Source organism: Dama dama, chromosome X (assembly GCF_033118175.1).
Source record: "Dama dama isolate Ldn47 chromosome X, ASM3311817v1, whole genome shotgun sequence".
NCBI lineage: Eukaryota > Metazoa > Chordata > Mammalia > Artiodactyla > Cervidae > Dama > Dama dama.
The window spans coordinates 109,774,634-109,846,722 of NC_083714.1; the positions used below are offsets into that span (position 1 = coordinate 109,774,634).

The 72,089-nt window shown below is 40.5% G+C and overlaps 1 protein-coding gene and 1 pseudogene across 1 annotated transcript; both read left to right on the forward strand.

Annotated features, from left to right (window-relative positions):
• The first annotated feature begins 13,417 nt into the window (after positions 1–13,417).
• Positions 13,418–40,185, forward strand: NDP (norrin cystine knot growth factor NDP). Its single transcript, XM_061136318.1, has 3 exons — positions 13,418–13,693; positions 28,549–28,929; positions 38,914–40,185. The coding sequence occupies exons 2-3, from the start codon at positions 28,756–28,758 to the stop codon at positions 39,139–39,141; spliced, it is 402 nt and encodes a 133-aa protein (XP_060992301.1). The 5' UTR covers positions 13,418–13,693; positions 28,549–28,755; the 3' UTR covers positions 39,142–40,185.
• A 13,216-nt stretch (positions 40,186–53,401) lies between these two features.
• LOC133052803 (small integral membrane protein 15-like) lies at positions 53,402–53,632 on the forward strand (annotated as a pseudogene).
• Positions 53,633–72,089: the final 18,457 nt, after the last annotated feature.

Here is a 72,089-nt window from a genome sequence, read left to right on the forward strand (position 1 = left end):
GAACCAGTCCATTGTTCCATTCTAACAGTCCAATTCTAACTGTTGCTTCTTGTCCTACACACAGATTTCTCAGGAGACAATAAGGTGGTGTGGTATTCCCATTTCTTTAAGAATTTTCCACATTTTGTTGTGATCCACACAGTCAAAGGCTTTAGTTTAGTCAATGAAGCAGAAGTAGACTTTTTTTTGGAATTCCGTTGCCTTTTCTATGATCCAGCAGATGTTGGCAATTTGATCTCTGGTTCCTCTCCCTTTTCTAAATCCAGTTTGTACATCTGGAAATGTCTAGGCTTAGTAAGTGTTTAATAAATACAGATTGAATAAGTAAATAGATAAAATAAAGCTGCTTTTATTCATCACATAGACTAACTACAGAATGCCTCTAAGCCTGTTATTTATTTCTTTACTCAAACTACAAAATATGTTTTCTAAATTAAGTTTTAATTTAAAAAAATCATAAATTTGAAGAAGACAAACTCTTCAATATGTGAGAAGATTCTTCTGGGAAAGATAACTAAATGTCAAATATGATGAGTGGTATCTTTTTTTTTTTTTTTGCTGTGTGGGGGAAGATCAAAAAATATAATCTTTCTTTGAGGGTCGAGTCCATGACTATTCATCCTTTCAAAAGCATACATTAATTACAAGCTGTCAGTATAAACTCTTACAATAATTCTTTTTGTGTGAAATTGACCTCAGGTAGGATTAAAACTGACCTAATATTAATTTGTTGAGCTACTAGCGACTGTAGTTTGTCTATAATCTCTGAGACATGTGAAGTTAATGAAAACTCCCTTATTTTTTTCATTAATTTATTTTAGGCTGTTTGTTATTTACTTTTAATTTTTAAATTTATTTTTAATTGAAGGATAATTACTTTACAATATTGTGTTGATTTCTGCCAAACACCGACATTAATCAGCCATAGGTATATCTATGATCCCTCCCTCTTGAACCTCTCTCCCACCTCCCTTCAAACCCTTCATTCTTTTTCTTTTTTAATTTTTTATTTATTTTAATTGGAGGCTAATTACTTTACAATATTGTGGTGCTTTTTGCCATACATTGACATGAATCATCCAAAGATGTACATGTGTCCCACCATCCTGAACCCCTCTCCCACCTCCAAAATCCTTCATTTGTAAATGAATTTCATACTTTGAAACTAAATGGAGGGAATATTTTTCAGTCCTGTGAAATTCAAGATTTTGAGAAAATAGGATTTGACAGTAGACTCTATTATTTTATAGCTAGAATATAAGAAATTGAAGTTCAAATATGACTGAAACCATTCTGCTTCACTATGGAGAATGTTATTACCTCCTAGCCAGCCAGTAGTTTTATAGGCATCATAATATGGGAGTCAAAGACCTTGGCCCTGTTTATAGCTTGAGACTGAGTTCACTGTTTCCTTAGGTGTTCTCCAGCAAGGCCTCGTCTAACAATGATACAGAGCAATAATCTTCTAAATTTAAAGCAATGTCTCAAATAACCTTCACACTGAGCCTCTTAGATTATTTTTCTTTACCCATAAAACAGAGGAAGTAACTGAGGTTGTAAGAAGTTAACAACTTTTCCTGAATTACAGAATTAGTAAGATTTTTCAGGCTGGGGCAACTGCGGTACACCTGATTTAAGGATGCAAAATACTGGAGTAGCGTGAAAGGAGCCAATAATCAATCAGACTTGGTGGCCCAGTGAGAGGTGCCAATGAATTATTTAAATGGTGAGTCCTTGGGAATAAGTGGCAGTTCTTGTTTTGAAGTTCAGAAAGTAGACTGAGAACTGAAATGGACCTGGAGGTAACATTTGAGCCATGAACTAGATAATCACTCCGGTGGGTTTGTGGAGAAAAGAATTGAGACCATGAAGGAAAGGATGCCAGGATGGGAATGGTTCCTATACAAGCAGTCCCCAGTGGTTTTGGCACTAGGGGCTGGTTTCATGGAAGACAATGAAAACTGGGGTGGGGAATGGTTTCGGGATGATTTAAGCACATTTCGCTTATTGTGCACTCTGTTTCTATTATTATTACATCAGCTCCACCTCAGATCATCAGGCATTAGAGCCCAGAGGCTGGGGATCCCTGCTATAACATGATGAAGACAAAGAGAAGGAAGAATTTTAAGGAAGAGTTGCTCGCTCATTCGTGTTAAATACTATTGAGTTCTATGGGGTGAGGAATAAGATCTTTGAATTAAAATGGACATTGAGATCCTAGCAAGGAGCTCCCACCCCCTCAGCGATTTGGCAGAGTACTGATGATTTTAGTAGACCTATTCCTCACCAAACTAAAGAAAGGCTAATTTTAGAACCATAATGAATTAAGACACTACATTTTGTTAGAGGATTTGTTTCCTCCTTAAATATAAGTCCTTTCTTTTCTCAAATGCTTTTTGGACTGTTTTGAATTCTTGCATTTTTAATTTGAGGTATAAACTAATTTTTCATTATCCTTATGGAGTAACTCATGGACAGTAAGATGTATTATTTTAAAAGGGGCTAGATAAAGATCTTAGTTTTTCTATTACACTGACTATGTCGCTCTTTAAGTGATTTTTATAAAGTTCAAAAGGTGCTTAGATTTAGAGTTGAGAGTCTTTCTTTTGTCATCTTTTTATAAACCAAAGATTGTACTGAGTTATGCCTTTGATGAAATGTACAGTATGTTGTAAGGAAAAGATGTCCTCTCAACTCTTTGAAGATGCTCATAAAATGGTGGAAAGGATGCCAAAAAAGATTATTCACTACAACTAGCACATGTCTAGAGGTTCATTAGCTTGAATTTACATTATAAAATTGTTTATTGAGTTGATTGACTGGGTACTTTTATAATGGCTAAAGACTGGTTCTTGACTCTAACTGTGCTTTAGAATTGCCTGGGGAATTTTTTTCTTCCCTGAGGCTGTCTCCTCTAATTGGGTAATATTTTTGCAGAGAGAAGGGAGCCTGCCATATTTTTTTTCACAATTTATTTTTTAGAGCAGTTTAAGTTCACAGCAAAATTGAGTGGGAAGTATAGAGTCCGCATATTCCCCTGTCCCTGCACATGTGTAGCCTCCCCCAACATCAACATCTAGCACTGCAGGGTACATAAGTTGCAACTGATGAACCAGCTTGCACATCATCATCACTCAAAGTCTATAGTGTATATTAGGGTTCACCTCTGGAGTTGTACATTCTATGGATTTAGATGAATGTATAATGACACGTATCTATCATTATAATATCTGTACTCCATCTATTCCCTCCTCGGCCCCTGGAAACTGCTTATCTTTTACTGTCTCCAGTAGTTTTGCCTTTTCAAGAATATAATTTAGTTGGAATCATACAGTATGTAACCTTTTCAGTTTGACTTCTTTCACTTAGTTAGATGCATTTTAAAAAATCCAGCTCTGTTGAGATATAATTGACATAAAATTATTTAAAAATTCACATTTAAGGTTCCTCCATGTCTTTTCATGGCTTGATAGCTCATTTCTTTTTAGCACTGAATAATATTCCATTGTTTGGATGCACCACAGTTTATCTATTCACCTACTGAAGGACATCTTGGTTCATTGCAAGTTTTGGCAATTATGAATAAAGCTGCTATGAATATCTGCATGGGCATAAGTTTTCAACTCCTTTGGGTAAACACCAAGGATCACGATTGTGGCATCATATGGTTAGAGTATGTTTAGTTTTGTAAGAAACTACCAAACCGTCTTCCAAGGTGGCTTTACTGTTTTGCATTCCCACTCATCATAAATCAGTTTCTATTACTCTCACCAATATTTATTGGTGTCAGTTTCTGGATTGTGGCTATTCTAATAGACATGTAGTGGTATCTTATTACTGTTTTAACTTCCGTTTCCCCGATGACATATAACATGGAGAATCTTTTCATATATTTATTCTCCATCTGTGTATCTTCTTTGATTAGGTATCTGTTCAGGTCTTTTGCCCATTTTTAAATTAGATTGTTTTCTTATTGTTAAGTTTAAGATTTCTTTGTGTATTCTAGGTAATAGTCCTTTATCTGATGTGTTTTTTGCAAATATTTTTCTCTCAGTCTGTGGCTTTTTTTTCTTTTTCACTCTCTTAACATTGTTGTGGAGCAGAAGTTTTAATTTTAATGAAGTCCAGCTCAATTATTTAATTAATTGTGCCTTTGATGTTGTAAGGGGAGCTTTATTTATGTATTTATTTACATTCTTCATCTTCCTTTTGTTTTTTCCTGGGCTTTACTGAGATATGATTTATGTATAGCATTGTGTGAGTTTAAGATGTACAATACGCTGATTTGATATGATATACTCATATTTTTCAAAATGATTATTACCATAATATTAACTAACACCTCTATCCCGTCACATAATTACCATTTCTTTTTTTATGAGAGAATGTTTAAGAGATACTTTCCTTGCAACTTTCCAGTATATAGTACAATATAGATCAAATTGCCAACATCTGCTGGATCATCAAAAAAGCAAGAAAATTCCAGAAAAACATCTATTTCTGTTTTATTGACTATACCAAAGCCTTTGACTGTGTGGATCACAATAAACTGTGAAAAATTCTGAAAGAGATGGGAATACCAGACCACCTGACCTGCCTCTTAAGAAACCTGTATGTAGGTCAGGAAGCAACAGTTAGAACTGGACGTGGAACAACAGACTGGTTCCAAGTCAGGAAAGGAGTACGTCAAGGCTGTATATTGTCATCCTGCTTATTTAACTTATATGCAGAGTACATCATGAGAAACACTGGGCTGGATGAAGTACAAGCTGGAATCAGGATTTCTGGGAGAAATATCAATAACCTCATATATGCAGATGATGCCACCCTTATGGCAGAAAGTGAAGAACTAAAGAGCCTCTTGATGAAAGTGAAAGAGGAGAGTGAAAAAGTTGGCTTAAAGCTCAACATTCAAAAAACTAAGATTATTGCATCTGGTCCCATCACTTCATGGCAAATAGATGGGGAAACAGTGGAAACAGTGTCAGACTTTATTTTTTGGGACTCCAAAATCACTGCAGATGGTGACTGCAGCCATGAAATTAAAAGACGCCTACTCCTTGGAAGGATAGTTATGACCAACCTAGACAGCACGTTAAAAAGCAGAGACATTACTTTGTCAACAAAGGTCCATCTAGTCAAGGCTATGGTTTTTCCAGTGGTCATGTATGGATGTGAGAGTTGGACTACAAAGAAAGCTGAGCACTAAAGAATTGATGCTTTTGAACTGTGGTGTTGGAGAAGACTCTTGAGAGTCCCTTGGACTGCAAAGAAATCCAACCAGTCCATCCTGAAAGAGATCAGTCCTGGGTGTTCATTGGAAGGACTGATGTTGAAGGTGAAACTCCAATACTTTGGCCACCTGATGCGAAGAACTGACTCATTGGAAAAGACCCTGATGCTGGGAAAGATTGAGGGGAGGAGGAGAAGGGGACGATAGAGGATGAGATGGTTGGATGGCATCACCAACTCGATGGACATGGGTTTGAGTAAACTCCGGGAGTTGGTGATGGACCGGGAGGCCTGGCATGCTGCGGTCCATAGGGTCGCAAAGAGTTGGACACGACTGAGTGACTGAACTGATGATTATAATCACCATGCTGTACATTAGATCCCCAGAACTTATTTATTTTATAACCGGAAGTTTGTGCTGTTTGACCAATATCTTCTTATTTCCCCAAATCCATAGCTCCTGATAACCACTATTCTACTCGCTAAGAATTTAGTTTTTTTAGATTCCACATATACATGAGACCATACACTATTTGTCTTTCTATATCAGACTTATTTCACCTAGCATAATGTCCTCACATTTCGTCCATGTTGTCCCAAATGGCAAAATTTCTTTCTTCCTCACAGCTGAGTAGTATTCCATTGTGTATACACACAGATAAACACACACACACATGTGCACACACATATCACATCTTCTTTATCCATTCATCTGTTGATAGACACTTAAGTTGCTTCCATATCTAGGCTATTGTGAATAATCTGACAGTGACCCCGAGGGTACACATATCTCTTTGAAATCCTGTTTTTATTTCCTTTGGATAAATACCCAGGAGTGGTGTTGCTGGATCATATGGTAGTCCTATGTTTAATTTTTTGAAGAAGCAAGAAGAGCATTTAAAGATATCAAATATCCAACTTTTCACCCCTAAAGAGTCTGTTTTGGTTAATGTGAGTGAGGCCTGGGCAACAGCATTTTAACACTCTGTGTGTGTGTTAGTTGCTTAGTAACACTCTCTAGTTAATTCTAAATTGGAAGAGCAGAGGCCTAATGCCATAGTTTCCTTTCTCTACTTTGAGACAACAACTTTCTATAACTAAAAAACAAGAAAACAAAACTTGTTATTTGTTTTTCTGGTGATGGCCCAATATCCTGATTTTCCTCTTACCTTTCTGTACTTTTCAATCTCACTCAATGTAGGTGAGTTCTGGGGCTTTATCCTAGTTCTCCATCTTTCTGTCTCTCTCTCTCTCTCTCTTTTTTTTTTTTTTGATGTGGACCATTTTTAGTCTTTATTGAATTTGTTACAATATTGTTTTTGCTTTATGTTTTGGTTTTTGGCCCTGGAGGCATGTGGGATCTTAGTGCCCTGACCAGGGATCAAACCCGCACCCTTCGCATTGAAAGGCAAAGTCTTAACCACTGGACTGCCCAGGAAGTCCCTCCTCGTCTCTTCTCTAGCTACATTCTCTTCCTCAGTGATCTCCATCACCCACATACTGTAACTACTCTCCATAGGTTGACAATGTCCACATGTTTTTTCCTCCAGCTCTGAAATTGCCCCTGAAATCCAAACTAGTATATCACATTACCTTTTCTGAGTTTCAATTTGGATGTCTTATAAGAATTTGCTAAACTGAACCTGTTCCAAATTGAATTGAATGATTCCAGCCCCACACATCATCAAACCAATCAGTGCTTCCCTCAGTCCACCATGGGGCAAGCATAAGACTGATGTTTTCTCTTTTTGGCCTCTCTACAGACAATTCAGAGGCAAGTCGTGTATATTCTACACCCCCCAAATACATCCAAAGTCTGTCCACTCCACTCCACTTGATCTACTTCAACCGCAGTGCAAACCACCGCTTTCTCTTCCCTGGGAGACTTCAGTGACCTCTCTCCTTCCACCCTTTGTCACTTCCCATTTTCTCATCTGCCCATAATCCATCTCTACATATGAACCAGAGTGAGTTTCTAAAAAAATGCAAATCATTTCTTTAAACCCACCAATGAATTCCCATCCTTTTGCAAGCAAAACTGCTTGTTTCCAAGGGCTGCCATATCAAAATACCAAAACCTAGGTGGTTTAAAACTACAGAAATATATTGTCCCACAGTTCTGGGGGCCAGAAGTCTGAAATCAAGTTGTCAGCAGGGCCATGTTTTCTCTGATGGCTTCAGGGGAGCATCCTTCCTTGTCTCTTCTAGCTTCTGGTGTTTGTTGGAAACCCTTGATCTTCCTTAGCTTACTGATGCTTCACTACAGTCACACAGCCATCTTCTCCCTGTTTGTGTCTTTACATTTTCTTCCCTCTGTGTAGGTATGTTTCTGTGTCTAAAATTCTCCTTTTTATAAGAACACTAGTCATATTGGATTAGGACCCATCTTAATGACTTCACTATTTATCTCTATAATAACTCAGTTTTGAAATAAGGTGGCATTCTAAGCTACTGGGGGTTAGGACTTCAATATATCTTATTTGGAGGAGACACAATTCAACCAAGAACAAAACCTCAAACTCCCTACACTGACCAATCAAGCTTTATGTAATATCTATGCCCCCTGCTTTCATCTCTGATCACATCTCCTACCACTTGCCCCTCTCACTTTATTCCAGGCATTTCTGCTTGACCACTTTGCTCTTAGCATTTAAATTCAAATATCATGTCCACAGAGAAACCAACTCTGGTCAGGCACACTATTAACTTACTCCTCTTCCTGTACTACTTCAGTTACTGTCTAGTTCATTACTATTTCATTTTCCTCATAGCATTTGTCACACTCTGCAGTCACCTGGTGTTTATATTGTCTCTCTCACAGTGGCAGATGCTACAGTTCATCCTCTTTCATCACTAAGAATCTATGTTTAGTCTGCCATGCATCCAGCCCCAGGGCATGGGTCATGATTGGGCCAGACCAGTCATGGCAATTGTGCTTTCCTTTGCAGAGATTGGGGCTTCCCTGGGTGGTTCAGTGGTAAAGAATCCACCTGCCAATTCAGGAGACTCAGAGACATAGGTTCAATCCCTGGGTCAGGAAGATCCCCTGGAGAAGGAAATGGCAACCCACCCCCATATTCTTGCCTGGGAAATTCCATGGACAAAGGTGCCTGGTGGGCTACAGTCCAAGGGGTTGCAAAGAGTCGGACATGACTTAGTGACTAAACAACAACAACAGCAACAACACTGCAGAGATTACTGTTGAAGTGGGAATATGACCAGGTTCTGGTCAATGGATGCAAGGGGAAGTCCTTGGGGTTTCTGGAAAAACTTTCCTCCTGATTGAAGAAGCAGAGAAAAAACAAGCTCTTCTCTCTTTCCCTCTTGACTCCTGAATTTCAGTATGATTTCTAGAGTTCCACCAGCCATCTTGTGTGCATGAATTGATCTTTCAGAGAACAGAACCCAACAGTGTTGAGCATGATGAAAGTGGGTGGAGCTTGAGATTTTGCTGATACCAGGACTACTGTACCAACTATCAAGTTATTACTGCCTGATTGAGCACCATAAATGTCCTTATGTTTTAAGCCATTGATCTTTAAGGTTTTTGTTTCTTGCCTTGAAAGTGTCTCAAAGAGTCAGACATGACTGAAGTGACTTAGCTTGTAGTACTTTTTTCTAGATTTCATATGTGTGTATATATATATGCATTAATATAAGATATTTGCTTTTCTCTTTGTGACTTTTTTCATTCTGTATGACAGACTCTAGCTCCATCCAGGAATAGAGATGCAGACGTAGAGAAAAGAATGTGGACACAGTGGGGGGAAGGGGAGGGTGGGATGAACTGGGAGGATAGCATTGACATATATACGCTTCCATATGTAAAATAGGCAGCTAGTGGAAAGTTGCTATATAACACAGGGAACCCAGCCTGGCGTTCAGTGACAACCTAGAGGGCTGGAATGGGGGCTGGGAGTCAGGCTCAAGAGGGAGGGGATATATGTACACATATAGTTGATTCACTTTGCTGTACAGCAGAAACGAATAAAACTTTGTAAAGCAATTATACTCCAATGAATTTTTTTAAAAGGGGGGTTAAAATGTGAATAATAGTAGTATGTATGCTATCATATAGTAGGATTGTCTTATTAGAAAATCCAAGGACTGATGTTTTTTAAGTTACCAGTTAAGAAAACAAAACAAAGCTTAACCATCCAAGTATACACAAAGCAAAGACATATTTAAGATGAAAAAAATTTACATATGTTGGAACAAATATTAAAGAAACAGTAGTTACTTAGGCTTCCCAGGTGGCTCAAGTGGTAAAGAATCCATCTGCCAATGCAGGAGACCCCGGTTCAATTTCTGAGTCAGGAAATTCCCCTGGAGAAGGGATGGGCTACCCATTCCAGTATTCTTGGGCTTCTCTGGTGGCTCAGACAGTAAAGAATCCATCTGCAATGCGGGAGATCTGGTTTTGATCCCTGGGTTGGGAAGATCCCCTGAAGGTGGGCATTGGCAACCCACTCCAGTATTCTTGCCTGGAGAATCCCCATAGACAGAGGAGCCTGGTGGGCTACAGTCCATGGGGTTGCAAAGAGTTGGACACGACTGAGCAACTAAACACATGTCATTAAGTGGTTATTCGGATTTAACAAATTACTGTTAAGTAAAGCACTTTGTACCTGGCACAGAGCAATCTTTCAATAAACATTCATTATTATTTTTTGAAAAAAGACAGTAAAGCCAGGACTCGTATCTGCTATTTGTTTACTTTGTCAACCTCAGGGAAATCACCTGTCAACTCAGAACTTCAGTTTCCCTACTTACAAAATAGAGAATAGTATCTACTTTATAGGATTGCTGTGTATCTCTCTAAAACAGATAATCCATATAGAATATTTTTCACAAAGCCCAGTAGAGAGTAAACACTCATTAAATAGTTGCTATTATTATTAATAGATATGTTTGAATAAATGTTATTATATTCATGAGCATGGTAAAGACTAGTATTCTCATAGATAATTATAAATCATGCTTAGCAGACTATGCTGGTATGCTGGGATTTTACACACAAAAACACACCTATCTATATCCGTGTAGGCGTGATGTCAAATGTTGTTGGATTTTGGTGAGTGTCTTAATAAGTACATAGTATACGCATGCATGCATGCTGAGGCAATTCAGTCATGTCCAACTCTTTGCAAACCCATGGACTATATAGCCTGCCAGGTTCCTCTGTCCATGGGATTCTCCAGGCAAGAATACTAGAGTGAGTTGCCTTGCCCTCCTCCAGGGGATCTTCCTGACCCAGGGATCAAACCCACATCTCTATGTCTCCTGCACTGGCAGGCAGGTTCTTTACCACTAACGCCACCTGCGAAGTCCACACAGTATGTATGTGTATCTTATTTTACATCCACCTAGAAATTTTCTCCTTTCAAAATGTAGCTATAGCAGACTGACAATGAATCTGAAACCATTTATTTGTTTGGAAAAGTAGTTAGGAAGAAGAAGAGGTTACATTCTTGTTTGTATGTTAATGATGTTAGTTACCTAAACTTGGAAAATGGAATGTTCAGGTCAGGACTCTTGGTTGCCAACCTCAAAAACTTCTCTAGCTAATTAAAGCAGAGAAGAATTTATTGGCAGGATCTTTGTGGGTGCGGTGATGAGGGAGGCAGTTCACAGAATCACCAGGAAAGCTGGAGATTCAGGCTCATAAAATGGTGACAAACACGGATGCAGCCCAAAAGACCAGACTGCTCAGAATGCCATCATGGATGAACCCTGTGTCCACAGAACACCCTTTGTCACATGCTTGGCTCTGTTGCCCTTGACATTGGCTGCTGTATCCTCTGGGACCTCCAGTGCATCCATAGGGAATAACCTCTGAATGTCTGCAAGTCTTAACCATGCCTCCTGAATGACACATCTGGTAAGCTTGGTCACACCTGACTCTCCAGCTGTTCAGAAGAGGGAACAGGTTCTGATGGGAGAAGGCAGCCTTGGGATTTCCCATCCTTCAGGGGTAATTGGATGATGGGAGATTCCTGTAAATATCCACTAGAGCTAACAAGAGAGAGGCAAGCTGAAAACAGAACCAGAAAAAAAAAAAAAAAAAAGGGTCAGGAGGGTCCCCTGAAGAATTTCCCATCCAGCTTATAGACAGCTCCTTCTCCAAAACTCTTCCCATCCTGAGTGCATATGAAATAACAGCAGGACTGTTTTCCTCCCCTTTGGCATAGATAGAAATGTAGAGAGTCCTCCTTTCTCAGGAATGTTAATGATGGCTGGTAAAGTAACCACGGGTGGCACAGTGACCTTTCTGAAAAGCATGGTGATATGATGAAAAGAGTCATGTTGCCAGATACCTACTGATAGGCTCAGAAATGGGTCCTCTGGAGCCCAAGGGGGGGAGGCAAATCTCCTTCTTCAAAGGGGCAGCAGATGGTATTCTTTGCCATCCCTGACAGAATAACTGCTGGAGGAAGCAGTGGGGCTCCATCTGGGAGAGAGCCTGTCTTCTGTGGCCAAGCAATCAATGTGTTTGCAATTTTTACACTTTCTGTGGTGCTGTTGCTTGTAGGAGGCTGGAAAATTCCAACCAGGAAGAACCACACCTTTTCATGTTACTTCAGAGCAGATAGAGTGACTCTGAGAACCCAAAGGCAAAAGATAGCAGGGTGGAGTGATGAACACATGTTGAGGAAAAAATCCACAAATTATTAGGAGAAGTGAAAAGGTGGATGGACGTCAAGCTCTGATATTTGAAAATGTTGGTGGCCAAAGGATTTATCCACCCTCTCGATCTGACCCACAAAATTGAGCCAGAAAATGTGTTCATGACTCTTTCCATGGCTCTTACTCAGCTACAAGTCATTTCCCCTTTCAGATTATTTCCATTTTTAAGGTCCAATTTCCATTTGCTTTTTGATCTTCTGCTTTTAAGACATTTCGGCCAATATCATCATTGGCCAAGTGCCAGATTTCCTTTCAAGGCTTTGAACTTGTCATTTGTCCTTTATCCTTGAAAGTAGATTCTGTTTTGTGACTGGCTGGTCCCAGGTAGACTAGGTTTTCCTAGCAAAGCAAAAGAGAAGTATGGAGATCAAACTGAGAAATATAAGACACTTCTTATAAACTTCAGTGACTGAAGTAAAGGTTCTATGGGAAAGTAATAATGTGATTGTCTATTTATGAATGAATAATAAATGATGTGATCTAGTTGAACATAATAGTTTCAGCATCAACAATTATATGGAGGTCTCACAAGAAATTTCTTCTGAAATTCTATGACATATTTATCACGTTTTTGTATTCTCCATTTAATTCTTCATCGGTGTTCATTTCTTAAAATAAAACATTCTGGAGCTGGGTTCATCTGACATAAAAAAAATTATAAATGGATCTTTGTGTTTTCCACAAAAAATTGCTGATGGTTTTCTGCCTTAATTTTCAGCTCTTAAGGGCAAGAATTATGAAATATTTCCCTTTGTATTCCCACAGCTCATAACAGTATTATCCAGCTAGCAGGCATTTAGCCCACACACATAGTTACCTTTGTCGTTTTTCTACTAGTCGTGGTGCAGTGGGTTGACTTTACCTGTTATTCTCACCCTCAGAGAACTCCAGGAGTCAAGGACTCCCACTTTGTCATTGTGTCTAAATCAGATCTAGAGTTTTATTCTAAATGACGCTGAAGAAGGCGCTGATTTAAGTGCTATTGTGAATTTAATCATGGATCTGCTGCTAAAAATCATTTACTGGATAAACAACTCAGAAAAGGAGAACTCTCACCACCCACCCACAGCGTGATCAAACAGGGCAGCCTTTTGCACTTGCTACCACAGCATCTCCTGAGGAGGAGTTGGGATTCCCATGTTTCTCCTCTCTTTCTGAGAATTTCAACTTCATCCTGGTCAGCTGCTGAATGGTTAAGCAGAGTGCCACTCTGTATTTCTGTGTCTTTCTTGCGGACGCCACCTCTTTAGGGCAGCCGCATGCTTGCCAAAGAATTAAATCCCGAATATTATGTAGCCCCTTATTAAGTATTTCCAAAACAAAAAAAAAAGAAGAAGAAGAAGAAGAAGAAGTGGGGCGGGGCGGAGAGGGGGGACTTCCTTGCCCTTGTTAGTCCTATGCGGTTCCCATCGTAAGATGCTCTGTGGAAGGGAGCCGAGCGGTGGGCAGAGGCGGCGAGTCCCCGATACCGGGCGCCTCACATTTCCCTGGCATTCCCATTTGCTAGTGCGCTGCTGCGGCCGCACGCCTGATTGATATATGACTGCAATGGCTCTTTTCCATTTGACATTCTCTCTCTCTCTCCCTCTCTCTCTCCCTCTCTCTCTCTCTCTCTGTGTCGCTTAAACAACAGTCCTAACTTTTGTGTGTTGCAAATATAAAAGGCAAGCCATGTGACAGAGGGACAGAAGAACAAAAGCAATTGGAAGTAGCACGACCTCTTTCTAGCTCTCAGAAAAGTCTGGGGAGAAAGGAGCTCTGCGTTTCCCCCAAGGTAAGCAGGAAAACAGCGCTGACGGCTTGCCTAGGAAATTACTTCTTTCCAAAGCGAGCGTTTCATCCTCCTCTCAAAGAGACAACCTTTAAATACCACTTAAATTTGCATTAATTGAATTTGCATTAATCTGTAGCGCGCTAGCATTGTGTTTTGTAAATGAACGGGTCTTTGAAGTCGGTGACAGAGCAGGGGAGCCTGGAAGAGAGGCTGGAAAATCTCCTTTGGTTGGACTGAAAGGGATTGGATTTTCAGACTCTGCGTAGTTAGATGGAACTTTGTAATGATTCTTCTATTTGTCCCGGTGAAAGGAGACTGAGAAGCAGCTACTCGCCGACATGGATTCCTGAAGCCCCGGTTATCTTCCCCGCCGCCCTCATCCCTCTTACAATGGGGCACTGTGAACGCGGGCAAGCCTGCGAGTTTAAAAGCGCACTGTTTACTTTTATTACTACTTATGTATGCTGCTGATCTCCTGCCAGGGCTCTGCCGGAGTGCTTAGAATGACTTCAAACAATAGGCAACATTTATTTCTACCTTTCTGTGTCGCGCTTTGCAGGAATCCGGTTCCTTTGCACCTTTCTCCCAACTTGCAAGATCTTCACTTCCATAGATGCGGTCAGGAGCGCCAAGGAGAGAGGAGGATGGGTTTACTATAGGATTTGCATTCCGCAAAAAGTCCGGGGAAATGCATGTTGTTTGCCTTGGCCTTATTGCAAAGGGTTATTTTTAGTGATCGGCTTGTCTCTACAGCTTCACTGATGCTACCTTGCCCAAGAAGTAACTGGGAAAGGATGCTTCCACCAGCCCAGGGACCAGGTCATGTAGGGATGACTCCTGCAAACACCTGAGGAATATTCAGAGGGTTCTTTCAAGCTCCTGAACACAAGTTCTCTCTTTAAATGAACAACTGGGCTGTAGGAGGCCTGGGCATAACTCTTTCTTGGGGGACGGGAAGTTTGTGTACAGAATGTTAATGACTCTGAACGCCCTGTAACTGAGGCTCATTGTCAGGGAGGAGCTGAGATAAACCTGCTTGAAAAAAGGTAACCTCCCTTCTCTGCTGAGATTCAGGTGCAGGAAAGGAAGCTCTTTGGCAAGAGGGGAGTCCCTCCTTCTATGCTTGGAAACTGTCATGAATAGCAGATCCGAATGCTGTGAAGCATGTCTCTTTTCATTTATACTAGTGTTTTTTAATTACAAGGAGCTGGCATTGGCAAACTGCTTCAACACCTAAATTAAATGCCAGGTGCATTTGCAAATGTAGAGATGTCTAAAATGCAGAGTTGGCCATAGGTGTCTACCAAATACCTACCATGGGGACTGCCGGATGCTTCTCAGTTGTGTGTTTAGATCAAATGCAAATATCTGCCTATTTTCTTCTCATCTGTCTGGCTTCTGAAAGTAAACTTTAGCATCCGAGTGGCCAATCTTTATCGTGGAGCAGGAACATGTTTTCTGGGGAAACTCGTGTGATTTTCTCTAATAACTAGCGAACAAGCATTGTTGAATGAAAATCTGGCATTTGAATGAGCTAATTTACAGCTTTGAGAGAGTCATTATTTATTCGAGAAAGTCTGAGAAGATACCATGGATCTATTGCTATACAATTTTAAACTACTGCTGTTAACAAAGCATTTAGCCAAATCAAAACAATTCTTTTTAAACTATTATTCAGACTACAATATGTGAGTGTCTGAGCACAAAACACAATGTTTTGCATCGTTTACTTTCGCGTACGTTGGGTTCGGGTAGAAGCAGAGCTGGCTGAAGCCTTCTAGATGACCATGTACCATCAGCTGACAGCCACAGATGGAAACACGTCTGTGGAGTTTTCAATCTTAATTCGAGTCCCAGTGACACTGTCAAGGGGAAAATAAATCATTTTTCAATACATTTAACAATTTCCAACTCATTTATTTTCCTCAGCCCTTGAAAAATGTGGTGAATTTCTCAGAATTATAGCCACCAGTGGTGGCCAGCAATTTTTACTGTATTTTGAGAACTTACAATTCAAGACCTATTTTTCTTATTGGTTAATTATTCATGCCATCATTCTTTTAATGTTATGCCAGTCCTGATGGATGCAAAGGTGAATGAGACACTGTCTCATGCCCTAATTCTCAGTCTCTATGCTATTTCCAGTTAGATTTTGGAACTGACATGGATTTGGCCAGTGGGCAAACTGGTTAATGAGTTCCTTGTTAGAAAGAACCATTTCACATATCTTCTGGTACCCAGATTTACTAGAAATGATGGTCATATATTGGTCGGTTTTCTTTCTATTTATGATAAAGGGGTTCCCCTTAGGCCTTTATCATTGGATCCCGGGGACACGTCACTCACAGCTAGCACAACCCAGATCTTTCCCTCCTGGCTAGGAGAAGCCTGGCAAAAGGGCAGTTTATCCTCTCTCGGCTCTCTTGAGCCCCCTTTGGAAAGGACCACGTGCTGTCTGTATCAGGGACAGCTATGAGTCACCTACTCAGTGGCTTACATCAGGGCTGCTTGATGAATCACTGAATTAGAAACACACCCGGAGGAAGATGTAGCCAGTATCTCCCCCCACTTAGTTGTCCCACTCCCAGGGTCGAAACCAATGACCTCTGGGCCTGGCCTAAATTCCAGAGGCCCCTGGGAACAAGTTGCTGGAAGTGCTTGCCCAAACCCAGGTCTCCATCAGAGCCACTAACAATGTTGCTTTCAAATAATCCGATCTTTTGTTTCTGACACCAGTAGGTTACTGGGGGTGGGGTGGGCGGGACCCTGAAGGCAGCATCACCAGAGTCCTTGATTTGGTCCTTATCAGCAGATAATCCCCTGTGGTTGGATTAAGATGCCTCTGACTCCCTGGGGTGGGGGGGGGGGAGGGGGGCTGACTCACCCTAGCCAGCCCTCAACTTCTTGGCCAGCGGCCTTCAAGCTCATTCTCACCTCTTCCCATGACAGTCAACTAAGGCAACTTTGTCCAGGCCCCCTGGCTGAGCCAGTGGGAGCAGGAGGGATGGGGCGGCAGGTGGCAGGACAGAGAGAGGAGGGAAGCTGGGCCATGGGAGGGTGGGTGAGCCCCAAGGCCCAGATTGCTGCAGCCTGCCCTGGCTGTGATCAGCTGTCATTTCCTCTTCGTGTATGACACTGTGGAACATATTAAAATTTCTCTGGGATGGTATGTTTGGAATTCCTCTGATGCCCCACCTCACCAACTTACCCGGACAATAAAAGCAAGGTTGTAAGCCTTTGAACAGCTGGCAGGCTATATATTTCCCCTCTTTCTTTCGCATAATCTAGTTCAGAAAAGAATCCAGCTAGACTGGCAGTGCCATGTCTGGGTACTAGTTTCCTGCAAGTCCTTCCTCCACCACCGCCTCCCGCCCTCCCTGGAATCTTCCTGGGTGGCATGTGGCTTTTCTTCGCTTTTGCTCTCCACCACTCCCACCCCGCCCCCTATTCCCCTCGCCTGAGCTCCTTCCATTGTGAGCTCGCTCTTTGCTCAGTCTGTTTAGCAGACAGCCTGGGTCCTGTCCCATCCGAGGCCAACAGCCCATGAGGTCTCCCCATATCCATAGTATTCCCAGGATGTCATTCTTGGCAGCAGCTCTGCTGGGCTGATGGGATTGGGGGTCTTTTTGGAGCACCCCGAGCCTGAGCCCATTCGCAGAGAGGAGCAGCCTCATGGCTCAGGCTGCCCTTTAGGCTTCTGAGAGAAGGGCTGGAGTGACCCGGGCTGGCAGGGACCGGCATACCATCACAGTGACCCGCACATCTCCAGCAAAGGGCCGGGGGTGGGAGTGCTATGGGAACGCCTGAATGCACTTCGGCCTACATTAAGAGAAATGTGGTTATTCTCTGTTTCAGGGAGAGAGACAAGTGACTTGAAACAAAGCTCCCTGGATCCTTGGACCTGGACCCGCCCCCTTGCTCTGTCCTTCCCACATCCTTCCCTTACCAAGGAAAAAGGACAGACAGGACTTTTAATTTGGCTAGTGTGGGGCTGAATGTCTTTAGGAAACCCATTTTGTGAAAGAGAGAGGGGAGAAATGGTTCCTGGGTTGAGCTGAACTAAAAATGCATGGGGCTGTGGAGGTGGGGAGGACTTCTATTTTTCTCTCTTTAAACAGCAGAACAACAGATCAGTTTATGAGTTGCAAATAGAACGACTGGACTTCTCAATTAGGCATTCCCATTTAAGAGCCTGTGTAACCCCCTAGGTGCAGCATCCTTAAAAGATGCTACTAATGTCCTCAGGACCAGAAGGTATTAAGGAGCACTCTACAGTGCAGCTTCCTATTCCTTTTCTTTTCCTGGGGGCTTTGGTAGTCTTTTCCGAATTAGCTAAAGTTCATTAAAAGACCCAAAAGGAAAAATTGAACACAGCTGAATTAAAATGAGTCTTTTTTTTCCTGTTAGCTTGACAAGAAGGAAAAAAAAAGAAGGAAAAGAAAAGAAGGAGAAGAAAGAACCAACTCCCCTCTGTTGCCACTTCTTGGGTTTTAATATGAATTATTCCATACAAGTCCCTAGGCTAGAGAATCTATTTAAAGACGCCTGGCAGCATGAAGAGAGAGGGTAAAAATACAACCACTCTTTTGTCCATCAAAGGTTTTCTTTGGGAGGACATTAAGAGCCTTCCTATTTTCCTGTCTGCCCCTACCAGTGGCAACATTCCAGCTGGTAGTACCCACTCCTCACCCTTCAAATCAGCAACCATAAACTTCTACGTTGGCATCCAGGAAAAAAACAAAGGGTGGGGAATCCTGCCGAAAGCCCAGTGCATATGCAGCTGGGTGGGAGTAGCTGGTACTTCAGCGAGTGCTGGCTTGGCCACGCAGGTTGCATGTGGCAAATTCACACACCCACATACTGGAGTTTTTAAGGAAGATTGTCCCATAGCATGCTTTCTGATGCAAGCTGCTCTCACATCTGCAAAGCTTTTCTCTTGTGTGTCTGGCAATAATTTCCTTGGTACCATCCATCCTTCCTGTCTTCCTCATCAGAGGGTCTCAGTGTCTGATGGGTGAGACTATACTGCTGAGAATCACGCCTCCCCCCTTACCAGAGCCATTTTCAGTCATTAGAATGTAACTCCCTGGATGGGGGTTCACAGTCTGGGACAACCACTTTCTTGTTAGAAAGACTGCTGATTCAGAAATGCAAAGAATGGGTAGCTTTAGGAGGCAATATATCCCTCGTGCTTAGAATCAGGAATTCATCCAATCAGAGTGCATTTTGCCCTCATGTCCAAATCTGTACATGAACATGGTCTATAGCTTTAAACTCAGTTCTTTAAGATTTCCAGTAGATATGTTTTTCTTTGTTTTTTCTACAAAAGCTAAGAATCTTTTCATACCATGTTCTCTCTTCCAAAGCCTGGCTCAATCCCAACTTTTTCTTTTAAGCTATGATCCAACTGATTGCCATATCCTTTAAAAATGAAAGGGCAACAGGTTAATACATTCAAGAAAGTTGATGAGTTGTCAGAAAATGCTCAGGGGTGACCCTTCTGTCGTGCCACCCACCAACAATAGCCCTAAAGATGGATTCTCCTCTCATTCTTTCATCAATAGGGAATAAAGATAGGAAAAGAGTAGGCCACGGGAGAAGTTAAAAAAAAGAAGGAGAAAGGATTATTTTTGATGCTCAAAATCTGCTACTGGAGATTTTAAGACAGCATAATTTCAGAAAGGGAAGCTTCCCTTAATTTCACCTATCCCCTGCCAGGAATAAGGACTTGAACTCTGAAGTTGCCTTCTTTACTTGTCATTAGAAAAAGAAGTCAACTCTTCAGGTGAAAAAAAAATTCCCCTTGCTTAAATCTAAGTAAAATGATGTAGGCACACACATTCCTAATATGGATGTGATGAGTCAAAGAAATTCAGTTCTTAATCAAGGTCAATTTTTCTTTAATGCTCAAGGCAGTATTTAAGGGCTTGATACATTTCTGTGACTTCCTCCTAGTTATGGGAAATGACTTCTTTTCAGAATTAGAATTTTTCTTTTGAAGTTTGAAATCTAAAGGGAGCAGAATAGAAGTGTCACATGGGGGCTGGCAATCAAGAGACATAACCAAAGTGTGTGTGGTTTAAGCAAAGCAAAACACAAACAGAAAACCAAAAGGCCAATAAGTTCAGAGCGATTAGTGATAGAGGGAAACACATTTTTAATATTTATTTATTTATTTATTTGGCTGCACAGGAGTCTTAGTTGTGGCATGCAGGATCTTTAGTTGCAGCATGTGGGATCTGGTTCCCTGACCAGGGATCAAACCCTGGCACCCTGCATTGGGAGCACAGAGTCTTAGTCACTGGACTGTCAGGGAAGTCCTGGGAAACACATTTTTATGTGATTGACTTATGTTTTGTTTGTTTTTCACTTTGAAAAAATTGGTATTGGAGTATAGTTGATTTACAATGTTGTGTTAGTTTTAGGTGAAGAGCAAAGTGAATTAATTATATGTGGGTATGTGGTGGGGGCTGGCTTCCGTGGTGGCTCAGATGGTAAAGAATCTGTTGGCAATGCAGGAGACCCGGGTTTGATCCTTGGGTTAGAAAGATCCCCTGGAGAAGGAAATGGCTACCCACTCCAGTGTTCTTGCCTGGAAAATCCCATGGAGGAGGAGCCTGGCGGGCTACAGTCCATGGGGCCGCAAAGATTTGGACACGACTGAGTGACTACACTTTCACTTTCACATGTGTGTGTGTGTGTATCCATTCTTTTTCAGATTCTTCTCTCATATAGTTTATTACAGAATACTGAGTAGAGTTCTCTGGGCTTTAACCTTGCCCCTTTGACATGAATCTTTGTCTGCAAGTGTTGCTTCCAGATTGCCACAGGAGGGGGATTCAGTATTCAAGTCCCATCACTAGGCAGAAAAGGCAAATTGGATGGGGAATGGAAATACTGAGTTGCTCTATTGTTTATGCCCAATTTCTAACTAAGGGCTCTACAGCTGTTAGGTGAGATCACTACCCACCATTCCAGAATGCTGTTGTGGGTGAGGAGATGCAAATGCAGCTTTGGAAATACTTTGCTGGACACTTTGAAGAAACGCCAACATACTCATTTGGCTCCAGGGTGAACAGGAGCTTGTACCCTGAGCTAACATTGATTATCCCTCTTTTCCTGAGGCCATAGCACAGCCAGTGGTCGAGTGGCAGAGAAAGTATCAAATTACATCAGCATAGGGGGTCCCCAGAACACCTGGGAACCTTTTCTTTTCTACGGGGAGAGTGCACATTCACATTTTGATGAGACAGAGTGCCCTGTGCTGGGTATCTCAGAACTCCTCTCAGAACTTCCTTCCAAAGGGTCTTACACAAGGTGAGTGGTGGAGTATGTGAAAACCCCTTCCTGGGAGAGAGTGGGTGAAATGAAGGAAACCATCCCCTTCTAGAATTTTGCTATCTGAAATCACTGAAAGGGCAGTGACAGATTTGAAACATAAAAATCATGCTTCCTCCATCTCTCCTGTTACTTCTTCTGTGGCTTCCTCTCTCCCTATTATTGATGAAAGAATGGAAGCGGGTTCCATGTTTAGGGCTATTGTTGATTTTTGGCACTGCAAAAAGGCCACCCCTATACCTTTTCTGATAGCTTATCACCATATCAGTCACAGCTTTTAGTGGAGTGGATTTACAGAAATAATCCAAACCTCCAGAGGAGAAGCCTTCAACTGTATCCTACTTCTTGATACATGGGTAATCACACTTGGTCATTTCCAATTTATGCAAGCTTTGTCCTCTAAAAGTCAGTTATGTCAACCCTTAAGAACTCAGAATGAGTCTTTGTATAGAAACTATAGAAGACTACAGAAGCCCAGCGTAGGATCCAAAACCCATACTCAATGGACAACTCTTTTAGTACAACTCCCAGCCAGGAAGGGCTTCCCTGGTGGCTCAGATGGTAAAAGAATCTGCCTGCAATCCAGGAGACCTGGGTTTGATCGCTGGGTGGGGAAGATTCCCTGGAGAAGGGAATGGCTACTCACTCCAGTATTCTTGTCTGGAGAATTCCATGCACAGAGGAGCCTGGCAGGCTACAGTCCATGAGGTCCCAAAGAGTTGGACACGACTCAGTGACTAACACTAACTAATGCCCAACCTAGAGCTTCAGTAACCCTAGCACAATGTTTCCATAGATGCTTTACCAAGCAGAGTGCCTTGCTCTTGACCACATTTACAGAAAAGAAAGTTCTTCTAGCCAATCTTCCTCTTCTATCCCGAACCAGAGCATCACAAATGGCCCCACTAGGGCATGAAGATCTGTGGCTCAATCCATTAGGAATAAGGGTCATTTATAGGAAAGGTGTAAGAAGGTTGAACTCAGCCTGTATCATCAACATCCTCAATTGAAAGAAGTTTAATTTTACTATGATTGACTACTATTAGTCTTTCTCTTCTCCTCATTTGGTGAAGACTAGAAAGAAACACTTCAAATTTTAGGACAGCTTTAAGAGAAATAAGAACTGGTTAAGTATCTTCATTAACTGCTTCCTATTATTAACAACATGTTATTAATTTATAAATCATAGTACATTCAAACACCAAGTCAACTGATTATTAAGGGCTATTTTTATTTCTGGGCACCAATATGGCCTCATCAAGAGTCAAAATCTTATAGTTGGACCTTCAAATTTTGGCTTAGGCCCCACAGTAGAAAATTTTTGGACTTTTCTGTGATAATTAACTTCTTGAGTAAGAAAAGAACTTTTTCTGTAGTATTTCTTTGGGGACCATGTAGCCCCAAAGCAGACATGTACTCTGAGAAGCTTGGGTAGAGTCAGAGAATGTTAGAAACAGATAGAACCATAGAAATATCTAGACCAATCTGTTCTTTTTGTGGATTAGAAAACTGAGTCCCAGAGAAGGCAACTGACTTGCTCAAGATTACACAGCCAGTGACAGGATAGTAGGTAGGGCTCAGAGTTTTTAGCTCTTCAACATAGCCTTCCTTCTGCCAGAGCAGACAACAGTAGACTGCCCTTCGGGTTTCAGAAGGTTGTAGAATAGTTATCTAATATTTCTGATAAATGAATGTAAGACACTGGGTTGTAGGACACAGGCTAGAAATAGGTTTGGGGAGGAAGAGATGAAAACTGTAGATAGGTGGGAGTTTGGATCATAGTGAGTGGTTCCTCTGGATTTCCTGAAAAATCAGGATTTGAAGTTTCAGTCAGGTTCTAGGTCCAGTCCTCCCACACCAGTCCTGCCCCAGACAGTAAAACTATTCCATCCAAGAACACACACACAGGTGGCGCCACTTGACAGTTGGTCAGAAATTACTTCTATTCCCAGTCCTTCTTTTTCACATCCCTCTTTATCTTAGCCTTTGATTTATTGTTTCCTTCTTGGGCTCTATTTCTTGTTCCCTTTTGCTTGTTCTATCTCTTTTCTTCCTCACCATCACCCCTGAGTTTGGCCATGTCTGCCTGGAGAAGGAAATGGCAACCCACTCCAGTATTCTTGCCTGGGAGATCCCATGGACAGAGGAATGTGGCAGGATGCGGTGCAGGAGTCACAGAGAGTTGGACATGACTGAGCGACTGAGCACACCTTGTAATGCAGGCTGGGAGAAAAGAGGCTCTCCGAGACTAGAGAGCTGTTGTTTAATCCCAAGGATGTCATCTTTCTCCTAAAATGATTCTGTGGGGGCAAGCATTGCCTCCCATGCTCTGCCACCTCTAGGTGTAGAACAGACACCACGCTTGAGATGCCAGGGGCAGGAGCTGCTCCCTCCCCACTGACCTTGTGGCTGCCCCTCCTTGGAGATACCTGGGGCGGGCAGGCTGGAGGGCTGCCTTTGGATGAGCCCAGGCTTGACCTCTTCGTTGCTACTGATGTCCTGTCTGATAGGAATAATATACAAAACCATTCATTGAGCACATGGGATGCTTTATAAAATCCAGCCTGCTGTTTTCAGTTTATAAATTAAGTGCCTTGGGAAGAGCATCTGACTTATTCTCCAAAGCATCTCGTTGACTAGATCCAATTGGAATTCTTTGAGTTCCTGGGAAGGGGCTACTTAGCACTTCACACTCTCTGATGAGACTTTGAGTTTTTGTTTTTCTAATTCCAATGTGAAGTGTTATCTAGTGGCAAGCTTTCTTCCACTTTTAAATCTCTAATTTTGTGTGTGTGCAATTCCTTTGAGAGAGGCTCTGTGTTCTGCCATCTTTACCTTACTCATGCCTGAGATGATTGTTTTAAGTGATAGTAAACATCGAATAATTCCGTCTGGCACACTGACATCATTCCAAAGTCATTAGATTTCATCTGCTTAACTTGATCTTCTTAGGAATGATGCAACGAATGTTGCATATGAATTAGATGTTAAGCAAGTTCATCAGCATGTCCGAAAAGATTACCCAGAAAGACTATAGGCCAAGACTCTTTGCTTGTGGATGCAGTGAGCTGGAAGAAGGAACTAGAATAGGACCTATTTTTCTTCCTGACCCTTAAGTCTCCTCTGCTAGAGCAAAAGGAAACTCATAGTAGCTGTTCAGTGTGAATATGTGTTAAATGTGTATTTGTAGAAAGAAGCTGCAGGAGGTAAAACCTGCATGTATTATACTGAAAAACAGTCCAGGGGGGAAATATGGATGCTGAGTACCACCCTCCCTTGTCTGGCAAGCAGGGCAAGAATAAGGCCACTAGGCACATGCCACTTGTCTTAGCTGATTGCTGGAATAACTTGTGTGAAACCAGCACTTTATCCTTTGCCAGGGAGAAGGTCAGCCCAAGAGTGAGTTGATCTGTGGATACAACACCATCTCTCACCCAGGAGGCTGGGCCTGCTGTAAGCTCTGCTATATTATTTCGCTGAGGGTGACAGGTGGGGAAATCTGGGCACCAGTTGTTCTTTTCCACTGGTATCATTTGGAGGGTAGCTCCAAAGTCGGGCACGCCAGCCTACGTGCCTCTCCTGCTGGCAGAAGCTCCACATTGGAGCTATTAGAATGTGGGCTCTGTATATTGGCCAAGTTCATGTCTCAGAGACTGTATCCGGAGCACAGAGCAACCCAGGTCTACTGAGTTCAATGAGATAGTCACTTTCTCACTCAATCCATCACTGGCTGGGCTGAGGTTCTAAGTCTTCATTGGCAGCACTTGATTTTTATGCTACATGGCTTTAATAAAATTAAAGTAAGTTAGAATTAATTTAATTTTGAGAAAAATAACAGAGGCTCCTACAAGACAGACATAGATACCCCTAGGCTGCCATCAAAGGGGGAATCTCATCTCGAGTGATGTATATCTCCTTCATTCCTGATTTTCCTCTTCGCGAGTGCTTCCCAGAGCACTCTGTACACCCTCATCTGTGCACATCCAGACCAACACAATGTTAAGGCAACTTGACTTAATTAGAATCACTCTTTTCTTGAGCATTCTGCTTACTTCTTCTTCAACACAGCAGTGTTTGTTCATTCAATTTGAACACAAGGCATAAATCCAAGTGTTCTGTTGCAAGGATTAGACTTTCACACTCCAAGGGTTCTGTGAGTTCTGTGGCATATTTACACTGTTGCTTGCATTCTCATGTCAGAGTTTAATATAACAACTGAACAAAAAGTATCATGCTTTATGAGAGTGTTGAAATGAAAACATCTATTTCTTATTAATGGTGAAGCAATATTTCTTCTGTCATTCTTTTATACTTTATTACTAGTTCTCAGCTCAGCTTATTATCTTTAAAGAGAAAATCAAATAATAGAGTTACATTTTGTATGACTTTAACTAGCTCTTTATCAGTATAAATGTCATAACATTTGCTTACAAAATTATTTTATTCACTTTTTGGGGGAAAAAAAATTAACTATGCTTGCAATTCAGAATGTTACTACTAGGTGGCAGTAGTGCACAAGAACAAACTGGTCCACTGGGAAACCTACTTAACTGAGACCATGCTTCTAAGGAACAAAAGTTTAATATTATTAAAACGCTCAAAGTGGCACAAACATCAAACATCCATTAACTTCATTACTATTTCTAAGCCAAGATTTGATTTGAAAAGAGAAAGTATTATTTTTTAAATGAAATTTTGGATAGGTAATATATTTGCAAGTTCAGACATCTACAAATTTAAAAAAAGATATATAGCAAAAAGTCTTTTTCCCAGGCCTGTCCTCCAACTCCACACGTAACTAACTGTATAGTTTCTTGAGTATCCTTTCAGAGCTTCTCTATGTAAATACAAATTAACATAAATATATATTCTTATCCCTCTTTGTTTTAACACAAATCAGTAGAGTTTCCGCATTCCTCTTTATAGAGGTACATAGTATTTGATTGTATGAATGTTATATTTAACCAGCCCCCTACTAATGGAAATTTTGTGCTGTTTCCAGTTTTATGCTATGACAACCAATGCTGTAGTGAATAACCATATGCTTGTGTGATCTCACATGTAGGAGAGTTCTCCAAAGTGAAATTGCTGGTCTAAATTATATACATTTTTGGCTTAACAAATATTGCCAAATTGGCTTCTATAGAATTTGCACCAATTTTTACTGTACTGTCTCCAAAATAGGCTTGTTTTCTCATAGCCTTGCCAATAGAATACATAATTAGACTTTGGGATTTTTATAAATATGACTGGTTGAACAAAGTATCTCAAAGTACTTTAATTTTCATTTCTCTTATATAAGTGAGGGTGCCCATCTTCTATATTTAAGGACCTGTTATACTTTCTTTTCTGTGGAGTAAATGTAAAATGCCAACACATACCACCATGCATGCACACAATTTTATAGGATTTTGTTGTCGATGTCGTCGCTTGTTTTTACCATCATGCTATGCATGCTTTTCTTTCATTTGCTTTGCTCATTTAACCATACCTCCTGGCCATGGCTCTGAAAAGAAGTTGGCAGTGGAAAGGGAAGGTCAGGACTAGAATGTCTGCTTTTCCCCTTCATCCCTTTGCCATTGATTCCTAGGGGAAATATCTGTAGACCAGAGTGGTGAAAGGAGAAGTCCAATAAATTCTCTTTCTGAGACTAATTAAGGCTTCAAAGAGACAGATAACCACTTGGGAAAATATAGTCATATTGAAACTCAGGAAATGGTCAGTAATACCTCAGCCTCTTGACATGGAACTGAAGAAAGCTCTGGCTCTTTGAGCTGAAGTCTTGCTGACTTTCAGTGTAACATGCAGAGGAAAACCTAGAATATGCAGCTGAAAAGAAAGCAAAAATGTTCTTCTGCATCTTTTGCTGATTTGGAGCTTTAGGTTCAGGTTTGATCAATTTTGGTGAGATGTTACCATTAGCATGCACATAAAGGAAAGTGGTGCAAAGTTGCATGCAAATATGGTGTCCTGAACTTTAGGATTATTCTCTACATATGAAGATGGGGGCAAATGAATCCATAAGTATCTAAAATGTTGGCATTTTTGATCAAGAGGGGGCTGCAGATGCCATTTTCCTCAACTCCTATATAGATGAGGAAACCAGGGCTGAAACAGTTCAAATGATCCTGTACATGATCCCCAGCTAATGAATGGCAGTGCTAGAATCCAGGTGAGTCCCCTCATTACTGTTCCCTGCCCTTCCTGCAATTTATAGGGCTTCCCTGAAACACACGTGCACAAGTTTTGCCATTGTCAAGGATGCTCCACTCTGAAATAGCCCTCTGTCACATACCCTTTTCCATCTGGGATTCCACCGTCCCACACTCACAAGACAGCTAAACTGAGGTTAAGGGGGTCTGGGGCCACTCTGTTAGAGCAAGAGTAACCAACTTATATGGACTAAACCTTCATCTTATCAATACTTTGCCATGTTTATTCAGACTGTTCGTGAGTAGGAAGGTTAAAAAAATGTTGTACTATAAAGCAAAATATTCAAACTTTTATCTGAAATACCTTTGAAAGCTTCTCTGAAGCTTTAATTATTGTGTTCCTTTTGTTTTTGATGTAATGTCAAGTCCTCCAATTTTCCTAAATGGTTTAAAATATTTCTGATGCTCTCTGTCTTCTGGTGTGATAATGCTGGCCATGCCTTGGGGGTGGGGTTACTGAGGTGATTTGAGCAGACTATGGACCAGAGTCCTTTGTCCAAGAGGTATATGCTTTTAAAAAAGAGGCAAATTTCAGGTACGGCATGATCCCACTTTAATGACAAGTCTCTGCTCCAACAAACACTTACTTTTTCAAATTATACCATGTGCTTGGGCTACAAAGGCTCTTCAGAAATGTGTGAGTCTGTTGGCAACTATACATGTGTTGCCTTAACTACACTGGCGAGCAGTTAGCATAATGTGTATTTCCGATGCAGCTTATCATTGATGCTGGGTGGCACAGAGCTTCACACAAAAACAGGATGAGCCCAGAGTCCAGAAGTGGAAAACTAGGTGGATGGGTGGGTTAGATTTGGACATGGAAAATGTGCTTCCTTCCCGTGGGACATGCCCTGTGTTTGTTACTGCTGACCTGCCTCCTCTCTAGCCCTGGAAGCTGACATGGACATCGAAGCTTACTGAGATACTAAATAGACCCCTCTTGCCCCCACCAGCCAGGAATAAGAATGAGACCACTCAACTGAGTTATGCTATGGCCAGAACCATAGTTAATCTTGACTATGGGTTCAAACTATCCTTGTTCCTTGGAACATGGACTCCAGTGATCAGAGTCAACATGTACTTTCATTAAACCATTGTGTCCACCTTCAAATGATTTTAAATATATACCATAAGCTATGGGGGAAGCCGTATGAAATGGCTGAGAGCTTATGAGAATGACACTCTAGAAACCAATATTCTCAACTCATAAATGACATGGAAAAAATTCTACTCAATACCTCCAGGTTTCCATTAGTTTTTCTGGGTAACTGTTTCTGGGGAAAATAATTTCTGCTTTCATTACAGTTGTGCAGCAGATACAGTGATGATGGACCGCAAGTGCAAAGAGTAAGACGAAACTCCGGCATACAAAGGACAATGACAAGCAGAAAGCTCCAACCAGATCCTGCCCTTTCTTTGAAAGGAACTGGAGCCTAGGAGGTGAAGGCATTTCCAATTTTTAGTCCTCTGCCTCCCTCTGCTGTTCTTCTTGAGAAGTTTTCCCTTACAACAATGAGAAATCATGTACTAGCTGCATCCTTTTCTATGCTCTCCCTGTTGGCGTTAATGGGAGATACAGACAGCAAAACAGAGAGCTCATTCATGATGGACTCTGATCCTCAACGCTGCATGAGGCACCACTATGTTGATTCTATCAGTCACCCGCTGTACAAGTGTAGCTCCAAGGTAAGACCAAGATCTCTGTGAGAGTGTCCTTACTCCCAGAAACAGGAGAGAAGGCCTATTATAACAAGAGATGGGGAACTATATGGCTGACCCACAGGGATTGCCGCAGAATCATGCTTTTAGGGTTTCCCACCATGCTTTCAACTGTTTGTTGTCAACAAAGCTGCCTAACTGACCATGTACATACTCAGCTACCTTCACTCTATTCAGACTGCTCAAAGTCAATAAGAAAGGCTGGAAGCTTCCACAATTAAGTTGATGCTAGGCTCAAGGTGGGAGGGGCATGTTTTATCCTTGGCTGTGAAATTGATGAGCAGTGGTATCCTTGCTCAAGAAAGAAAAGCAGTGTCTACATGTTATCGTAACTCCTATCTCCACCAGCAATGAAGAGGAAGGGAATACAATCAATATGATTGTGCATTGGAACATACTTCTTGGTGGGTTCTTCAAATAGTTTCCAGGTCCATGTCTTTCTCTTACTGCTGTGTTTATGTTAAAATGAATTCAAAAGAAAAATGGCCTTTTGATAAGGTATTATTTTACCTTGATTATACAAGTCATTCTTGTTTGGTGCAGGTTTTATATATATATATATATTTTTTTTTGCACAGGCAAAAATGATGTCTCAGTGTTGAGACATATGAAGCATATGAAGTAATACCATGCTTAAACATCACCAAGAGTGGCCAGCCACATGGACCACCCAGAAGGGAGGCACACAGTAGGGAAAAATAGACTCAGAAGGAGACTTCTCACAACTGTCACTGCCCCCAGTCACATGAATGAAATTTGCCCACATTTGGTAAATAAGAATTTGTTTAGCCCAACCTCAGAGATTTTCATTTCCAACCCTGAGACTAAAACCACTTAAATATTCTCATATGGCATGCATTTTTTTAATTACCAGTATAATTAAGAAGTTTTGGTAATATCAACCACTAAAATTGAGACCATATAAGTTAATGGCTCTCCTCTCCATTTAAAAACATTACGACTTCTGTCTCCTGTTAAAATTTCCATAGCGTCTCTGAGTATAGCTCAGTGATGATGGCTTGTTTTAGTTTAGAGAGATCAGAATTTGGATTAACTCACTTCAACCAAAGCTTCTTATTTGTACTTGTTGAACTTAAAAAAAAAAAGTAGTAAATAGATAAACTTGAAATTTTGCAAGCCTGCAATTCCTTCTTAGGAAAGATTATAAAACAAATTGAGAAAAAACAATAGGACATGTTCTCACAGTTGTGATTGCTGAGAAGCTGTAGGCCTGAGGTGAGATGGACTAGAGCAATTACTCATTTCTCCTCCACTCCCCCTACAGAGAGCACTAGTACTTCGTGTTTCTTATTCCATGGATGACTTCTCTCTCCTGAGTTGTCCTCTATAATCATGATTCTTTTTAAAAAAGAAAACAAAATCAGGGACTTCCGTGATGGTCCAGTGGTTAAGACTCTGCACTCTGACTGCAAGGGGCACAGGTTTGATCCCTGGTGGGGGCACTAAAAGATCCCACGTGTTGCAAGATGAGGCCAAAAATAAGTTAAAAAGAGAGGAAATAAAATTATTTCGAAGAAAGTGTTCACTTGATGATAGGAAAGAACAGGAAAATTGAAGCATTTCTAAAAACTAAAGAACAAGCTGAGATTTGATGAAATGATGGTGGAGTGGCTTAGCAATTATTACATTAGTTAAGGAAAGGTCAAAGAAGAGATAGCCTTAACTCGAACCCAACAAACTCATGGTGCTTGAGCATGAGTCCTAGAAACAGACTTTAGTCCACCTTTGTTCACCTCTGTTTCTTCCAGAATACCATGATAAATAGCGCAAAATTGTGATTGTAGAAAAATGTTTGTAATTTCATGGGAACAATCTGTTTTCAAACATAACAAACTATCCCTAATATAGCAATAGTTTTATGTAAATGGTGCTTGCAATTATAAACCTTGCTTCTTTGGCCATAAAATATGCCTGGCAGAATCTCAACTACTCAGACCTTCTCTGGATTAAATTTTCTCTATGTATCCAGGAATAAAAATTGCTTTTCATTTTGAGATATTCTATAAGTCTTAATTCTCACAGACTCAGGATAGTTTATCTGGTGTCTGGTCTTTGGAAGACAGATAAAGGGGAGCTTTTTGATGCATGCTCAGGGAAGAAAGAACATATGCTTAAAATTTTAAAATGTGTCAGGCACCTCATACTCTATGATCTAATCATTGCTGACAAACCTGTGATGGAAGGCTTTATCATCCCATTTTACTGGTAAGGAAAGCTGAAACCTGAAAGAAGTATTAAGTAGATTGGTCAATGTCAGTTAGCTCAGGATTGGCAATGTCTGCCTTGGAGTGTTCATCTATCAATTCATCTTTCATTCGATTCATTCGTTTTTCATCTGGCTCTTCCTGTTTTGGAGGGATGCAAATAGAATGTAAAAGCCACTATTTTTTTATTATTTAAAAAAATTTATTGAAGTATAGCTGATTTACATTGCTGTGCTAATTTCTTCTGTACAGAAAAGTGACTCAGTTTTACATATATATTGAGATATATATATATATATGTATGTATATATATATTCTTGTTCATATTCTTTTCCATTATGGTTTGTCACAGGATATTGAATATAGCTCCCTGTGCTATACAGTAGGACTTTGTTGTTTATCTGTTCTATATATAATAGTTTGCCTCTGCTAATGCCAAACTCCCATTCTTTCTCTCCCCACCACTTCTCCCCCTTGGCAATCACAAATCTGTTCTCTATATCTGAGTCTGTTTCTATTTTGTAGATATGCTGATTGATACCGTATTTTAGATTGCACATATAAATGATATAATATGGTATTTGTCTTTTTCTTTCTGATTTACTTCACTTAGTAAGGTAATCTCTAGATCCATCCATGTTGCTGCAAGTGGGAGCTGGTATTTAGAAGTCTAGGTTCAACTTTTGGTCTGCTGAAAATAATGATTTACACTCAACAATATCTGTAGAAAAATAAAAATAGTAGGGAAAGCTTTTCTGGGAGCCTTCCATGAGGCTGTTTCCCCTCACTCTGAACTTGCAGCTGGCCAGCCCTGGAGGCCTGTCACCTATCTCCTAGCAATTTTGGAAAGGGCTGACGGAGTCAAGCAGAAAGGACCAGCCACCATGGTCCACGATGGAGGTCAGTGTGGCCACAGGTTATGATACGCCTGCTGACTTTCAGTAACACCTTCTAAGATTTGCTGCAAAAGATTCAGGGAGTGGCAGCTTCATTGACAATCTTCCCTGGAATTTTTAGTAAAGGTGGTTGAGCAAACAAGTAAGGGGTCAGAGGTTAGTGGAAATGAGTTATCTGGGGAATCTTCAAGGGAACTGAGGCATCCCAGGCTTTGAAGTGAGAGAGACCTGGTTTTAAATTCTAGCTCCTTAGTTTGTAAAATTCCAGCTTCACACCCACTAAGGGTGACTTAGGGGCAAGTGAAAGCATTCTTTGGTGCCTCAATTTCTTCCTATGTGAAGCTAATGCTGTCTTCCAAAAAGTATGGGTCTGGGTATTGGTGGTAATATTTGTAATGCATCCAGCTTAATATCTGGCATTTTATAGACATTAATAAATGATAGTGTGATCTTGATGAAGTTTTAAACTGGACAGGTGTTTAGACTCACTTTTCTATTTCAGTCACCGCTGAAACCTCAATAAGTATTGGGATCTCCTACAGCCTTAAAGGATTAGGAAAATGAAGCTCACTGCAGTTCTTGTTAAACGCGGAGACCTGGTGGGGGTGGGGAAGCGCATAGAGGGGCAAAGTAAATGTAAGCCACTGTACTGGGTGCTGAAAGGGAGGATCAAAGTCACAAGGGAATGGATCGGATCGAGCCATCTGACCTCCCTTCTCAGGTGAGTGGAGGAAGGAGGGCTTGGAAGGGTGTGTTCTGGATTCGGGCCAGAGAGAGGTGTTCAGGAATCAAGGCTGGGAAAGCGAGTCCACAGGACAGGGCTGTGAAGTCTGAGCTGGGTGAGGAACAGGAGATGGCGGCCCCAAGCCAGGAGTGGGGAAGAAAGGCGGATGGTTGTGTGAACTCTGAAGGGCCACAGGAGCAAGCAGGCAGCGGCCAAAGGGGAAGAAGGAGGAGGATTCAGGGGACAAAGCCTGGGGCAATTCCCTAAGGAAAGGGGACCTGTGATGCCCAGGCTGAGCCTCAAGCTTGAGAAGGGGCGATTAGGATCCCTGAGCCATTTCCTAGTGCTGCCCATGAAGCCCACCACGTGGTAGGAGAAATGAGGGGAATGGGGGATATTGAGTTTATAACACAATTGCCTACTGGATGGATATGGCTTGATTTTTTTTTTAAAAAAAAGGAACAAATTTATACTGTGGTGGGTAGTTGAGGCACAAAAGTTAAAAGAAAACACAGGCTACATTTTTGCCCTCATCATGCTTACAATTAAAGCGGGGAGAGAGGAAAAGGAAGCATTTGGTGTGCAGAAGTCTCTTCATGTCAGTTTGAGCTATAACCGGAGAGAAGGGACCAGGTTCTAGCTGGAATTCACCAAGTTTCCACCCGCCCTATGAGAGCTCACCCCACCACCCACAACTACTTCCTCCCCCTGGATGCTATTTTGTGGATGCTCTAAACCTGGCATGGACCCTTCGGAGGTTGCCCTGGGTCTCTGGAGATGAGCTGAATAGTCATTTATCAATGATGCTGGTGAGGTGAGGAAGGGGAGAAGCAGAGGTGAGTCACGTTCCTGAGGAGAAAGCGGCATGCTTCAAGGGGTGCCACGGAATAAGGGATGTTCACTGCTGAGAAAACGCAAACAATTTTTCTCACTCGATTGAGCTAAAATAGCCAAAACCCTATTCTGATAGTGAAGGATGGAACAGGTGGGTCTTTATTCTGATAGTGATGGAGACCATGACCTGCACCAGGAATTCATGGGGTCTCCACATGACGGGAAAAGAAAGTGGCTTTGGAGAGGGTGAGTCTTTCAACAGGGGTGATGAAAACCATCTGTGTTTGGGTTTTCTTCCACGCAGAAGACGCTTGTGTATTGCAGCAAAAGACATAACTATCTAAGAACTATGGTAGGTCACCAGAGAGAGTGGGAGCCTGAGGTATCTGACTGCAATCCTTGGGCTGGACCCAGGAATCACAGCTGGCTACAACCCTCACAATGTAGCCTGAACTTGTTCATGACCAACTAGCATCTTATGCTAGAAACTCGAGAGCTTGAAAGGCTGACTTTCATGCCCTGACAGTATAGCACCGCAGTTGGGAGAGAGAGCTCAGGAATCACGGGGTCTTGGTTCAGAATCTTGGCCCTCCATTGTACAGCTGTGTGACTTCAGGCAGATGACTTATCCTCTGCCTTTGAATTTCTTAATTTGTAAAGTGGGGAGAGTTTACCTTTTGAAATGGTTGTTAAGTGTTAAGTTGCCTGTGAAGGGCTTGGCACAGTGCCTGGAGCCTAGTAAATGCTCAATACATGTTATATATCATCATCATTATTATTCTTTTATAACTACCCAAGGACCTTCTGTTGCTCTTAGCCTCAGCACATGGAAATCAGATTAGAACATGAAAAAGTCTATCCTTGAGCAAATACTCTGAACCCAGCAGCTCTGTTTGTGTTAAAAGGAACTAGATTTCACATCCAGCCAGAGCCAAGTGATTCCAAGGTTGGGGAGATACAATGAGGCTGCTGGAGAAGTTGCCTAACTTCCTAGTATCAAGCCATAAGATAGCAAAAATTGAACCTGACCAAAAGCAGATACTATGTACCTGTCACACACACACACAAAAACATCCCCCTCCCACCGCAAGCTGTGAAAAATCAATAGAAATTTGTATGAGCAATAACCACCTATTGAATCCACTCCTATAGGGGTGCAGCTCCATGTGGTTTCTTTGTCCAAAAATGTTCATTTCTTGATTTGATAATGGAGCAATGTGTATGGTTTCCATTAAGAGTAGTTAAGTGCACTGCAAAATGCAGAGGAATTAATAAAATACAGCCAAGTCACCCATGTATGAGGAATGTGCTTGAGCATAAGCTGGGGACCAATGTGTTTTGGCAGGTAAACTGATGCTTGAAGGTGTCAAAGGTCTATTGAACTGAAGGATGGATTGGTGACCAGTTAGAGGGTGTGTGGTATCATCCAATGAATTGCTGGGAGGTTGTGGGAGTCCTTGAATCACTGGGGAATGGAGCTGGGCGAGAGACTTGACAGTGGAGGAGATATTATTTAGGACTGACATTGTTCTTAGAAGATTCAGCTGTGCTTAAGATTGGAGATAGTGATGATGGGTCCCAAGAAGCCTGTACATAAGAAAAAGGTCAGACTCGTGTGGTTATATGGTTAGGGCTCCATATCGTATGCAGGTCAAAGTAGATAAGAGTAAGGGGTGGGTTGGCTCATGCCTCAGGAAAGCATCTTAATATTAGTAGGCATGATATTACAGTGCCTTAGACTAGGGGTTTGGTTTTAGACAGATCTGGATTTGATTTCAGCTCTGCCTTTTACCGGATAGGTGAGTCTGGGGAATTTATTTAAACTCGCTAAAGCCTCAGTCTCCTTGTCTGTAATAATGATACAGATAATAATAGTACCTTTCACAGAAGATTGTTATGAGAATTAAATGAAATAACATGTTGTAAGCACTCGATAAATGTTAGCTGCCATCATTGGTGGTGTGTGCATGCTCAGTGGTGTCCATTTCCTTGAGACTCCATGGGTTCTTCTGTCCATGGGATTTTCTAGTCAAGAAAACTGGAGCAAATTGCCATTTCCTTCTCCAGGGGAATCTTCCTGATCCAGGGATGGAACCAGCCTCTCTTACATCTCCATGTCTCATTTGGCTATGACACACCATATGTCTTTGCCCTTCTGAATGAAGTCTGCTGGCACAGCTTAGCTCTATCCATCCAGACTGAAACTGAATCTCGAAAGACTCCATTTGTGGAGGTGATCCTTTGAAGAACTCTTCATCTGCCTAATAGATGATCCACATTAGAGATGAGCAATTTTAACATTACTCCAAAGTGAGATGTGAAGGAACTATTCCCATGTACTATCAAGGGTGAGAAGAGACTGGGAAGACCTTGAATTCTTTCTCTCATTAGATGGATGGAGTGGGCACCAATAACTGGCATGTGTGATATAGACTTGTGGCATAGTCTCTCAAAACCAGTTTCAGATTATGTCTGCTTTCCTTGTCAATGTGAAGAGCAGGCAGGATAGAATCGAAGCTTTAGTACAATCAAAATGACTTACAGCTGCCATTTTTTCCCTGCCTCTGTGACCTTTCGGAGAAAATAAATCAGTAGGTCTAGTCCAAAACACCCTTCACCAAACCCTGCTAGTTTCATATTCTCTTGTTGGTTGCTAAGAGATTATTGAATTCACCCCAGCATCTTTTCAGATATTGATGTTAATGAGTTCTAATTACCAGAAGTCATCTTTTCCTTTTGGAAAGATGGGCAGGCCATTTCCTTCTTTTAATTCTTGGGCATTAAATTCTGTCCTATAGGATGATATTAGAGATAATAACTGATGAGTTTTCAATAATAACTGCTAATTCTTAAAATACCATGAGATAAATGTCAAGTAGTTTCATGCATATTTATGGATTGTTTAATCTTTTATTTGAATAGTTCCACTTTTTATGTTCTTGTGGGTTCTGGAAGTATAGGGAAACTTTTTTTCCATCACTTAATATGAAATTCACCAAGCAAGACCCTCCCACATAAACATAGACCAATAATCTCAGGTTTCCACCACCTTCTGTGCCTCAATATATAATGTTCTATAGCTTAATGAATCAAGCTACCCACCCTACTCCCACTATGACTGCCACTCCCAGGATACCATTTATGTATGGTACACATAAATGAATCTCTGCTCCATCCTTTTAATCTGTATGCAAAAATATAAGGTTTGTGCTTATATCCACTGTTTGCCGGAAAACTTTGGTAGCTTGCATCAGATTCTTAAAGGGTCTGTTTACTAAAGACACATTAAGAGCCCCTCTATGGTGAAACAGATCACCAGCCCAGGTTGGATGCATGAGACAAGTGCTTGGGCCTGGTGCAATGGGAAGACCCAGAGGGATCCGGTAGAGAGGGAGGTGGGAGGGGGGATCGGGATGGGGAATACATGTAAATCCATGGCTGATTCATGTCAATGTATGACAAAAACCACTATAATATTGTAAAGTAATTAGCCTCCAACTAATAAAAATAAATGAAAAAAAGAAAAAAAAGAACATAGGGCTTCCCAGGTAGCTCAAATGGTAAAGAATCTGCCTGCAATGTGGGAGACCCAGGTTCGATCCCTGGGTAGGGAAGATCCCTTGGAGAAGGGCATGGCAACCCACTCCGGTATCCCTGCCTGGTAAATTCCATGGACAGAGGAGCCTGGTGGGCTACAGTCCATGGGGTCACAAAGAGTCAGACACAACTGAGTGACTAACACTTTCACTTTCATAAAGAACACACAGCCTCTGCTACTTAAACTTAAGCTTTATTATCGCCCTAGCCTACCTTTGGAAATGGAGATAGTCAGAATGAATGCATCCTAATATCTGCCTTAAATGACTCTGAAAATGCAATTGCACATAATCTTAGTCTCCTTCAGCATATATGCCCAAAAGTGTGATTCCAGGTCTCAAAACATCCCCTGTTTCTATTTCACTCTCTTGTTTCAAGTTGTAGTGCCCAGAATAGTTCTTCCTAAGCATCATTAGGTTATTCTCTTTTTCTTCTTCAGAAACCATATTCTTTTTTCTTTAGTAATTTCCTGTAGATAGCAAATTTCTTTTCTTTTTCTGTAGTCATTCTTTATTTACTCCTGATTACAATTTGGAATGACGTTCTACATTTTGAGACTGATGGAACTGGCATGGAGCCAATGGTAAACTATCACCTGTCAGTAGAAATTTCTTTGGTTTTTATTTGCACATCATGGTGGTGGGCTGTGTCCAGTGGTACTAAACCCCCAGCACACCTTCAGAATCACCTAAAGAGCTTGGAAAACCATGAAAGTCTGGGCTCAACTCCAGAGGATTTACATTCACTTGGCCTGAGATGGGGCCTGAGTGTTGACATTTTAGAAGCAAATTTGCAGCAATGTAGAGATGGTTGGATAGCATCACCAATTCAATGGACCTGAACCTGGGCAAACCCTGGGAGATAGTGAGGGACAGGGAGGCCTGGCGTGCTGCAGTCCATGGGGTCTCACAGAGTCGGACATGACTTAGCAATTGAACAACAACCACAGGTGATGCTATCATACTTTATATTTTCGTGTATAATGACAGATACAGATTCTTTTTCACTTAGGTTGGGAAATTTCATTGAATAGCGGCTGAAAGGCCAGTTTCAATTGGGAAAATTCATTTATATCTGTGGTAAACTTTATTTTGATGAAAAGTTGCATTAGCATTTTACCACCAGATGAAAAACAATGAGGATCTTTTAAAAATTAATGTATTTAAAATGAAGCAAAAAGCATATATATATCAGGCTTTGTTTTGAATGAATCTTTCCCCCAAGTCCTTAATGTAAAGATCTTGTGTTATAACTTTTAAAGCCATAATGGTAAGAGTGCTAAACTGTGGACATAAAAGTAGGTGTGTAAATATTTTTACACTGGTCTCTTCCAGCAGGAACTCATCCAGCCAGCAGTGTTAGGGCCTTTTAAAGGATGCTTTGGGACTTGGCTAAGATTTTGGCTTCCCCGTGGGTAACTGGGATTGCCAGGTGGCACTAGTGGTAAAGAACCCGCCTGCCAATGCAGGAGACATAAGAGATGCAGGTTCAATCCCTGGGTCCGGAAGATCTCCTGCAGGAGGGCATGGCAATCCACTCCAGTATTCTTGCCTGGAGAATCCCATGGACAGAGGAGCCTGGCAGGCTATAGTCCATAGAGTTGCAAAGAGTCTGACACGATGGAAGTGACTTAGCATCTACGCATGTGGGGTAACCACTTCTTTTCTCTCCCCAGATGGTACTCCTGGCCCGGTGTGAGGGACACTGCAGCCAGGCGTCACGGTCTGAGCCCTTGGTCTCCTTCAGCACTGTCCTCAAGCAGCCCTTCCGCTCCTCCTGTCACTGCTGCCGGCCCCAGACGTCCAAGCTGAAGGCACTGCGGCTGCGCTGCTCAGGGGGCATGCGACTCACGGCTACCTACCGGTACATCCTCTCCTGTCACTGTGAGGAGTGCAGCTCCTGAGGCCTGCTGTTGAGTGGCTTCTGGATGGGACAGACCCTCCCTCTTGCTGAGGCAGTTCAACCAGCCAGGGAAGGACTGGCAAGGGAAGAGTTAAGGCAAAAAAAAAAAAAATATGTAGCAATTCCCACGGGATTCTGGGATTCTGCATATTCCAGTAATAAAGAGTCTACATGCTTGTTGACAGAGATACTCTGGGAACTTGTTTTCCATTCCCATCTCCTTTCCTTGGTACAATTTCTTTTGGTTCCTTTTCAGATTCGGGCATTTCCCCCTTTGGTGCTGAATGGCATCTGGGCTTCCAACAATTCAGCATTGGTGGGAAAAGTGGGCTCCCAGGCAAGAGTGGGTCAGGCTGTCACAGTTTTAGTATTAATGACGGAAGCATTTGCTTTGGAAAGCAGGAGAGCCCAATTCTTTCTGGGACATCCTCTGGTTTTTTTTTTTTTTTTTTTTGAAGTCTCATCATTGGGTCTAAGGTTGCCCTTGCTGCTAAATATTACCAATTTCAAATTCCGGGCACCAAGCATGTGGATATGTTTAGCCAGGTTCATTCATAGCCAGCTAACTGATGTTAAAATCACTAACAAGCAGATTCTCCTATGTGATGCTGGAAGTCGTGATAACCATCATTATTATTCAGAAGTGACTTTGGGAAAGTAAAAGTGGCATAAGGAATTTGTCACCTTGAAGCTCTCTCAGATAAATTATGGTAACGTGTAGTAAGAGAGCAGACTTTTAAAGACCTGCACAAATATGGATCCTGCACTGACTTTGAAAAAGGCATATATGTACTAGTGGCATGGAAAATGCTCTATACTCATGCATGCAAATTAGACAACCAAGTACAAATATCTTTGTGGGTGTGCTATAGCTTTAGCCATGTCGTGGGCGTCATTCTCTCATATCCACTTGTCCATGGGAAGCTTGCTGCCAAAAATGGTGGCCTGGCTCACCTTCTTAATATTTGGTTCAAATAGATTTTGGTCCTTGAGGCTCAAAATTGGAGTTATTCCCATGTTTTGAAATAAAAAGAGAGTATCTTCAAAATCATGACGGTGTAAGGATTGTTTTTTCCTACTCAACTACTAGGACACATCCCCTATGGTGTGTGAGGGGGATCCAGGAATAGAGGGAGATAGGGTTTCAGAAGATACTGGGTGGGGGCATTTGTTTGAAAATCAATGTACTAGGGTAGTGGGGGCTTATGAAATGTGGCTTTTAGTCTCAGAATCTAGCTTATTGAATGGGCACAAAATCTGGTGCATCTCTTAGGCACTATTCTCAGAAGAAAATAAGTATCCATAAATGAAGTCTGAAGAACCAGAAGGAGAACAAATAGTTCACAGACAATGGTTTCTGTGCCATTCTGTGCCCATTCATCCAGGGCCAATGGTACTTAGGAGCATTGCAAGAATACTCAGGGTGCTGGCATAGTGCTGTGTCCACTTTAAGCATCTCAACACTAACCCAGGCTGGCAACTCAGTTTCCAAGCCAACTGTGACACCTTGCTGTCTTGTTTCACCAGAGGTGATGGTGCATCCCACTGTTAGTACAGTTAACACATGAATTACTTTTCCAGTAGTGATGATGGTTTTGTACATTCTTTGGCATAACTTTCACACGTTTTTAAGAAAGCCAGCAGGGTTAAATTTATATTTGTGGCTTTGGAACAGAATGAGACTAATACTATTAAACCTTGACCTTGATCTTAACCTTCATGGTGACAGAGCCAGCTAGTCCACTAAATTGGAGGTTTTCCTCATTCTGAAGGCAAATGTGAAGTGGTAATTTGGACCATTATAGAAGGGAAATTTTGTCATGAAAAAAATTAAATTTAACACCTAAAGTTAAATTGTTATAATTCATAACTGATAACAAAAGTATTAACTGCTGGTCACATTTATAGCTATTTTTTCATGTCACTAATCAAAAGTGTTTCTAGTCTTAAAATATCTCTTCCTGGCTTGGAAAACAATTTGCTTTGAGAGTCATATGCCCTAAACTAAATCTTTATTTCGTTGCTACCAGTGTGGGACTGGAGGGGGGCAGTTTTATGACTCACATTTTCCAAATTCTCTGAAAGCCATAGAAAATGTTTCCTTCCAATTCTATTACGTGGTCTATTGTCAAAGTTTCCCCCATGGAAAAAAGTAGAATATGCTTGGAACGTTAGAGAACAGTGGCATTGGGAGGGCCATTAAAAAGCTTCCCTCCTCCTCTCTCTGAGCAAATGGAGACCTGCAGAAACTCTGGAATTTGCCCAAAGTCATACACTTTGTCTTGGATTTCAGACTAGAACCCAGACTTCCTGTTCTCCACAACCATGGGTTCTTCCCTTCCCATTACCCCTGAGAGGAGTCCTGCTTTTCTCAGGATCTCGGCTGTTGACTATGGTGAATGGGCTGGAAAAGAGCATAGCGAGACAGAGTAAAATTTAATGGGGCATATCAAGGCTGAGAAAGAGGAAAAAGAGTTATAGTTTTCCAAAAGACCTAAAAATAGCCCTGGGAACAGAGAGAATTTAGACATTATTGGATAGTAAGTTACTATGGAATTTGCATTATATCTTTAAAAAATTAAACATATTTAGCCATATGTTAATGTCTACCCCTAAGGATTGAGAGATAACTAAATGAAAACATTGATCAGTTAAAAACACTGCGTTCTTAAAATGCTGAAGGAATGTCTTCCCCATTTGCTCTGAATGAATAAAGGGAAATTAAAATATGTTATAATCTTAGCAGCTTACATCTTTAAAATGTGTATGATAATCCACAATGGTGGAGGGCAAGCCTCTTATAAGCTGATCTTCAGTTCAGTTCAGTCACTCAGTCATGTCCTACTTTTTGTGACCCCATGGACTGCAGCACACCAGGCTTCCCTGTCCATCACCAACTCCCAGAGCTTGCTCAAACTCATGTCCATCGAGTCAGTGATGCCATCCAACCATCTCATCCTCTGTCGTCCCCTTCTCCTCCTGCCTTCAATCTTTCCCAGCATCAGGGTCTTTTCCAACAAGTCAGTTCTTCACATCAGGTGGCCAAATTATTTGAGTTTCAGCTTCAGCATCAGTCCTTCCAATGAATATTCAGGGCTGATTTCCTTCAGGATAGCATAAGGATTTCCTTTAGGGTAAGTTGATCTTACCCTTATAATTTATAAGCATTTAGTAATAATGTGTTAATAGTGCAGTAGAAAATGGAGAGGTTTATGGACTGAACTGATTTTCTCAAGTTCTCAATTTCCCAGACCAATCACTTTAGTTTTCTTCATGAAACCACCTGAACTTTCCTCAGAAGCTTAGAATGAAGAACAATTCAACTAGCTTGGGTCTTGAGGAAATAACAATTGCTTTTCTTCTAAAAAATGTTTGCTCATCCACTCAACCCATGGTTTTGTATTAGGTAGAATGTGGTGCCTACATGTTATGACTGGGGAACTGTTTAGGTAAGTTGATTTCTTTCTTGTGACCTTGGAGAAGTTAAGATACAGATTTACTTTTGGTTACTTTTTCAGGCCCCATTGAAACATACACACTTGAATAAGAGAGCTACACAAGATGAAACACCAAATGCATGCGTAGTTAGGAAGGCTTAGATCAGAAATGGAAGCCATGCTCTGCTGATGCTGATTCATGACCCCAGGACACAGCCACATTTGGGTAGACAGACAAGCCCATTCCCTTCAGGAACTAGAATAATGGAGAGGCTTGGATCTGGGCAGAAAGGTTCTACCCAAGCTCTGCCATAGATATATTGTTACATCCCAGAAAGACTACCCATTGAAACACCTTAGTAACATCTGTTTTAATGTACAAACAAGTACCCAGCCACCACTTGCTGAAGGACAATAGTTCATAAGAAAATGACATCATATGTCAACAAATCAAAGTTTTCCCTGAACTCTTTACTATATTTATGAAATATTTTGGTAGCTTCTACCAGAAATCTATGAAAACATGGGTAAATTTTTTAACTCAATTATGAATGTAATTTCAAATTTCTCATTGATTAAAGACATGTTAATGCCATCTTCTCACATGGTAGACAGAACATTTAAAATTTGGTGACCAGGGTGGACATGGACATGCATCACCAAGGAAGGATTTGTTGCCTCAGCTGTCAGTCTTCTCCAAGACTGCCTCAGCTGCAGAGTCACCTTGCCCAAGGGTATGCTCTTCCAGGGGTGGCTTTCACATCCAGTGACTAATGTAGGTGGAGTCATAAGAGTCTGGCTACATTACTCTGATGAAAGACAACTCTAGCCAGAGCTGTCCAACTGGGTTGGCTGAGGCATATCAGCTCTACTTCTCTTTCTGGCCAGGCGTGCTTCTCTCTTTCTGTTTGTGATGATCCCTAATAAATACCTTGCATCACAAGCTCCATCTTAACCTCTGAGTCTTGGGAACCAAACCTGCAACAATAACTTTTACATATTTTATTGGCCTGGAAAAGGAAGCAAGTGCACCTAAGCCATCTTGTCTTCTGAAGTGGCCCATAATATTTAGGGTTCAAAGCAATGTTTCTACTTCCTCTAAATGCACAGCTTCAATGTATGTACCAATATCTAAATGCTGGAGATAATTGAGGTGAAAAAGCCATAGCCTTGATTTTCATACATGTACAACCTAGAGAGGGTGAGAGATGACTATAATAAGTTCACTGGTGACACATAGAGATAATCCACAAGCAGATGTTCTTGTGTGCTTGGTTTTAAGGAGGCTGTTTTTAAACCAAGGGGCTATGACTTTCAATAATAACATTATAATGGTACAGCACTTGCACAGATGGTATCTCATCCTTATGAGGTAAATTAATTACTACAAAAATCTCCTGGATAAGAAACCAGAGGTTCTTTGCAATTCTGTAACACCTTCTTTTTTTTTTCCTAAAACTTGAAAACAGAAGGCAATGACCACCAAACCATCTTGGGTTGGCATCTCTTAGTTCTCATTAGCAAACTACCATCCCAGAATGTAAAGAACTTGTTGACACAAAGCATGAGGGCTTTGATTCAATAGAACTTTAGAGAATATGCTATTTGAATATAAGCTTCTGCAGAAAATAAATATATTTCATATTATATATGAAACCAAAGCTGAGCTTGTGAACTTAAAATCCTGTCATATTTGGCTGTAATCTTTTGAATAGCTTCAATATTTTCATGTTATGTACACATGTTAAACTGAATGTTTTATTTTAAAATTGTTGAGAGTTAGACATGGCTCCCTTAGTGCAGTTTGACTTGTGTGGCCTGTCATTGTCATCATCATTGTTGCTGTCATCATTTTTAAACTTGATTAACAGAGCATAATGAAGCAGACATTGAGCTTAGCACTTTCTCTGCTTTATCTCATTTAATCCTTCCAACAGAAGTGAGGTTAATATTACTCTCACTTTACAGATAGTACAAGTAAGTTCTTATGGTTTCTAATCATTCAGACTTTCTTTGGTATCTGAGAATTCTTCATTATCTTCAAAACAATCACTAAACCTAATATTGCCATCATCATCACAAAGTGTATTAAAGTAACTGTCCATGCATATGTGCAGTGGAAAAAAAATTTAAAGAGGTAAAGATCTTTCCTGGTAAGAGCTGACATTGTAAACCTTGTGTTTAGTTTTAAATAACTAAATTCTTAACAATGTGTCCTCTTCAATTTTGGTCAACACCAGCAGTGTTTTTCCCATAATCCTAGCATGCAATTATTTCCTCTTCGCATTGGGACAGTCTCCTTCATCTGCCCTTATTAAATTCCACAATTCCTTTGCGATTCATGACTTTTTAGGTAATTGTCATTGGAAAAAACTCTCAGAAATCATAATACTAACAGAATAATTGGTCTGATAAAGGTACATGGAAGGCACATCATCCCACTGTCTTACTCTATAGAACAGGGTTCCTCAACTCCCCATCCCTCCCCCCCAGACCCCTCCCTCTGGTCACACAGCAGGAGGTGAGCCATGGGCCAGGGAGTGAAGCTTCATTTGTGTTTCCCCATGGTTCTCCTCACTTGAGCTCCATCTCCTGTCAGATCAGTGGCAGCATTAGATTCTCATAGGAGCTCAAACCCTACAGTGAACTGTGCATGCAAGGGGTCTAGGTTGCATGCTCCTTATGAGAATCTTTCAGAAACCACCTTCCTACCACTCCCCCCAACCACCTGGTCCATGGAAAAATTGTCTTCCATGAAATCGGTCCCTAGTGCCAAAAGGTTGGGGACCACTGTTAGAAAGGTTTCTGATCCTGTGTCTCCTGACTTTTCAACCAAGGCTCCGCCATTGGCCAATGCTAAATCCTTGATTCTTCTTGCATGGCAGTTTCCCATGATCCATGCAAATGAATTCATCATTATTGTTGTTGAAACCAATATTCTAAGACTTTCTTTAACCGGTTGGCCACTTTTACTCACTAACTCAGAGTGCTCGTTGTATGTTAAGATCATGAACTCTGAGGCCAGACTACCTTACACCCCTGCTCTGCTGTTTACTAGCCATGTGACTTCTGGGTAAGCTATTCGGTCTTTCTGTGGCTTGGATTTCATATCTGTAAGGTAGGATGAGTCTATGGATAGACTTCATGGTTCTATTATGATGATTAAATAAGTTAATACATGATGTGTAGAAACCAAGAACAATGCCTGGCACTGAGTAGCACTCATGAATATTAGCAACCATTTGCATTATGCATTCAGAGTTAGAACAAGTTGCAACTTCTCAAATAGAGCTTTGCCTAAGCTGAATGGTATTCTTATCCATATGTTTCCCCAGAAAAATTTATGCATTCCTAAGATTTTCTGTTATATTACTATACAATAAAAAGTTTTCATTTTTAAGGTTATAGTGCTAAATTGGTAGAAATAAATCAAAGTTGGTTGCTATTTTATAGCTTAATTTTTAGCTTGTGTATTCTACTTTAAAATTACATTCACTCTAGTGGCAGAAGACACTTATTAGATCATTTTATTTGCTCTCCTCCATGCATGAATCAGGCTTAGATGAAAACAATGTGCAAGCTTTTTAATGTTTTTCTGGGAAATTAATTTATTCTGAAGTAATGAACAGCCTTTTCTTCCTCCCATCATTCAGTTATTCTCAAAAGCCCTGTCTTCTCTCCCTCTGCTTCACACCCCACCCTTTAATAACAGCTTATAGCTGTGAGTTAATGAGCCTATTCTGAGGTGTGTTCTTTGTAGTGGCCTGCTGGAAGAACTTTATGAAGGCACATTTTTGGTTACATTTAAATTTAAAGACACCAGAGAGTCAGGGACTATATGTTCCACCACAAGGAAGGAAGGATTATAGTAAATAGTACAAAGTAATACATTTAAATAATTTATGTCTTACATTAATTTCTACTTTACCAGAATAGTACAACTATGGATTAGCATAATTTATATAATCTGCCCCAAACAGCACAATTATTGATTAGCACAGCTTAATATACCTAAATCAATTATTTCTTACATTAAATTCTGTTTTGCCCTGGAAATAGAACTGCCATATGACCCAGCAATCCCACTTCTGGGCATACACACTGAGGAAACCAGATCTGAAAGAGACACGTGCACCCCAATGTTCATCGCAGCACTGTTTATAATAGCCAGGACATGGAAGCAACCTAGATGCCCATCAGCAGATGAATGGATAAGGAAGCTGTGGTACATATACACCATGGAATATTACTCAGCCATTAAAAAGAATTCATTTGAACCAGTCCTAATGAGATGGATGAAGCTGGAGCCCATTATACAGAGTGAAGTAAACCAGAAAGATAAAGAACATTACAGCATACTGACACATGTATATGGAATTTAGAAAGGTGATAACGATAACCCTATATGCAGAACAGAAAAAGAGACACAGAAATACAGAACAGACTTTTGAACTTTGTGGGAGAATGTGAGGGTGGGATATTTCAAAAGAACAGCATGTATACTATCTATGGTGAAACAGATCACCAGCCCAGGTGGGATGCACGAGACAAGTGCTCCGGCCTGGTGCACTGGGAAGACCCAGAGGAATCGGGTGGAGAGGGAGGTGGGAGGGGGGATCGGGGTTGGGAATACATGTAAATCCATGGCTGATTCATATCAATGTATGACAAAACCCACTGGAAAAAAAAAAATAATAATAAAAAAAAAAATTCTGTTTTGCCAAAACAGTAGTCATTTACCCTTAGCCAGAAGCCTTTGTTGCAAATCTTGGACTTGAACAAAGAGTAGAATATCTCATTCAAATGGAAAGATTACAATTCTACATGATTTCAGCTGTAATGTGAGCCACATAAATCATTTTTAACTCCATAGTAGCAACACTAAAATTTTTTTAAATGGATAAAATTAATTTTAACAATGTATTTTACTCAATCCAATCTATCCCAAATATTGTTTCAACATGTAATCAATAAGAAAAGTTATCACTAAGATCATTCACATTCTTTTTATCATATCAAGTCTTTGAAATCTGGTGTTTATTTTACATTCACTGTGCATGTTAATTCCAACCATATATTATTTTTGAAATATATGTACTGAAATCTTTGTGTAAAAAGGGGGCAAAAATAGTGGACAAGTCTAAGAACAAGAGCAAAGAGGTTGAGGGAACAAAAAAAGAGGTTTAACTGGTTTAGTAACAGTTCAAAAGCAATAGTAACACAAGCAACAGTTACTTGGACATTTTGGAGACTTTACTGTCCATATGGCCTTGCTCAACAATATCTGCTGCTGCTGCTGCTAAGTCACTTCAGTCGTGTCTGACTCTGTGTGACCCCATAGACGGCAGCCCATCAGGCTCCCCCGTCCCTGGGATTCTCCAGGCAAGAACACAGGGGTGGGTTGCCGTTTCCTTCTCCACAACAATATCTAGAAGTCAGGAAATCCAAATGCCCTCCTGGCTCTACCACCAACCGGTTGTGTGATCCAGAAAACATCACTTATGCTTTCTACTACTCAGTTTTATAGACCAGATTATGAAGATCTCTTCCCATATCATGAATATTCTACACACACACACACACACACACACCACTCACACACAGCCCTGCTCTAACACTTACCTATTCTTAAGATAAAGTTTCTGCTGTACTTTTACCACAAAGAAATCTTATATTTTTACTTACTGAGTTTCTCATGTTACCTTTTCTTCAAGAGTTGTACATGGGTGATATTTTATATAAGTGTTTAAAAATAGAAGTAAGCTCATTGCTTTGACCAATCTTGGAACAAAATGAATTGCTGATAATGCATCATTCACTTTGAGAACTTTTTTTTTAAAGGTTAAATATGTTATCAATATATTTCACAAAAATGTATTATATTTTCATGATCTTTTCCTCGTGTATTATATTTTCATGATCTTTTCCTCGTAGCTCACTCTTCCTCTCTTCCCTTCTAACAAAGGCAGCAAGTAGCAGATGGATGGGAAGGGAGTGGGGTTGTTCAGCGGTGGGTGGGTGGGTGGGTCAGTCATCCCTTTGCTTTTGTGTATCAAGTCCTTGGCTATATGCCAGGGGCACTTGAACAAAAACAAGAGCAGAGAGATACAGGCTTTTAGGCAGAGTGCTCATTCATAATTAAGTTGCTTAGTTGCAGGGCCATCAAAGGAAAACTTCAAATATCCTGACAGCAAAGCCACCTGTGCTAAAAGCAGAAGCAAGATGGTGCAGGGGAAAGGTGCAACAGATGGCAGACACTCAAGAAGCATCGAGCTAAGAGGCCATTTTGAAAGACAAAAGCAAGAACCCAGGCTGTGTGTCAGAGGAACCTGGCAAGCATTGTTAGATCTGAGACTCAAAATCTATTGCTGGGGCTTGCGCTAATGCACAAGAATCTCAAACCTTTCTTTGTTCACTGTGTTGCCTTAAACGGGAGAGTCTGATTTTAAAATAATAAGCTTGTGACATCATTCATGAGATATTTATGTTGCATCCAGTATTGGGCTAGACTAGATGAGTACAATGTCTAATTTAATCCTCTCAACAACTTGGTTGTTGGTGCATTTTACAGACATGGAAACCAAAGCTTAGAGTGGTTGAGTGATTTGCCCTGAGTCTCACGACCAGTAAAGGGCAGAGGGAGTTCAGTTCAGTTCAGTCACTCAGTCATGTCTGACTCTTTGCGACCCCATGAATTGCAGCATGACAGGCCTCCCTGTCCATCACCAACTCCTGGAGTTTACTCAAACTCATGTCCATCGAGTCATTGATGCCATCCAGCCATCTCATCCTCTGTCGTCCCCTTCTCCTCCTGCCCCCAATCCCTCCCAGCATCAGGGTCTTTTCCAAGGAGACAACTCTTCGCATGAGGTGGCCAAAGTATTGGAGTTTCAGCTTCAGCGTCAGTCCTTCCAACGAACACCCAAGACTGATCTCCTTTAGGATGGACTGGTTGGATCTCCTTGCAGTCCAAGGGACTCTCAAGAGTCTTCTGGCAAACTAAACACAAATCTCTATGTGCATGCGCATGTGCTCAGTCACTTCAGTCATCTCCAACTCTTTGTGACCCCATGGACTGTAGCCCACCAGGCTCCTCTGTCCATGGGATTCTCTAGGCAAGAATACTGGAGTGGGTTGCCATGCCCTCCTCCAGGAAATCTTCCCGACTCGGGGATCGAATCTATGTCTCTTTCTTTATTTTATTTTTTTTTTTCAAAATTGAACAATTATTACTAAGAATTTTTTTAACACAGTTCATAGCTTATTTTTAGACTCGAGTATTAAAAAATAAAGCAAATAAAATTCAGTTTCTAGGTTTCGGCCTTCAAATTCATTCCAGCATTCATTTTCTCACTATAACTGTGTGGTGCTTTGAGTTCTCTTCTGAACGAATTACAGTATCTTACTGATTCCCTCATTATTAGTGACTTAAATAAAACTTTCCATGTGTGTTTATATTTGTATGAGTTATTATTTAATTCTCTTGTAAAAATAGTTTATTAACAGATGAAACATTAGGATCAGAGTCTCAAAACTTTTTGCCACATGATTTTCTGACCAACACCTCTTACAGGATGGGAGATAGTAATTTTCCTTTCTAGACTGAAGAATAGGAATTAAATGTTTTCACTCTGAGAACGGCAACCCCTTCACCCTTAGGGTATCATCATCTATCTCCTCTATGTCTCTTTTGACTCCTGCATTGTCAGGCAGGTTCTTTACCCCTAGCGCCACCTGGGAAGTCCTACATCTCTATCTACTAAGCTTAAAATTCTTTTTCTTTTTGCTGCGTCCACTCTCTGTCCCCACACCTGCCAAGGTTTGACCCTCAAAAGTCACATTCCCATTGGATGACTGTATTAGAGGGTCAATCCACTGTAAAATCCTCCTACCGCTCAAGTCTTTTAAAGACCAGCTGCTATTTCTAATAGGTCCTTAGTGACTTCTAGGGAATCTGGGGACTCCAGCTTACTACTGTGACCCTGGAAACTTTCCAAAGAAACTTTAAGTCAGACTTTCCTTGCCTTTGAACCCAAAGGATTTGGGTACAACTCAGCTGGGTTTAACGTAAGAGAGAGTTTCCTGGATCATTTTCTTTTGCTCCCCAAAATGATATAAAATAGAGGTTTGGGACCAGGTTACATCATCGTCTCAAAACGCAGGGCCACACTGATGGTAGAAGAAGAGAAGCCCCTAAAGATAATTTAGTTGAGCAGCCTTGCTTAATGCCTAAGAGGATCAGAGAGGTTAAGGCCACAAATCTAGCAAACAGCAAAGCAGACCTGGAGCCCCCATCTCTCCTACAAGGCTAATGGTTATTTCATAACTGCTCAGTTCTCCCCACTCCTCAACCTCCTCCCCACTGCACCAATGGCCAAGTTCAGACTAGACCCACTGGCAGTTTGAGCTAAGGAATAACATGTCCCTACAATACAGCAAGCCAGTACAGCTTTTGATAAACATGACCTACTTTTGGGAAGGGGAGATATGGATAAATTAGGAGTTTGGGATTAGCAGGTACACACTGCTATATATAAAACAGATAAACAACAAAGACCTACTGTTTAGTATGGAGAACTCTACTCAATATCTTATAATAACCTATAAGGGAAGAGAATGTAAAAAAAAAAACAATGCATGTGTTTATACATTTAAGTATAATTGAACCACTTTATTGTACACTTGAAACACAACATTGTAAATCAATATTTCTATAAAAAATTTTTAAAAGGCCTACTCTTTCAAACAGGCAAGCACTACAGATAACATGTACCTCTCCAGAAATATAACCATCTCAGACACATAGCATGTGATACTGGCCCACTGCTTCATTCTCGGTAGGCAAGAATTTTCAGTGTCAATACTCCAAAGCATTATATCCTAGTAAACACTATTTCGGGGAACATTTACACTGGCAAGACATTTGGAATGTAGCCTTTAGATGGTGCTAATGTTCTACTTTTAACACAGAGTCTGCAAGAACTCTTTGTGTTCAGCAGAGTCTGCAAGAACTCTTTGTGTTCAGCATCAAGGAGGTAGAAAGGGCCTTGAGAAGCTAGCTGTATTTCAAACCTCCTGTTCCAAGCCCTGGGAACACACCAGCAAACAGGTTTGGAGCTATCTTGGTAAAAATACATTTCTGAGGCGTTCATTGCTATAGCTAGGTTTTGGTCATGCTAAATATACCTTACCAGGTGGCACAGATGGTAAAGAATCACCTCCAATGCAGGAGACCCAGGTTCGCATTTGTGGGTCAGGAAGATTCCCTGGAGAAGGGAATGGCTAGCCACTCCAGTGTTCTTGGGGCTTCCTTGGTGGCTCAGACAGTAAAGAATCTGCCCATAATGCAGGAGACCTGGGCTCGATCCCTGGATTGGGAAAATTCCCTGGAGAAGGAAATGGCTACTCACTCCAGTATTCTTGCCTGGGGAAATTCCATGGACAGAGGAGCCTGGTGGGCTACCGTCCATGGGGTCAGAGTCAGACACAACTGATCGACTAACAATTTTGCTTTCACTTTTCACTCTTGGTAGATCTCATGCAATCTATGCCATCAGTCAATACTTTAAACGTGAATACACATCCTCAGAATTCAGATCCATCTGTGCCTTTGTGCACTGAGTAGAACTTGTGGCTATCTTGGTTCCTAATGTCTGATCGTGTCGCCAGATTTGTGTAATGGAGCCATTCATTTTGTGAGACAGTTTTCTTCGGGAAAGCCTCATTCATTCACTTATGAAAGAATTGGTGAAATCTACCATCATTCATTTTTTTTTTCTGCCTCTGAAAAGAGTGGTGGGGTGAGGGAAACACACCACACCATAGCAACCTTTCTACAGTGGGCTTTTATGTCTTATTTCTTCTCTTTTCCACACACTGTGTGTTCCTGAGACTCCATTCGTCTCACAGTCCTGCCAAAAGAGACAATGCTTTGCTCTCTAGTTTTTCTTTGCCAATGCAGTGAGTGACAGGCTGTGTCACAGTCTTCACTGACAGGCCTTTGACATTGTTGAGATTTTTATGCAGGGAAGAAAATTACTCCTTGTGCATTCACATGGACAGCTCTGCACATGTAGGAGCTGACAGAGGTTCCCAAAGTTAAGACACGACACTTAATATATACACTTGTGAGTGTGTTTGTGTGTCTGTGTTTGCGTGTGTCTGTGTGTGCATGTGTTTATATCTGCCTTGAGTGGAAGAGAAAGAAGAACTAGGGAGTAAAGAAGGGTAGAGATCAGGAAAGAAGTGAAGTTCCCACCCAGATTATCTGCTGAGAAAGAACTGGGGAGAGTCATGATACCATCATTCTGATGTCTGAAATGGTATTATAGTGGAAAAACATGTTTGTCCAGAAAGATCACATAAGGGACAGAAATAGATCCAAAGAGATGGAAATCTCTGGGAGACAGAATTCAACCCAGTTTCAGCAAGAACTTTTTGTTGTTGTTGTTCTTGTTCTTAAAATTAAAACAACAACAACAACTCTAGGATCCAGGTGAGCACTGGCCTGTGGGTGGGTCGGGAGAGCCGCGGCTTCTGCTTTCCTGCTTCCACCCTGGAGTGTATAGAATTTAAGCCTTCAGTCAGAGTTTATGGTAGAGCTAAAGAAGAAGACAACCAACCAAGGGTCATCTGAAAGTATGATCGGCTAATAATCCCAGGTGGCATTAGTGGTGAAGAATCCGCCTACCAATACAGGAGATGCAAGAGATTCAGGTTCGATTCCTGGATTGGGAAGATCCGCTGGAGTAGAAAGTGGCAACTCACTCCAGTATTCTTGCCTGGAGAATTCCACGGACAGAACAGCTTGGCGGGTTATAGTCCATGGAGTCGCAAAGGGTTGATATAAAGGCTTAGACTGAGTATGTTGTGGAATTGGCTGCAAAGGACCCATATGACTTCTTTTCAACAGTTATTTTGGCCCTAATGCCATTGTTTCTAGCAAGTGCTGTATTGTCTTGGAAATGGGCTAAGATGATTGGGAAAAGGAGCAAAAGAGGAAACAAAAATATCAAAAAAAATATTGCAAAAGCTAAATGATTGAAAAAGCATTGAAGGCATGAACAGACTCTGCAACCAGAGGAAAATCATTTGGAAAATTATGCAGCTTTGGAAGGACCCAGTAAGGTTTCTTTTCAGATCTTATGACTGTATTTTTTAGTAAACAAAGTCTGAGCATATGAAAGAATCATGTTAGTTCTCATCTGTACTGTAGCAGCTTTTCTGCTTCAGTATAGAAGTCTGTTGACAGTTACTAAAAATTGGCTCTTATTATGCTACAAATTCTTTGTAACTGACTTAGTCATTAGCCTTTTTGCAACTTATGTATTAATACTAAAATGAAAACATCCTGTGGAGAAAAATGGCTTTAAATTATGAACTCTATTCAAACAGTGGCTTAAAATGGGGTCCTGTTCTGGACAAGGGAGATTAAGAATACAAAAATCAGAATTGTCCTGAGGTGAAAAGCAGACTTTGGCTTAAAAGAGATAGGGTGTATTAATTACATCTCATCATTATCACTTATTTCCTCAAACAGAATCATTTCTGGCTTTCTCAAAGCAAAATAATATTATTTAATGAGTACTTCTATTTTCTGCATTTTTCTCATTTTAGCTTTTGTGATACTGGTAATTGTCAGACATTTTGCATTTTTCAAAATATAATTTTGTAAAGAATTCTCTTATTATCTTGATTGTGTAGAACACCACTTACTGGATATAATAACTTTTGTACTTATGAACACCACCATTTTCTTAGAGATGATTTGAGTATAGTAACAATATGATTTAAAGCTTGGAGTAAAAATGCCAAACCTGTAGTACCTTGGAACCAATTTATTCTCACTTGTGCTAGGAAGAAATGTGAAGTAGTTAAAATGTTTTTCAGAAAATTTGTTGATTATATAAATACCAGTTTTGCTTTTTATTCTATTCTTTGTTTTAATTAATGTGGTGGTGACATCCTTTACCTTTTTGATCAAACAGGTTCACGGTGAAAATTAAAAATTCAAATTTCCTTTAAGGAACTTTTAAAGAGTAACAGTTAAGTCATATTTCATAAATGGTAAAGAAAGGCTTTACATTTGGAAAATTTTTGTTTGGCATAGTATTGATTGGATGAAAAAGATGTACATTATGTCAAAATGAAACTATGTCATATGAGGTATCAAAATGAGAAATAAAGAGTTAAAGGCTAGTTCCTTCATTAAGTAGCATAATTGGAACTTTTTACTCTAACATGGCTTTTAAAAATGCATGGTTAATAATTTTAGTTGTCATCAATAGTTAAAAGCTTATTAATTCTTTCCTCAACTCTGATAATGAATTTTAAATTACAAAAAAACTGTCCAATAGCTTTAATTTAAAAATGAAACTAAATATTGAAATAAATTTTATATATATATATTTTTTTGATATATTTTTGTTTGAAAAAAATCTCTAGCTTACCAAAGAGTTGCAAGAATAGTACAAAGAACACTCATATGTTGTTGATCCAGATTCCTCAGTTGTTAATATTTTGCCACATTTGCTCTCTATCTCTTTCTCATATGTGTTTTCCCCTGACTCATCTGAAAGTAAATGACATGTAAATATCCTTATATTCTTAAATATTTTATCATGCATTTTGTAATAATGACATTCTCTTACATAACTTGGGGCTTCCCTGGTGGCTCAGGCATAAAGAATCTGCCTGCAATGTGGTAGACCTGGGTTTGGTCCCTGGGTTGGGAAGATCTCCTGCAGAAGGGAATGGCAACCCACTCCAGTATTCTTGCCTGGAAAATCCCATGGACAGAGGAGCCTGGTGGACTATAGTCCACGGGGTCGCAAAGAGTCAGACATGACTGAGGGACTAACACTTTCACTACTTTACATAACTTGAGTAAAGTTATACACTCCATACTCAAATTTCAGCAATTATTTGAATGGTATCTTTTGTAACTATTTTTTCCCTCTGATTCCAGGATCCACTAGGATACATTTCTGGTGATGCTAATAAGTATGAACTTTTTAAGATTTTGGATTTTCAGAAGTAAAAGGGTCTGTATCAAATATCAATTTTCAAATATCAGCTTGGCAAGTATATCATATTGTGCTTGCAGGTATGGCAGAATAAAAGATTTAAATAAACGCAACAACCCCATCCCTTTGTGATTAAGGCTTTCTGTGTCCTATGTATGAAATCTAACTGCCTCAAAGTGGTAAAAATATCCTCTTAGGCCTTCTTCTGGAATCTTTTGTAGTCCTAGATTTTACCTTTAAATTTATAATACATCCCAAAATAATTTTGTGTGTGTGAATGGAGTGAGATAGAAGTCAAGGTTTTCTTTGTTTTCTATACAACTGGCCCAGTTCCATTTCTTTAGAATATTATTATCATGCTAATCATCATATCTTTCATAGATGAAGGGATTTGGCCAAAAAGTTGAACTCAAATGAAAGACTGGACAGAGAGGACATTACATTGGGAGGGGGTGGTCATAGGAGGGGCAGAGGGCTTGTATTGTCTTGCCTGAAACATCAGTAGTTGGAATTAGTCTTGGGGATCTGCAGGACCACTTGTGGTCTTCTTGTTGAATTTCAGAAGACAAGAGACTTGCTCATTGCTTTAAAAAACATCTATTAGGGACCTGGCCAAATGGTACCACTCTAGGGAAGTTGTTCCTGCCCAGGGGAGAACAAAGAAATTAATACATAGGTGGGAATTCTTTTTTATTTTTATTTTTTTTTGCTTCACTGCACAGCACATGGGATCTTAGTTCCCTGGCCAACCAGGGATCAAACCCTCACCTCCTGCATTGGAAGCTGGAGTCTTAACCACTAGACCTCCATAAAGTCCCCATAGGTGGGAATTCTAATGTGGATTTTAGTTGCAAAATACAGAATGCCATATGTGTTTGTTTCAGAGGGGGCTTGGTTGGAAGAGACATTCAAGCTGAGACCTGAGGGAAGGGCATAAAAGAGCCAGGTGGAGAGGAAGGTTAAAATGACACCAGCACCTATGAGGATAGGGAAGCTGGCAGCCAGCAATAGGCAGCCCCAGAGACTGGGTATGGGAAGTGAGGCAGAGGGTAAAGGAGCATGGGGATGACAAGAAAAGGGATGCACTGGCTGACTTGTCTCTGGTAATTTGCACTGTGCTAAGGATTTTAGACTTGATTTTAGGTGCCTTGCGAAGCCTTTGAAAAATTTTAAGTGTTAGTGACTTTTCTGCGCAAAGAGCTTTCATGCACAGAAAAATATTCTTACAGTTACTTGTGTCTTACTATTTAATTTATCAGCATAATAAATATAAAAACCTTTACTTTTCAGCTTTTAAGCTCAACATATAAGCTATATTTACAACCTAAGTGATTTCTGTGTAAGAAAAAGAACCATCACTTTAATTGGTTATTTGATTAATATGCTCTTATTTCATAAATTTGACAAACCAAATTTTCCTCAATGTTTAGCATCAGTTTCAACTTGGATTAATTGAATGATCTTAGATGTTTCAAACTACATTTACAAAGTTAATGCATTTGGTTCTCTCACAGCTACAAAGGCAGATTCACAAATCTAATGTGAAAAACTTTCCTAACATTTAGTGGATCAAATTCTCTTAAGCATTTCAAGGATCTTAAAAAAAGAAAAGAGAAGCCCATTTGGAGCAACACAAGCCTTCAACATTTGTCAGTACACTTGTCCAAACAGAACGTTCCCAAAGTGTTCTTGTTTTTAATACCTTCCTTGTGTTACTTAGTTAAGCAAATGGAATACATTTGCCAGTTCAGTTTAGCTGAGGTTTCTTAGTCAGAAATTCTGGGTTGTAAAAGCCTGACCAGAAGCGTCACAGGCCCTGTATTTTAAAACATTCCTGGGATTTCTTTTATTAAATTATGGTAAGACACACAAACATGGAAATAACTGCCATGAAAGAATAAGTTCTTACAGATTCCTAGAATCAGAATGCACTCCACACAATTCAGGGCCACATGGGGAAGCACCAGAGTCAGTCAGGAGGCAAAAAGAGTGAGGGGGAAATGTTAGCAAGAGCCTTCAGTGCAGTGTTTGTGAAAAGGAATGAGTGAGGCAGAGTAGGCAAATAGAGGAGGCTTGAATAGTGTGAATAATTTTGACAGGCTCTGGGCCATGAGGATGGTCCCTGGTTGTCTGGTACCTAGCTCTGGAGTGATTTAGGGCAGAGGGGTATTGTCTTGGGAGGCAGGATCCTGATAAAAGGAGGTAAATGGAGGGTATAGACTTAAGATTGATTGGTTTGCAGCAAGTTGTTTGATATTTTTAGGAATTAGCTAACCCTAGGGGAGGGAGTAGTCCTCCTCTAAGTCCACAAGGTCCCAAGATACCAAAGCATCATAAAATACAGAAAATTTAAAAAAAAAAAAACCATGACTAATATACCCTGGATATCCCTCTTAAGGTGAAGCAGGAAACTGTTGGGAAAGCCTCCTTCTTGTGGTCAGCTTTTGTCTACCATGTTACCTGACATGTGGGATTTAACAAACCACACAAATTTCAGGTTCTAATCATACAGTAGAGCATGGTATTTCTGACTTGAAAGTATTCATCTACTATATTAGCTGGGGCCATTTTTAGGCCCACTGATTATTCTCTTTTGCATAGCCACTGATAATACCCTCTTCCCAATCCAGGGATCAAACCCGGGTCTCCTGCATTGCAGGTTGATTCTTTCTGAGCCACCAGGGAAGCCCCTAATAATACCCTACTAATGCTTATTACACTATAATGGATGGAATTTTGAACCATATCCTCTGGCCTCATTTGCATCCTGTATCTCTTTCTGATTCTCATATGCCTCGTGAATTACTCTTGTGTTATTGCTTTTTATTCACTGATTCATGCAAAAATGAATTGTTGAAAGTTTGGCATTGAGCACTGGGGATACACTAGAGAATAAAGCAGACATTTCTGCCCTTTTGCAGCTTTCATTCTAGCTGGGAGACAGACAAAAAAATGCATATAATCAATAAGTTAATTGTACAGTATGCCAGAAGGTGGTAAGTATTATGGGAAAAAGAAAGAGTAGAGCAAGGTAAAGGGGTTTGGGAAGGCTGGTGGGGAAGTGAAAGAGGTCTGAAATTGGCTGGACAAGGTAGGACTCACAGAGCAGGGAGCATTTGAGTGAACACTTCGCATTTACTAGTGGAACGATGTGATCATATCTGAAGATCAAGGTTGTTTTTTCATTGGTGGCATCTGTCATCTCCTAAGGGTTAGATGAAGGCATAATAGGAGGAGGAATAGAGAAAGAAGGGACAAGTGACTTGCAAATGAGGTTAGGTGTTTAGATTCTGGAGGTTGTGGTAAAATGGGCTATTTGTAAGTTTCCCTGCACAGTCTGCAGTGGGTGGAGTGCTAGATCCTTAGAAGCACTTGGCTGGGCTAGGCAAGATGGAAGCCAAAATCAGACACAGGTATAGCAGTATTCAGCACAGAAATGGCAGTGGAAGCCATGAGAACAAGTAAACCTTTCAGGAGACCCTGGAACCACCCCCATTTAAGGGGCAAGTAGAAAACAGGGCACTGCTGGAGACATCTGAGTGGTTTCTGTCAGAGATGCTGAGGCAAAATCAGGAAAGAAGGAGTTGAGGAAGTGGGAGTTGGCGAAGATCCAGGGGGTAGTCAGCAGTGCATCACCCAGCCAAGAATTGTATGAAGACTAGAGATTATGGGGAATCTTTGGTGACCTTGGTCAGAGAGTTGCCATCAAAGTGTAGAGGAAAGGGGCATGACTGCCAGGGGAGGTGGATGGTGGGGTTTGAAGGCTGCAGAAATGAAGCTAGCAAGTAAATCCACCGGGCTTTTTTCAGATTTCCTGGGAAGAGAGAGAAGAAGAGTCCAGAGAGGTGAGCTCCTGTGGCCTACTCTGCCCTATCCAGGACCTGCTGACACAAACCTATTGTTCTGCAGCGCCCTCTACTGCCTTTAAAACAGCATTTATTGTCTTAAATTAGCTTGCATAGTCAAGAGAACTCTTCTCTGGAAACTTTCAGGATAATAACCATAAGGAGTCAGGAAACTGACAAGAGCTTTGTTGTTCTGTAATAGGTTTGCATACTTCCATTATTTTTCAGTACCTTAATCTTGCCTCTGGCATCTTTAAAATGGATTTCCATATTTTTATTGATTTTTTTTCACTTTTACCATTCTCCTTTTAGCCATTTCTATTGAGCCCATTTTGGTTTTTTTTTTATCATTTTAAAAGTAAATTTCTGTCAATAACTGTAGGGGTTTTTACAACTGTAGGGTTTTGGGGGGGCCATTCTCTATATTTCTGATTTTTTATTAATTTTTGTTTAAGTATAGTTGCTTTACAATGTTGTGTTAGTTTCTGCTGTACAGGAAAGTGAATCAGTTATACATAAACATATATCCTCTCTTTTTAAGATTCCTTTCCCTTTAGGTCACCACAGAGCACCAAGTAGTAGAATTCCACTTAGTAGAGTGCTATACAGTAAGTTCTCATTAGTCATCTGTTTTATACATAGTGGTGTTTATATGTCAGTACCAAGCTCCCAGTTTTTCCCACCCCCTTCCCTCCTTGATAAACCATGCATTTGTTTTCTATATCTATGACTCTATTTCTCTTTTGCAAATAAGTTCATCTGTACCATTTTTCTAGATTCTACATATAAGTGATATTATACGATATTTGTCTTTCTCTGTCTGACTTACTTCACTCTGTAAGACAGTCTCTAGGTCCATCCATGTCCCTACAAATGGCATTATTTCATCCCTTTTTATGGCTGAGTAATATTCCACTGTATATATGTACCACATCTTCTTTATCCATTCCTCTGTTGATGGCCATTTCCATTGCTTCTGTGTCCTGGCTATTGTAAACAGTGCTGCCATGAACATTGGGGTGCATGCATACTTTCAAACTATGATTTTTCTCCAGTTGTATACTCAGGAGTAGAATAACTGGATCTAATGTGCATGCATGCTAAGTCACTTCAGTAGTGTCTGACCCTTTGAGACCCTATGGACTATAATCCACCAGGCTCCTCTGTCCATGGGATTCTCTAGGCAAGAATACTGGAGTGGGTTGCCATACCATCCTCCAGGGGATCTTTGGAACCCAGGGTTCGAACCTGTGTATCTTGTGTCTCCTGCATTGGCAGGTGGGTTCTTTACCACTAGCGCCACCTGTGAAGCCCTTGTTGGATCATATGGTGGCTCTATTTTTAGTTTTTTAAGGAGCCTCCATACTGTTCTCCACAGTGACTGTACCAATTTACATTCCCAACAACAGTGTAAGAGGGCTCCCTTTTTTCCACACCTCCAACATTTACTGTTTGTAGATTTTCAATGTTGGTTATTATGACCAGTATGAGGTGATACTTCATTGTAGTTTTTATTTAAATTTCTCTAATAAATAGAGATGTTGAGTATTTTTTCATGCATTGTTGGCCATCTGTATGTCTTCTTTGGTGAAATGTCTATTTAGATCTGTTCATTTTTTGATTGGGTTTTTTGTTTTTATGATATTGAGTTGCATGAGCTGTTTGTATATTTTGGAGATTAATCCCTGGTAGATTGCTTCATTTGCAAATATTTTCTCCCATTGTTTTAGTTTTGTTTATGATTTCATTTGTTGTGCAAAAACTTTTAAGTTTAATTAGGTCCTATTTTTTTTCTGTTTATTTATATTTGCTTTTGTTTCCATTTTCTAGGCAGTGGATCGAAAAAGATCTTGCACTGATTTATGTCTAAGAGTGGTCTGCCTAATGTCTTCCTCTAAGAGTTTTATAGTATCCAGCCTTACATTTAGGCCTTTAATCTATTTTGGGTTTAATTTTGTGTATGGGGTTAGGGAGTGTTCTAATTTCATTCTGTTTTGTGTAGTACAGCTGTAGTTTTAAATCTGGGAACATTTTGGAGAAAATCCAACCATGACAATATGAATTTCCCCTTTCCCATGGACTTCTTTTATTCAAACAATTTATTTTATTTAGACTTTCTCCTTCCTCCCTTTATTCCTCTTCCTCATCTTCATCTTCATCAGGTTTTGCTTCTGGAATATTGTCCTGAGGATTAGAGTACTAAGATGTTAAATACTTGTGATCTGTTTCCAGTGTGTAGTTTAATAGTATAGCATTAATCCTCTGGAAATACAAGAGTTTTGAGTTCAGTGTATGGAGTCTGATTACTCCTTACCTCCATGTGACACTGAGCCATCAATGATCATGAAAGTGAGCTTGTGAAATGTCTATTGGGTGGAGGCTGCATTGAATGTGATCTGAGCAATAAAAGGGCTATAGTCTCTCCCACAAGCAATTCAAAGTAACATGTGTGGATTATTCCGTGTCTTACACATGTTATCATGGACATTATCTCACTTGATTTCTGTAACAACCTTGTGGTACAAGATAAGTTTTATTACTATCATTTATCAATCTCATTTTACTGAAGGAAATCCTAGGAAGGTACTGGTGTTGGCAGCAGCATATCTTTTGAATCTGCTCACACACACACAAAATAAAGAGAAACTAAGATAGTAAATCTAAAAACATCTATAGTAAAAGCAAGTGGCAAGGTGTCCTCATCAACTCTGAAAGAGAAACAGATTTGGGACAAAACACCACCACCACCAAGACTGGTATAGAACCAGCCACAGTCCAGAGGAAAAGAGAGGAAAAGAATGGAAATATTCAGTGACCACAAGAAAGAGATAATCCAAAATTGCCCATTGATTTCTCCAAAATGCTCCTTAGCATGGAAAAATCAGGAGTCAACCTGAGAAGAGCTAAAACTAGCAAGGGTATTTCTAGGTTCCAATCTAGGAACCATGTTAAGGTAGAGTTTCACTGGGGTGTGTGGGCCCTAAGAACTCTCAAAGCTGACCTACTGGAGCCTCCTTCCAAGATAAGACCCACATGAATAGAAAGAGTTGCCCTAAAGGCAAGGAAAAATAAGAATAAGGGAGACAGCAAAGCTCAGGAAGGAATTCAAGAAAATCTTCTGAAAAAAAGTGAAGACAACTTGGAAAGCCATTTAGGACAATTCACCAAAACAGTCAGCATTAAGACATATTCTAAGAAAGATTGGAGGCAGGAGGAGAAAGGGACGACAGAGGATGATGTGGTTGGATTGCATCACCGACTCAGTGGACATGAGTTTGAGCAAACTTCAGGAGATAGTGAAGGACAGAGGAGCCTGGCATCCTGAAGTCCACGGGGTTGCAAAGAATTGAACACAACTTAGTGACTGAACAACAACAGCGTCATAAATATGCTGACTCTATTGTCTTTGGGCATAAATAGTCTAAAGACATATTCTAAGAAAATTATTGGTGTTTTCAAGCTAGAAGACCATGTCATTGATGAAGGAGATAAATCAGATTGACATTAGACTATTTACGCCCAAAGACAATGGAGTCAGCATATTTATGATGCTGTTGTTGTTCAGTCACTAAGTTGTGTTCAATTCTTTGCAACCCCGTGGACTTCAGGATGCCAGGCTCCTCTGTCCTTCACGATCCCCTGAAGTTTGCTCAAACTCATGTCCACTGAGTCGGTGATGCCATCCAACCATCTCATCCTCTGTCGTCCCCTTCTCCTCCTGCCTCTAATTTTTCCAAAATCAGGGTCTTTTCCAATGAGTCGGCTCTTTGCATCAGGTGGCCAAAGTATTGGAGCTTCAGCTTCAGCATCAGTCCTTCCAATGAATATTCAGGGTTGATTTCCTTTAGGATGGACTGGTTTGACCTCCTTGCAGTCTAAGGGACTCTCAAGAGTTTTCTCCAGTCTTCTCCATTTATGATGCTAAGGGAAAGAAAATGTGAGCCAAGGTTGCTGATAAGCAACCAAACTGACCTTTAAATATAGAGGCCACAGGCAAACTGTTGCAAAATCTATAAGAATTTGGGGAATATTATTCTCATAAGCCCCTTCTAAAAAAAACTCTACTAAAAAACAAGTTTCAGAAAACCAAAAAATGACCTAAGACTAAAATCATAGTGAGAAGGAAGAAGGTAGTTTGTAATGGTTACCTCTGACCATGTAAACATAGTGTTCAAAAAACTGATGAGAGAGAATACACAGAAAGTAGGATAAATTTGCTGACTGTCTTACATATACATAAATTGGGATCAAAATTATATACTAGGGGAGGTAGAGGAGTTAGAAAGAGTTTATGAGTAATTTGAAAATTGCTCGTTGTAGACAGTATAAACAAAAAAGGATTAAGGTTATTGATAAAGACAGTGTATAGGTAATCATATTCATTTTCTATTGCTGTCATTACAAATTATCACAAACTTAGCAGCTTAAGGGTTTTCCTGGTGGCTCAGTTGGTAAAGAACAGCTTAGACAATATAAATTTATTGCCTTATAGTGCTGGAGGTCAGAAGTCCAAAATGGGTCTCACTGGGCTAAAATCCAGGTGCTAGTAGGGCTGAATTTCTTTTGGTGGTGCTAGAGGGGACATTTCCTTGCCTTTCCAGCTTCTAGAGATACCACATCCCTTGGCTCATGGTCCCCTTTCTCCATCTTCAGAGCTCATTGTGTGAGTCAAGTGCTTCTCACATTGCATCCTTCTGACCTTGCTCCATCATCATCTCTCCCTCTGCCTCTCCTTTCTCCCTTTTCCACTTAAGGACTGTTGTGTTTACGTTGAGCCACGCAGATAACCCTGAATAATGCAAGTGTGTGTGCGCCCAGTTGTGCTCAACTCTTTGGACTATAACCCATCAGGCTCCTCTGTCCAGGGGATTTTTCCAGACAAGAATACTGGAGTGGGTTGCCATGTCCTCCTCCAGGGGATCTTCCCAACCCAAAGATCAAACCCATGTCTCCTGCATTGGCAGGTGTGTTCTTTAATCACTGTGCCACCTGGGAAGCCAGGCAATCCTGAAAAATCTCCTTATGTTAAAGTCAGCTGACTCACAACTCTAATTTCATCTGCAACCTTAACTCCCTTTTCTTGTTGTTCAGTGGCTCAGTTGTGTCCTACTCTTTGTGACCCCATGGACTTCAGCATGCCAGGCTTCCCTGTCCTTTGCCATCTACCAGAGCTTGCTCAAACTCATGTCCATTGAGACTTCCATTTACCATGTAATATAAAATATTCATAAGTTCTAGGAATTAAGAGATGGACACCTTTGAAGAAGGCATTATTCTTTTTGTCACAGTAACTAAATACTAGGCTCCATCAAAAACATAACACTTCCCAAATGTCAAAATACACATGCGTGTGCTCTGTTGTGTCCAATTCTTTGTGACCCCATGGACTGTAGCCCACCAACCTCTTCTGTCCATGGAATTTCCCCAGCAAGAGTACAGAAATGGGTTGCCATTTCATTACTCCAGGGGATCTTCCTGACCCAGGGATAGGATCTGCATCTCTTGAACCTCCCTCCAAAAAGAAAGAGAACAAATACAATAGATTTAAGGAAAAACTGAGGCTCAGAAGGAAATAAACTAATCATCTGTAGACCCAGGGCTGAAACTTAGACTATCTAATTCCAAATTCCTTGCTCTTTTTATTGCTTCACATGATCAAGTCCAAAGGCTCATCTCTTAAGAGATGGAATTACAACCATCAGTCTAGTCCTTGTAAATAAGAAGTCTCTAAAGATAAAGACATATATGATTGTGATCAAGATTACTATTTTTTTTAAGATTACTATTCTTAAAGGGTGCCAAAAACTAGCTGAGGAAAGTAGAGGAGATCAAGAGGAGCCGAAGGCATGATTACAGTTCAGTCTCTCAGTTATGTCCGACTCTTTGTGACCCCATGAACTGCAGCACGCCAGGCTTCCCTATCCATCACCAGCTCCCAGAGCTTGCTCAAACTCATGTCCATCAAGTTGGTGATGTCATCCAGCCATCTAATACTCTGTTGTCCCCTTCTCCTCCTGCCTTCAATCTTTCCCAGCATCAGGGTGTTTTCAAATGAGTCAGGTCTTCACATCAGGTGGCCAAAGTATTGGAGCTTCAGCTTCAGCATCAGTCCTTCCAATGAATATTCAGGGCTGATCTCCTTTAGGATGGACTGGTTGGATCTCCTTGCAGTCCAAGGGACTCTCAAGAGTCATCTCCAACACCACAGTTCAAAAGCATCAATTCTTCGGCACTCAGCTTTCTTTATAGTCTAACTTTCATATCCATACATGACTACTGGAAAAACCATAGCCTTGACTAAACAGACCTTTGTTGGCAAAGTAATGTCCCTGCTTTTTAATATTTTATCTAGGCTGGTGATAGCTTTTCTTCCAAGGAGCAAACGTCTTTTAATTTCATGGCTGCAGTCACCATCTGCAGTGATTTTGGAGACCAAGAAAACAAAGTCTCTCACTGTTTCCACTGTTTCCCCATCTAACTCATGATTACTGTCTTTAAATGTATAGTAGGATTTTCGTGGGGATGAGTTGGGTCACTTTTCTTTTTCTTCTTAGAAGACAGAAATAGAGTAAAAGATTTAAGTCAAAATGGCAATAACTTTAGATTTTCATTAGGAAAAAATCCTTTCCTTCAAGAGAAGAAAACACTGGAAGAGGTATGCAGGGTGAAACGTATGGATTTTCTGCCAGAGATCCTTGAGAAAGGAACAAGATAGCAATTTGAAAGAGGTTGAGGCAGCTTCTCAACCTTGGAGTGAGGGCCAGACAAGATGGATTATTTCTTTGGATCTCTTTTAATTCTATCAAGAAATGACAAGATTCTGAGCACAGAGTAGAGAATGTGTCATGTTTCATGGTCCAAACTCAAATTACTGTTTGTTTCTGATGATCACTGGAAAACTCATCACTGCATAGTCTGGAAAACTCAACAGACCAAAGTGTAAAGGTAAGTTTGGGTGTCAAATTTTTGGAAAGTTAATGTTGCCTGATAAGAAGGAATGAGACAATATGTTGGAAGAAACACCCGTAAAACCCATCTTGGAGGAAGCAGAGTTGTCAGAACATGTTTTGAGCTTTGTTCTTGATTCTGTCATTTACGAGCTGAATGGCCTAGGGCAACCGAGTGAGTCTCGGTTTTCTGATCTGTAAAATGGGCACAATAATACATATACCATGGGCTTTTTAGGAAGAGTAAATGAAGGAATGTAAGCCAAGTTCTTAAAGATGGGCAGACAAGATGGCAGAGACTCAGTTGATGAAAGGCTGCTTCTTCCATGCAAATCATGAAACAGTATGCATTTGATCTGAGATGTTTTCACGTTGTCATTAACAGGCCTGAGCAATACTTCCCTAAGATTTACATTCCTAAGCATGTGCCCTTTGTGCCTATACTTTCTCTCCCCTCTGCCATACTTACATCTGTGCCCTAAATTTACATCTGAGTGGCCCTTGAATAGATATTGGGTAGATAAGGCCTGCTCCTACTCTTAATGACAAGGAACAAATAGAACAGACATGAAGAGACCATTACACAACAACACGAAAGTACTCTGTGTGGTGTGAGAGCAGCCAGCAGACACAGTGGTACCCTTTGGGTTCTAAGGTGCTTGGCAAGATGGCAGATAGTAAATCAGAGCTATAAGTTGGTCTTTCTGTGGCCTGACTGCACCTTGGATGCTCCCGAGGACAGGTGCTTCCCTATAGTTTACTCCAAAGAAGTGGTTCTAATGGTGAAAGATATTCTATTGGTGGTGGTTGATGCTTTCTTATTCTTAAGTTAGCCTACCTGGTCATTTAATACACATAAGATGCATAGAGTGTGCATACATATATATGCATGGCTGAGTAGATCTGCCGTGCACCTGAAACTATCACAACATAGTTAATTGTTTATGTGTGTGTGTGTGCACTCAGTTGTGTCCCACTCTCTACTGCCCCATGAACTGTACTCTGCCAGGCTCCTCTGTCCATGGAATTTTCCAGGCAAGAATACTGGAGTGGGTTGCTATTTCTTACTCCAGGGGACCTCTCTGACACAGGGATCGAACCCATGTCTCTTGCGTCTCCTGAATTGGCAGGCAGATTGTTTACCACTGGCGCCACCTATACTGCAATATAAAATAAAAAGTTTAATAAAAGATGCATAGGGTGGCAATCTCTCCAGGGCCATCTGTCCAAATCTTCAAAGAGATGTGAATTTTAGCTCTGCCAGCAGAGGCAGAACTCAAGATCAACACAGGCAGCCTGTCTATGCCTGGCTACTATGAACCCTAGCTGTGTCTTTGGTCCTTAGCATGTATTTCTGAAGATCGTTTAGATAAGTCAAGTATGATTGGCTGGGAGCTAAAGGATCACAAATGGCCACAAATACTTCCCCTCTCATCAAGAGGGGTAGTCTATTTCTGCAGCCCTTGAATTTGGGTTGGCCTGGTGATTTGCTTTGGTTGATGGGGAGTAAGCAAACAAGATGTTAACAGAAGCTTGAAAAACATTCATCATTTCAGCTGATGCCCTTCTAGACCAGTCAGCTCACAGCAGACAAACAACTGACTCTAGACCAGAGGTTGACTGGCTAGCTGCCTGTTTTTGTAAATAAAGTTTTATTGGAAAACCGCCAAGCTCATTCATTCACTTCTATGTATGGCTTTAGTGCTATACTGGCAGGGTTGTGTAATCATGACAGAGATAGTATTGCCTTAAAAACCCAAGATAGTTACATCTGGCCCTTTACAGAAAAAGTTTGCTGACCCTCGCCTTAGACCAATGAGGAAGCCTAGTCAAGACCAGCAGAAGCCAGTCCCAGTCCAAACTGCCAATCCACAGAATTGCCAATTAAACAATGGGAGTTTTGAGCAATTTAATTTTGGAGTAGTTTGCTGTGTAGCAAAAACTGAACTGGTACAGTAGCATATAGGTTTCTCAGAGAAGTATGAGAACTGTTTGCAGGTTAAGAAAGCTTCAGAAGTCAGATGAAGGTGGTGAGATAGCCAGCACAAACTTTTGTGCTTTTAGCTTTTGACAATGTTTTGGAAGAGGAAATTGGTTTATTTTCATAATATCCTTGCACATCATATATGAACTGAAACCAGAGCAATTTGTCACAAGAGTTATCCATACAGTTCCACACCTATATCTACCAGTCTATCTCTGTCCTATGCTTGTAGAGATTGTAAACAGATTGAATAACTGGATGGCACAGCTATAAGAGACAGCAGAGACTTTGCAAATAAAAACCCCTTGGATATTAAATTCTGACAAAATTTCTGTTAAAATTGTTGCGACTGCTTTTCTTGATAACTATGAGAATTGACATATTGTCATTAATTTGTCTCACTCTCCCAGCAGAATGCACTTAATCCAAAATTAAATAAAGGCTCTTAGGTGGTATTTTAGTCTGCCAAGAAAGCATCCTCTGTGTGGTTAAAAAGAAGGAAAGTGGTTAAACAGAGGGAAAATTTTCTTTTTAACTCCCAGAGAATGGATGCATTACTTGAGGAATTGGAACTGTACTTCTTCTGTCTCATGATTCTAGGTCCCCAAACTCTGGAAACTAAAATGCTTTTTGAAAAGACCACCTCATCTTGTTTGTATGCAAATAAATTATTCTTAAGCATTCTTTGTGTCTGTTTTGAGAAAGGTCACGAACCAAAGGGACCACATGTGCCTATAAGGCTCCAAATAAAATACTTTGGGTTAATGGACTGATTTTTTTAAACCAATATTTACCAAGATTTATGTGAGAAAATAAATTGTAATTCCTTTCATGGTGTGAAAGAACTAAAGCCCAAAGTTACATAAAGCCATCTGATGAGTCATCGTGAAATCTAAATTTCATGCACACAATTGCCTGGCACTCAAACATCTACTCAGACTAAATCTTCATTCTTTCAAGAACATTCCGAAAGTTAAAATTGCAAGGATTTTTACTATAATTTATTATGGCCTACCTAGATTTCTATGGACCCTTTTTTGGTTGTTTGTTTAATTGATGTATAATTGCTTTACAATGTTGTGTTAGTTTCTGCCTTACAATAGAGTGAACCGTCTATATATGTACGTATATCCCCTCCCTCTGTCACTTGTGTTATGAAAACATATGATTCATATGATCATCACAATCTTTTACTCTTTAATTAAGCTGCATATTAAATATACTTTGCTTCACCTGGTAGGTACCACTTTTTTCAGTTTCTGATAAATTCTTAGCAAGTATTTTGCTGTTCTAATGAACTCAGGGTATTTGAAATCACTAGACAATATTTGACACACCGTTTTTCAGCTTCAATTTTAATTTAAATGATCTCAAAGAAAAAGCTAGAAATATGACATCTTAACCTTGAGAGACTTATCCCAGAAGCTTTTTCTCTGCCTGAAAAGAAAAAAAAGACACATTCATAATTATAAGTTTGCCATCAGGGCTTATATAATCAGTCACTGGAGAGTTACCATGAGATGTGTTGTGTCTAGGTTATGAAGAAATTATCTGATGATAAGGTAGGACTTACAATTTGAAAATAAAAATTCATCTACAACACCCTACAAAAGCACCTTGATTCTGTAGGCCTTGATGTTTCTTGCTAAAATACTGATAAATAGGGAATAAAAAGTACAGGCATTTTTAGTCTTGGACATGTAAATAAATAGGTTGAAAACACAGTAACTCTATTTGTCAAAGGTTTCCAAGTTAAAACAAGTCTCTATCTGAGTATACACTACTTATCCTTTCTTTCTCAGGTCATCGTTACCTTTGTGAAAGAGAACAAACAATAAAGCAAGAAATAAGTTAAACTGTAATCAACATCTTAAAAAACAAATATATACTGATTTGAGCCAGAGGCATAAATCTTTTCTTTGAGGTAAATAATAAGTGGGCAGACATTCAGTTAATTGGTAAAATGGAATGGTCCAAGAGTGGCATGCTTTCATAATGAGAACACACTCATTTACAGGTTAAAGGTTAAAGCTGCTTGTATGCACACAAGTGACATGGGCTTCTTTGTGACATGTCATAGCAGATCAAAATAAATATCTTGCTATCTATCAGTTGATGTGATTTGTTATGTAAAGGATGATGATGAGTTTTTATAATTTCATATTCATTGAACCATGGAAGCCTTGTTTTTCCACTTACAAAATCAATGCAAAATGTAGTTACTATGTAATTAAATACAATGATAAAGAAGATGTAGGTGTACGTAAAATAGATGACCAGTGCAAATTTGATGCAGAAAGCACGGCACCCAAAGCTGGTGCTCTGGGACAACCCAGAGGAATGGGTGGGGAGGGAGGTGAGAGGGGATTCAGGATGGTGGGATACATGTACACCCATGGCTGATTCATACTGATGTATGGCAAAAAGCACTACAATATTGTCAAGTAATTAGCCTCCAATTAAAACAAATTAATTAATTTTTTCCATTTATTTTTATTAGTTGGAGGCTAATTACTTGACAATATTGTAGTGGCTTTTGCCATACATTGACACGAATCAGCCATGGATTTACATGTATTCCCCATCCCGATTCCCCCTCCCACCTCCCTCCCTACCCCATCCCTCTGGGTCTTCCCAGTGCACCAGCCCCGAGCACTTGTCTCATGCTTCCAACCTGGGCTGGTGATCTGTTTCACCCTTGATAATATACATGTTTCATTGCTGTTCTCTCAAAACATCCCACCCTTGCCTTCTCCCACAGAGTCCAAAAGTCTGTTCTGTACATCTGTGTCTCTTTTTCTGTTTTGCATATAGGGTTATTGCTACCATCTTTCTAAATTCCATATATATGCGTTAGTATACTGTATTGGTCTTTATCTTTCTGGCTTACTTCACTCTGTATAATGGGCTCCAGTTTCATCCATCTCAATAGAACTGATTCAAATGAATTCTTTTTAATGGCTGAGTAATATTCCATGGTGTATATGTACCACAGCTTCCTTATCCATTCGTCTGCTGATGGGCATCTAGGTTGCTTCCATGTCCTGGCTATTAATTTTAAAGAAAAAAGAAGTTGTGAAAGGCCTCAAGGAGGGAAATCCATTTAGATAAACATTGAAATCTCTGTGAACAAAAAGAAAATTTTCCTAAACCCAAGAAAAATTCACTCACAAGAGTGGTATTTTCCCTAATATTGTCTGTCAGTTTTTAACCAACTTCATTCTCTATCCTCTTCTACTTTGTTTAGGGTTGAATTCCTTTGTTGATTCATCTTTGCATTTGTTTCCTTTCTCCCAGGCCTTCACTCATGAAAGATTTCCCCATGAGAAGGGCACAAGTGATCAGGACCAGTTCTAATCAGCAAGAGGAATCAATGCAAATAACTGGCTAATTGTTTTCATAAAAAGGACAAAATTGCCATATATATTAGTTTACTCAGACTGCCATGGCAAAATACCACAGACTGGTGGCTTGAACAACAGAAATTTACCACCTCACAGAATTGGAGGCAAGATCAAGGTGTTGGCAGGTTTAATTTCTTCTGAGGTCTCTTTCCTTGGCTTGCAGATGGCCGTCTTCTAGCTGTGTCCCCACATGGTGATCACTTTGTCTGTTGTCTGCATCTTAACCTCCTCTTCTTAAAAGGATGCTAGTCATATTAGATTAGCACCTACTCTATGATCCCACTTTAACTTACTGGCCTCTTTAAAG

Excerpts from the sequence above, each read along its gene's own strand:
- NDP (XM_061136318.1), top strand. The coding sequence starts at position 28,756 with ATGAGAAATCATGTACTAGCTGCATCCTTTTCTATGCTCTCCCTGTTG. Across the intron at positions 28,930-38,913 it reads TGTACAAGTGTAGCTCCAAG|ATGGTACTCCTGGCCCGGTG; the intron begins GTAAGACCAAGA and ends TTCTCTCCCCAG.